This window comes from Vipera berus (genome assembly GCF_964194415.1).
Source record: "Vipera berus genome assembly, chromosome: 6".
NCBI lineage: Eukaryota > Metazoa > Chordata > Lepidosauria > Squamata > Viperidae > Vipera > Vipera berus.
In genome coordinates this window covers 5,514,815-5,575,762 of record NC_138208.1, presented here as the reverse complement: position 1 = coordinate 5,575,762, position 60,948 = coordinate 5,514,815, and the positions used below count along the sequence as shown (strand labels likewise).

At 42.6% G+C, this 60,948-nt stretch overlaps 3 protein-coding genes and 1 long non-coding RNA gene across 4 annotated transcripts in view; 1 reads left to right on the top strand and 3 right to left on the bottom strand.

The window, feature by feature from the left end:
* Nucleotides 1–793: 793 nt before the first annotated feature.
* Nucleotides 794–29,231, bottom strand: ABCD2 (ATP binding cassette subfamily D member 2; the record flags this gene model as incomplete). Its single annotated transcript, XM_081331938.1, has 10 exons — nucleotides 794–1,004; nucleotides 2,148–2,273; nucleotides 3,677–3,761; nucleotides 6,260–6,405; nucleotides 14,677–14,822; nucleotides 17,295–17,389; nucleotides 20,977–21,145; nucleotides 24,218–24,339; nucleotides 26,648–26,828; nucleotides 28,227–29,231. The coding sequence occupies 10 exons, from the start codon at nucleotides 29,229–29,231 to the stop codon at nucleotides 794–796; spliced, it is 2,286 nt and encodes a 761-aa protein (XP_081188064.1).
* An 8,081-nt stretch (nucleotides 29,232–37,312) lies between these two features.
* REDIC1 (regulator of DNA class I crossover intermediates 1) lies at nucleotides 37,313–52,482 on the top strand (the record flags this gene model as incomplete). Its single annotated transcript, XM_081331937.1, has 8 exons — nucleotides 37,313–37,335; nucleotides 38,829–38,868; nucleotides 39,327–39,462; nucleotides 40,107–40,239; nucleotides 41,423–41,489; nucleotides 42,068–42,176; nucleotides 51,374–51,456; nucleotides 51,952–52,482. 8 exons carry the CDS (start codon nucleotides 37,313–37,315, stop codon nucleotides 52,480–52,482), a joined length of 1,122 nt encoding a protein of 373 aa, XP_081188063.1.
* Nucleotides 52,483–55,049: 2,567 nt separating this feature from the next.
* LOC308670462 lies at nucleotides 55,050–57,185 on the bottom strand. Its single transcript, XR_014027012.1, has 2 exons — nucleotides 57,072–57,185; nucleotides 55,050–55,317 (listed from the first exon to the last, which is right to left on the bottom strand). It is a non-coding gene; the product is annotated as an uncharacterized lncRNA (long non-coding RNA).
* A 2,457-nt stretch (nucleotides 57,186–59,642) lies between these two features.
* The window catches only part of SLC2A13 (solute carrier family 2 member 13), an 87,179-nt gene continuing 85,873 nt past the window's right edge, over nucleotides 59,643–60,948 (bottom strand). Inside the window, exon 11 of the mRNA XM_081331171.1 lies at nucleotides 59,643–60,948. This exon is cut by the window's right edge and continues 3,650 nt beyond it. The gene's annotated coding sequence lies outside the window, so the exon portion shown is untranslated.

Sequence of the window (60,948 nt, the reverse complement as noted above, 5' to 3'; positions counted from 1 at the left end):
CACTCTTCCTTGCCACTGTTGTTAAGTGAATCACTGCATTTGTTAAGTTAGTAACAGGTTTGTTAAGTGAATCTGGCTTCCCCATTGACTGCATGTCAAAAGGTCGCAAAAGGGGATCACGTGATCCCGGGACACTGTGGCCATCATAAATATGAGTCAGTTGCCAAGGGTCTGAATTTTGATCACGTGACCACGGGGATGCTCCCAATGGTCGTTAAGTGTGAAAAACAGTCCTAAGTCGCTTTTTCCAGCAATGTGTTACCTTCGGTCACTAAACAAACGCTTGTAAGTTAAGGACATGAGATTTTTCATTGGGATTTTCATCTTATGGAAATTCTCAATCACCCAGGAGGTTGTTTTTTTTTTCTTTCTTTTCAAAAAGGCAAGTAGGCTTTCTTTGTTTTGCCTTGAAGTCTGAAAGCAACGTCTTCAAGGAAATACAAAGAAAAGTCCAGTTGCCTTTTTTGGGGGGGGGAACCCCAAAAACCACCTTTAAGAAATTGGGCTTTTCACGCTGCTTCAAGACCCCAGTTTTCACCCTCAGCAAACAAACATATGTACCTCACTAAAATTCATTACAACAGCATTTTCTTTCCCAACACAACACATTTTCTGAAAGCATCTAGTTTCTGGCCAATTCTGTTGGATTTCAACTCTCAGAATCCCCCCCAATAGCACCAGATTATGAGAGGTGAAACCCAGCACATCCAAAGCCCATTAAAACCCGGGCAATCCACCTTGTAAATGTAAATTAGTCATATATATTGTGGGCAGGGAGAGAATCCTAAAGGGTTTATTCTCCTTTATCCGCTGTTTTAAACACAGAATCTTCCCCTAGAGTTTTGCAAAGTTCATTTAGCCTTTGCTGCATTTTTGGCATCCCCGCAAGTTGCGATTCGAGTCTCTGCTTTTCCTCGCTCAGAGTTAAGCGGATAGCAGAGTCCAGCTCTTCGAAACGCCAGCCTCCTTCTCCGTCAAACTGGAGCAAGTGCGTATGGTACTTCCTGCAGAATAAAAAGAGGCAAGGGTGGGGTGGGGAAACTCACTATAAAATCGAGCAATGGGACCCCTGCGTTAATATACTGCTCAAAAAAAAATAAAGAACAGAAAATAAGACATCCTACTATTAAATACAGTAATTGTGTTAAGTGTTCCCTTTATTTTTTTGAGCAGTATATATACTCACAACTGGGTCATACAGTTCTTTATAGCCAGTTTTGTACTCTCTCCCTCCAACTTTCCCGGGGGAAGGGAGAGAGATACAGAATACAGAGTAACAGAGTTGGAAGGGACCTTTGGAGGTCTTCTAGTCCAACCCCCTGCTCACGCAGGAGACCCCAGCCTAGACCATTCCAGAGAAATGGCTGTCCAGTCTCTTCTTAAATGGAGAGAAGAAGAAGCACCCTCAACTTCTGGAGGCAAGTCGTTCCCACTGATTAAAGTGGGAGGTCTTGACAGGGAAACTGTAGTGTATGTGTTCTGTACCAGCCTGCTACCGGCCCTGCAGCAAAAGCAGGGACAACCTCTTTTTCAAGAAGGCAAGAGGCTGGAATTACGCCTGCCAAATTTATTGCTACAAAAACAAACGGAACAAGATACGAACCAAGAAACAGGAGCTTTAAGAAACAGGAACTATCCAAGCGGTTGCCTTCAGCAAACCAGCCCTCCCACACATTCCCCTTAAATACAGTTCAGGGCGTGGCCTCTCTCTGCCTCCTTCCGAGGTGCCCCATTGCCTTCCTCTGTTTACTCCTGACTGACTGCCTCCTGCGTCGGGCGTCCTTGAACAGGGCCAGCTGTGGGTCATCTTCATCCACGCTGTCAGGCTCACACAGCTGGGTCTGCATGGTGACCAGATGAGAGGGGCCTGGCTGGGGGCTCTCATCAAGCTGTCCAATCCCCTCAGCAAGCTCTTCAACACCCCCCTCCTCCTCCTCTGAGTCGTCCGACCCAACTGCCGAACCCACAGGCTGACCCTGAGTCACAACAGTATGCTCTTAAAGCATACCCTTTCCAAATTACAAGGTGTGAAGAACTCTTGTTATTTATTATTTATTTAAGCAGCAAGAGGCTTAAAGCCACATTATTTGATGCCCCACTGAACGACGGGGAAGAGGGAAGCGTGCATTCCTCTCTAGTGGACTCACCAAAGAGATAGCCTGTGAGTTATTGAAAGCAGGGATATGCCGGCACCTTTTGCAGCCTGGAATATTTTTCCTTCCACATCAATGCTGACAGCACTCGTACATTCATCTAGCAACGCGTATTTCGGCCTGGCAAAGTAGAGAAACACAATTATTCTTTTTTCTTTTTTTGCTGTTCCCCTGAATGCTGCACAGCTACTCCTCGGCTGACAGTCATTCTTTTAGCGACCGTTTGAAGCGACAGCCATTTTTCTTGCGTTTCTCCTGATGCCAGGATGGACAGTCTCTCCACTTCAAAGCAACTGGATTGCCAGAATAAGCCTCTATGGGTGTCCCTGTTTCATCTCCTCTCAAAAGAAATGCCGCTAAATTTACATTTGCCGCTTGTCGGCACCACTCCCTGATTTTCATTCACACCGTTCCCGACCCACATATTTCTCATTAAAAATGATTTTTTTTCCTTCTTGCAGATCTCCACAGGAAGATAAGGCTGAAATCTCTCTTTTCGTCTAACCTGCTTTCAGCTGACTGAGGGCTTTTCATACAGCCCAGAGGAAGCATCCTACTGTCCTTGGAAAGTTGCACGTGATCGATTGTCTAATGCCAGACACATTGGATGGAATCCATAGCTTCTAGAGGGCACAACCAGTTGCCCTCTAGTTGCATTTTTTCTCCTTTTTTTCAGAATCTTTCTGAACGAAATCCGCACCAAGTGGTGATTTAATAGGTCTAACCCTTTTTGCTTTGCTGGATCCCGTTGTTGTTAATTCTTTGCTTGCATTTATAGTGTCAGGTGCTTATAAACCAGGGTTTCCCAACCTTGGCAACTTGAAGATGGCTGGAGTTCAACTCCCAGAATCCTCCGGCCAGCATAGCTGGGAGTTGAAGTCCACCCATTTTCAAGTTGCCAAAGTTGAGAAAGACTGCTTTAGACCAGGGCTTTTCAACCAGTGGTACGGGTACCACCTGTGGTCCATGGGCACCTAGCAGGTGGTACGCGACCATCCTAGAAAAGTGGTAGCGGGGGAGGGGAATGAGCTGAACCGGTGGCAGCACCGCACAAGCCTGAGCGAGAGACGGCTGGAGCTGCAGGGCTGTCAGGGCTCAGCGGAAGCAACAGGATCAGCGCCAGGCTCCAGCTGGAGCTCAGCGCTGATCCTGGCGCTTCTGCTGAGCCCAGAAGAAGCACCGATCAGCTGGAATGTTGCAGCAGATCCAGGGTCTTGCGATTTACATTCAGATGCTTGGCAACTGATTCATTTCTTTCAGTGGCATTGTAACTTCGAACAGTCACTAAGCGAACTGTTGTAAGTCAAGGACTACCTGTAATTCATCACTTTTTTCCTGTTTTTTTTTTGGTCATCAACTTTTTGACACCTTGCTAGGCGACTGGTGGTACTTGGATGTTGCCATATCCTAAAAGCGGTACAATGGGTGAAAAGGTTGAAAAGCCCTGCTTTAGACTCTCAGTGGCGATATACTAACTCGTGACTTATTCCATCCTCGCTGAAATCAAAAATATTAAGTCTTACCTGTGATAAAACATCCGAGCCATGCCCATTCTCTGCTTCTCTCCTCCAGATAAGACGTCTTTCCATTCGACCACAGCGTTCCAACCTTCGGGAAGAGACATAAAAGTCATGAGGGGCTTCCTGTGTATTTTACAAACTCTTTGCATCCTTGGTAAGGCCACCTTAAGGGACGCGGTGGCTCAGTGGGTTAGGACGCTGAGCTTGTCGATCAGAAGGTCGGCAGTTTGGCGGGTCGAATCCCAAGTGCTGCGTAACAGAGTGAGCGCCTGTTACACGTCCCAGCTTCTGCCAACCTAGCAGTTCGAAAGCACGTAAAAATGCAAGTAGAAAAATAGGGACCACTACGGTGGGAAGGTAACGGCGTTCTCTGCGCCTTTGGCGTCTAGTCATGCCGGCCACATGACCACGGAGACGTCCTCGGACAAGCGCTGGCTCTTCGGCTTTGAAACGGAGATGAGCACCGGCCCCTAGAGTTGGAAACGACTAGCACGCATGTGCAGGGGAACCTTTGCCTTTACCTTTAAGGCCACCTTGGCCAACTCAAAAGAAGAGTTCCCCAAACGCCGTAAAAGTAGCCCAGGCTACGGAGAGGTCTTTGGTGAAAGAAGCAAAATACAGGTGTGGTCCCTGACTTAGGACCACCATTTATTGATTGATTTCTTTGTTTCAATTTAGAGCCTGCCCACCTCGCCACGAGGTAACTCTTGAGCGGCTGACGCCATTTCAGCCCAAAATTTCTGTCACTAAGTGAGACCGATGTCAAGTGAGCTTTGCCCCATTTTGTGACCTTTCTTGTCACGGTTGTTAAAGGAAGCCCTGCACATTTTACGTCAGTAACCCGGCTGTAAATCGGATCTGGCTTCTCCCATTGACTTCGCTTGTCAGGAGGTCGCAAAAGGGGATCACGTGACACACACACACACACACACGCACCCCGGGGACGCTGCAACTGTCATAAATATGAGTCAGTTGAGCAAGGAGTTGGACTAGAAGACCTCCAGGGTCCCTCCCTCCCAACCCTACTATTCTCTGTCTCACTCAGAGTAGCCTTCTGAATTTGGATCACGTAGCCAGGGGGAGGCTGCCGCAGTTGTAAGTATGAAAAGCAGTCGTAAGTCGCTTTCTTCAGCGGCATTGTAACTTTGACCGGTCACAAAACAAATCATCGTAAATCGAGGACTACTTCTATAGAGTTATTGCAGGAAAGTTAGCCTTTCCAGAAAAGATTCTAAAGGTGCATGTGAAACTACAGGAAAGACATGGACAATTCTGGTCAGGGACCTGTTTATGCCAGCAGAATCCACAGGACAAATGTCCATGGAGTTTCTCAGCCTCCAAGTATGGTTATCCCAAAGGTGCTTTTTTTCAGGAGCCAGCCGTGTGCTGCAACTGCCAAAAAAGCCAACGCAGTCCAAGGTTGCATTAACAGAGGGACAGAATCAAGATCACGTGAAGTGTTAATACCACTTTACAAGGCCTTGGTAAGGCCACACTTGGAATACGGTATCCAGTTTTGGTCGCCACAAGATAAAAAAAAGATGTTGAGACTCTAGAAAGAGTGCAGAGAACAGCAACAAAGATGATCAGGGGACTGGAGGCTAAAACATATAAAGAACAGTTGCTGGAATTGGGTATGTCTGGTTTAATGAACAGAAGGGCGAGGGGGGACATGATAGCAGTCTTCCAGTATCTCAGGGGCTGCCCCAAAGAAGAGGGAGTCAAGCTATTCTCTGAAGTACCTGAAGGCAGGACAAGAAGCAACAGATGGAAACTAATCAAGGAGAGAAGCAACCTGGAACTAAGGAGAAATTTCCTGACAGTGAGGACAATTAACCAGTGGAGCAACCTGCCTCCAGAAGCGGTGAATGCTCCAACACTGGAAGTTTTTAAGAAGAGACTGGACAGCCATTGGTCTGAAATGGTATAGGGTTTCCTGCCTGAGCAGGGGGTTGGACTAAATGACCTCCAAGATCCCTTCCAACTTTATTATTATTATTATTATTATTATTATTATTATTATTATTATTATTATTATTATTGTTGTTGTTGTTGTTGTTGTTGTTGTTGTTGTTGTTGTTGTTGTTGTTATACTTTCTTGTGTTTCTTTTGAAGACATTTCACTTCTCATCCAAGAAGCTTCTTCAGCTCTGACTGGATGTTGGGAAGTGGAAGGATTTATACCGTTTGCAGACATCTGGTCATTTGCATTCCTAGACAATCATTGAAACCAGGGTCACATGAGTAGTGCAAATGTGTGTGGAGCCTTCTTGGCTGAAGGTGACCCTGGTTTCAACAACCCTCTAAAGGAAGGCAAACGACCAGCTGTCTGCAAGGAGTATAAATCCTTCCACTCCCCAGCATCCAGTCAGAGCTGAAGAAGCTTCTTGGATGAGAAGCGAAACGCCTTCAAAAGAAACACAAAGAAAGTCCAGCTGCCTCCTGGGGGGCAAAGGAAAAAAAAAGCAGCTTTGGGACTGCAGGAGGACAATTGATCTGACGGACTTTCCTGGTTTCATTGGCCTTTGCAATCCCAACTTCCTAACGATATGCCATATTTTCCCGGGGGGGAGGGGAAATGCATACCTCCCTCTCTCTGAATAATATGATTCAGATGAACTATCTGTAGGATAAACTCTAGATCCAGGTCTTGGTATCCTTTTTCATGCATGTCATCCACTGAATCAGGATAGATGACTTGATCCCGTAGCGTTCCCAGGGACATGTAAGGCCTGGAAGAAATTTAAAAAAAAAAGATAATTGGAATTTGCCCTCTTCTTGCCTGGGATATCGCATCTCAACCCTGCTATTTCAGGCTGCTGTTCTCCCAGCAGCAAATAATGCTTTAAACGCCACGTTTCTAAATACTGTAATTATCTGGGGATGATTTGTTTCCTAAACTTGCCCGAAAAAAACAATGCACTGTTTACAGAAGAAATCATTAGAGTTTATTAGCGGGGATAATTCTGGCTTAAGAAGAATGCTTTCCATAAAGCAGAACTGATCCAATTTCTTTGAAGGAAAATTCACACCAAACAGAAAATCGGTATCAAGTCGGAACTATTCTCTAGGCAAGATGGGGCAGCAAAGAAGTCTGGACACTGAGTAAAAAATAAATACATATTTTTACTATCTTCTACACCGAGCTGATACAAATGGGAGAATTTTCGTGGACTATGTGAAAGCGGTTCTTTTTCCAAATTCATACAGCCTCTTTTTTTAAAAAATAAACATTCCTAGTTATTCCCAAGTCTGATCATCTGGATACCTTTTTGACTGGAATTACGGGCTGACTCTAGAGATGGGGATGTGTTTAAGATGTGTTTTGTTGGCTGGTTAGTTGGTTTGTTTTATTAGCAATAAGTTAAACTGGTCGATAAATCTAACTAGACAACAAGAATTCTAAAATGTTGCCTCTTGTTGGCCTAACCAACAGTAAAGTTTTACATTCCTGATTCCATTCTGACAATCGGGGTATCTGTGGGGAAGGAAAGGGTGGGCGGAATAAAAAACTTCAAGCCACAATTTAAATCTTTCTCCTTGTTTTACTGTGCACATGAAAAACGACCGGGCTTCAACTGCATCCTTGCAGTTAACACTCTTTGTTAAATTGTTGAAAACTGTCTCCTTGAAAAATGGAGAAAAATCATCCACTGGGGTAAGAGAATACAGGTAAGTCCTTAGCTTAAGACCCCAACTGAGCCCAAGATTCCTGTTGCTAAGCGAGACAGTTGCTGAGTGGAATTTTCCCCCCCCATTTTACAACCTTGTTTGCCACGATTGTTTAGTCAGTAACAGCGACTCTGACTTCCTCGTTGACTTTGCTTGTCAGAAGGTTGCAAAATGTGATCACATGACCCCGGGACGCTGCAACTGTCAAAAATACAAGTCAGTTGCCAAGCATCTGAATTTTGGTCACAAGACCACGGAGATGCTGCAACGGTCGCAGGTGTGAAAAAGGGTCCTGAGTCACTTCTGCAGTGCCGTTGTAACTTTGAAACATCGCTAAATGAACTGTTGTAAGTCGAGGTTTACACGCACCTCCTTGCCAGCAATCAATATCCAGATGAGCAGAGATTAACACTGGACCAACACTAGACCAATAAACAGTACCCCAATCAAGGAGCTGCCAATTCAAACAAGCTAGCTAACAATAAACCACAGCCTACCCCACGATAGCCTTGGGAAGGAATTGGACCTGCTTTTGAGCCAACATTGGGAAGGTGGCTCAAAGTAAAAAAAATAAGTAAAAATGCATTAGCTAAAATATTGGTACATGTTAGTGTGGACAAAAATAAAAAAGATGTTGAGACTCTAGAAAGAGTGCAGAGAAGAGCAACAAACATGATCAGGGGACTGGAGGCTAAAACAAATAAGGAATGGTTGCTGGAATTGGGTATGTCTAGTTTAATGAAGAGAAGGACGAGGGGGTGATAGCAGTGCTCCAATATCTCAGGGGCTGCCCCAAAGAAGAGGGAGTCAAGCTATTCTCCAAAGCACCCGAAGGCAGGACAAGAAGCAACGGATGGAAACTCATCAAGGAGAGAAGCAACCTAGAACTCAGGAGGAATTTCCTGAACAGTTAGAACAATTAATCAGTGGAATGACTTGCTTCCAGAAGTTGTGGGTGTTCCAACACTGGAAGTTGTTAAGAAGAGACTGGACCACTGTTTGTCTGAAATGGCCCAGGTTTCCTGCCTGAGCAGGGGGTTGGATTAGGAGACCTCCAAGGTCCCTTCCAACTGTGTTATTCTGTTATTCAAGGAAGAATTGATTAGAATCAATCAATTTTTGATTGGTTGAACCCAGAGTGTTCCCACCAATACTGACAGGGGCAAGCCACTTGTATATAAAATGAGAGTAAACCCCACAGCCTACTAGCACTGATGATGTTACCTAGTTAGGTCATGAAATGTCTGCAAGAAAACCAGCTCAAAGAACACTTAAGGACCACACAAACTCATCTACATCTACTCTGTCACCCATTTAATGAAGAATTTAAAGGTGCCATTTCTGGCCTAACTCTTCACTTGTCTGGGGCATTTTGGGGAAAAAAAACAAACCCTGGAAAACAGCGAATCTCCTAGGCAATCTAAGCACGTCACATTTATGGGCAAAAGCCGGCTGGCATAAAAACACTGGAATTCACCGTTAATGTTCTTACAAGGAGGATTAAGGCCTCAATCCTGACCTACATCCTGATAAAAGCAAATACGGGCAGCTGAAAAAAAATATGGGAATTACTAATTTATATGATTTGCAGCCGTTATTCCATACAGGTGGAACATGTCTTTGGTGTCATCTACTATCCAAGTTACATTTAAGATCCCACCACCACCACCATCATTATTATTATTATTATTATTTATGTTTATTTAGAATTTTACATGCAGCGAGAGTCAGATCGAAAGAAAAGGAGGGGAAAAAATTAAAAATAAGCAAGCAAAAAAAAAAGGAGCTGTGAAATACGTCTCCCCTTCATGGATTACTGCCTTGTCGTGGCGAAGGGGCTTGCGTAATTCAATGAAGCTATGAGCTATGCCGTGCAGGGCCACCCAAGACGGAAAGGTCATAGCAGAGAGTTCTGACAAAACGTGATCCACTGGAGAAGGAAATGGCAACCCACTCCAGTATCTTTGCCATGAAAACCCTATGGACAGTACCAAAAGGCAAAACGATATGACGCTGGAAGATGAGCCCCTCAGGTCGGAAGGCGTCCAATATGCTACTGGGGAAGAGCAGAGGGCTAGTACTAGTAGCGCCAGAAAGAATGAAGCGACTGGGCCAAAGCCGAAAGGACGCTCAGCTGTGGATATGTCTGGTGGTGAAAGGAAAGTCCGATGCTGTAAAGATTTTTTCTCCATAGGAACCTGGAATGTAAGATCCATGAATCAAGGCAAGCTGGACGTGGTCAAACAAGAGATGACAAGACTGAACATCGACATCTTAGGTATCAGCGAACTAAAATGGACAGGAATGGGTGAATTTAATTCAGGTGACCATCAGGTATACTACTGCGGGCAAGAATCCCTCAGAAGAAATGGAGTAGCCTTCATAGTCAATAAAAGAGTAGGAAAAGCAATACTGGGATACAATCCTCAAAATGACAGAATGATCTCAGTTCGAATCCAAGGCAAACCATTCAATATCACAGTAGTCCAAGTCTATGCTCCAACCACCGGTGCTGAAGAGGATGAAATTGACCGGTTCTATGAAGCCCTACAGCACCTTATAGAACTAACACCAAAAAATGATGTCCTTATCATCATGGGGGATTGGAATGCTAAAGTAGGAAGCCAAAAGATAACCGGAATAACAGGCAAGTTTGGCCTTGGAGTACAAAATGAAGCAGGGCACAGGCTGATAGAATTTTGTCAAGAGAATACGATGGTCATAGCAAACACTCTTTTCCAACAACCCAAGAGACGGCTCTACACATGGACATCACCAGACGGTCAACACAGAAATCAGATTGACTATATGCTCTGCAGCCAAAGATGGAGAAGCTCTATACAGTCAGTAAAAACAAGACCAGGAGCTGACTGTGGCTCAGACCATGAGCTTCTCGTTGCAAAGTTTAGCCTTAAACTGAAGAAAGTAGGGAAAAGCACCAGGCCAATCAGGTATGAATTAAATCATATCCCCATCGAATATACAGTAGAGGTGACAAATAGATTTAAGGAATTAGATCTGATAGACAGGATGCCTGAAGAACTATGGACAGAGGTTCGCAACATTGTACAAGAGGTAGCAACCAAAACCATCCCAAAGAAAAAGAAATGCAAGAAAGCAAAATGGCTGTCTGAGGAAGCTTTGCAAATAGCTGAGGACAGGAGGGAAGCAAAAGGCAAGAGAGAAAAAGAAAGATACGCCCAATTGAATGCAGAATTCCAGAGAATAGCTAGAAGAGATAAGAATGCCTTCTTAAATGAACAGTGCAAAGAAATAGAAGAAAACAATAGAATAGGGAGGACCAGAGATCTTTTCAAGAAAATTGGGGAGATGAAGGGAACGTTCAATGCAAAAATGGGCATGATAAAGGACCAAAATGGCAGGGACCTAACAGAGGCAGAAGAGATTAAGAAGAGATGGCAAAATTACACAGAAGAACTATACAAGAATGAGCTTAATGTCCCTGATAATCACAATGAGGTGGTCACTGACCTCGAGCCAGACATCCTAGAATGTGAAGTGAAGTGGGCCTTAGAAAAGCTGAGCAACAACAAAGCTAGTGGAGGTGACAGTATTCCAGCTGAGCTATTCAAAATCTTAAAAGACGATGCAGTAAAAGTGCTACACTCAATTTGCCAGCAAATTTGGAAAACTCAACAGTGGCCACAGGATTGGAAAAGATCAGTTTACATTCCAATTCCAAAGAAAGGCAGTGCCAAAGAATGTTCAAACTATCGCACCATTGCACTCATTTCTCATGCTAGTAAAGTTATGCTTAAAATCCTACAAGCTAGACTCCAGCAGTATGTGGATAGAGAACTACCAGAAGTACAGGCAGGATTTCGAAGAGGCAGAGGAACTAGAGATCAAATAGCCAACATACGCTGGATCATGGAGAAAGCTAGAGAGTTCCAGAAAAACATCTACTTCTGCTTCATTGACTATGCTAAAGCCTTTGATTGTGTGGATCATAACAAACTGTGGCAAGTTCTTAAAGAGATGGGAGTACCAGAACATCTTATTTGTCTCTTGAGAAACCTATATGCGGGCCAAGAAGCAACAGTGAGAACTGGACACGGAACCACTGATTGGTTCAAAATTGGGAAAGGAGTCCGGCAAGGCTGTATACTGTCGCCTTGCCTATTTAACTTATATGCAGAGCACATCATGAGAAAGGCAGGGCTAGATGAATCAAAAGTTGGAATTAAGATTGCTGGAAGAAATATCAACAACCTAAGATATGCAGATGATACCACTCTAATGGCAGAAAGTGAAGAGGAACTGAAGAGTCTCTTGTTGCGAGTGAAGAAGGAGAGTGCAAAAGTTGGGTTGAAACTAAACATTAAGAAAACCAAGATCATGGCATCCGGCCCTCTCAATTCCTGGCAAATAGATGGGGAAGAAATGGAGGTAGTGACAGATTTTATTTTCCTGGGCTCCAAGATCACTGCAGATGGGGACTGTAGTCAAGAAATTAAAAGACGCTTGCTCCTCGGGAGGAAAGCCATGGCAAATCTAGACAGCACACTAAAAAGCAGAGACATCACCCTGTCAACAAAAGTGCGTATAGTCAAGGCTATGGTCTTCCCAGTTGCAATGTATGGCAGTGAAAGTTGGACCATAAGAAAGGCTGAGCGCAAAAGAATTGAGGCCTTTGAACTCTGGTGCTGGAGAAGACTCCTGCGAGTCCCTTGGACTGCAAGGCGATCAAACCGGTCAGTCCTAGAGGAGATCAACCCTGACTGCTCTTTAGAAGGCCAGATCCTGAAGCTAAAACTCAAATACTTTGGCCACCTAATGAGGAGGAAGGACTCACTGGAGAAGAGCCTAATGCTGGGAAAGATTGAGGGCAATAGAAGAAGGGGACGACAGAGAATGAGGTGGCTGGATGGAGTCACTGAAGCAGTAGGCGTGAGCTTAAATGGACTCCAGAAGATGGTAGAGGACAGGAAAGCCTGGAGGAACATTGTCCATAGGGTCGCGATGGGTCGGACACGACTTCGCAACTAACAACAACAGATGAATCAAAAGTTGGAATTAAGATTGCCGGAAGAAATATCAACAACCTAAGATATGCAGATGATACCACTCTAATGGCAGAAAGTGAAGAGGAACTGAAGAGTCTTTTGTTGCGAGTGAAGAAGGAGAGTGCAAAAGTTGGGTTGAAACTAAACATTAAGAAAACCAAGATCATGGCATCCGGCCCTCTCAATTCCTGGCAAATAGATGGGGAAGAAATGGAGGTAGTGACAGATTTTATTTTCCTGGGCTCCAAGATCACTGCAGATGGGGACTGTAGTCAAGAAATAAAAAGACGCTTGCTCCTCGGGAGGAAAGCCATGGCAAATCTAGACAGCACACTAAAAAGCAGAGACATCACCCTGTCAACAAAAGTGCGTATAGTCAAGGCTATGGTCTTCCCAGTTGCAATGTATGGCAGTGAAAGTTGGACCATAAGAAAGGCTGAGCGCCAAAGAATTGAGGCCTTTGAACTCTGGTGCTGGAGAAGACTCCTGCGAGTCCCTTGGACTGCAAGGCGATCAAACCGGTCAGTCCTAGAGGAGATCAACCCTAACTGCTCTTTAGAAGGCCAGATCCTGAAGCTAAAACTCAAATACTTTGGCCACCTAATGAGAAGGAAGGACTCACTGGAGAAGAGCCTAATGCTGGGAAAGATTGAGGGCAAGAGAAGAAGGGGACGACAGAGAATGAGGTGGCTGGATGGAGTCATTGAAGCAGTAGGCGTGAGCTTAAATGGACTCCAGAAGATGGTAGAGGACAGGAAAGCCTGGAGGAACGTTGTCCATAGGGTCGCGATGGGTCGGACACGACTTCGCAACTAACAACAACAACAGAAATACGTCTTCCTGCATTCTCTACCGTCTTATCATCTTCTGTCTCTCTTAGATGTATATAAATCCTTTCAAACCCTAGTCCATATATTTGTAATCCTCGGATCCATAAATCATATTTACATGCCCACGAAATCTGTTCCATCGCTACTAATGGTTCTTGGATATTTTTTTAAACTAATATGCTACTTTCTCCACTGAAATTAGCTCAAGAGTAGGCCAGGACAGGTGATTATTTTTTTTTTGCACAATTCTTTAACGGATGAGTAATTGATCTGCGCCTAAATAACTGTCAGTGAGCTTTTCTGCCCCAGCATCCAGCAGGGTCTGTTAAATATTTCAAAGAGCTCAGTTACTACAACTGAGTGTAATTAGTTTATACCCGTTAGCACAACTTATCCAGCACAGAGCTTAGCGTACTTTTTTTTTCCATAGTAGGAGATTATAATTAGAAGTCATCCTGCTGACACAGGAAGGGGAAAAAAAATGACCGACTATTGTTCCATTACGGAAGTGCAAAAAGTGCAAAAGTCTTCCGTGTGGGAAGATACTGTGGCCAGTCGAAGTGGTGTTTAGGAGAGGTCTAGCTAGGCCCTATGATGTGGGGTGCCTGAGGCCTTAAGGTCTTCTCCCCTCCTCTTGAACGTTTAACATATTTCATGGGTGAGATCACCAACATTCATTCATTCATTCATTCATTCATTCATTCATTCATTCATTCATTCATTCCATTTCTGTAGCCACCCATCTCAATCAATGACTCTGCCATCCAAAAATTCAGTACGTTGAGGATACGCAGTTATTCACAAAATCATAGGAATGGACCCCAGAGGTCATCAAATCCAACCCTCCTCCCCCCCACCCCCCGCACTGCACACTGTAGGATTCCTTACACTGTGGAAAATGCAGAGACTTTTCCACCGATCTAAGAATCCAAGGTGATCTTCACAAACTTTCCGCATAGGACATGTTCTTTCCCTTTGGGATGTTATTTTGGGGGAAGGGGGCTACTTTCAGCAAGACACAGAAGATATATTAATTGGGTTGGAAGAGACCTTGCAGGTCTTCCTAGTCCAACTCAAGCAGGAGACCCGGCCTACACCATTCTGGACAAAGGCCTGTCCGGTCTCTTCTTGAAAACTCTCCAGTGATGGAGTACCTACAACTTCTGAAGCCATGCCACTGATGATTCATCATTCTCCCGATCAGGAGATTTCCCTTAATTCTAGGCTGGGTCTTTCTTGGATGATGCTCCAAGATATTACTTCTTGTCCTGTCCTCAAGTGCTTTGGAGAATAGGTCAACCCTCTTTTCTCTTCCCCTTAAGTACTGGAAGACTGCTATCCTCTTTGGCAGACTAGACATAAACCATACCCATCCCTCAACTGTTCATCCTATGGTTTAGCCCGTAGACACCACCACCACCACCGCCACTCCCGTATTATGAACCGATTTTGTAAGAAACGAAAAATTCCAAACCTTTGTGGAATGTAGAACATATGCTGGGGAGGTGGTTTGTAAAGAACCCCGTCATAGACGGGCCACAAACCACTTAGAATCCTGAAAAGCGAGCTTTTCCCACAACCATTGGGACCGGCAATTAGGAGATGCATGCCTTTCTCAACCTGCAAAGCGGAGTGAGAGACACAATCACTTTGGGAAGAGTACTTCTTTTTGCCTGGCTTTTCATCGCAATAGCACTTAGATTGATATACCGCTCTGTAGGGCTTTACAGCCCTCTTTCGGCGGTTTACCGTGTCGGCGTGTTGCCCCCCCAACAACAATATGGGTCCTCATTTTACCAATCTCGGAAGGAGGGAAGGCTAAGTCAACGTAGAGCCAGTCAGGATCGAACTCCTGGCAGTGGGCAGAGTCTGCCTGCAACGCTGCCTTCTAACCACTGCGCCACTAGGGCAGAGATAACAATAGTACTGATATACCGCTTCACAGTGCTTTACAGCCCTCTCTAAGCCGTTTACAGTCTCAGCGTGTTGCCCCCAACAATCTGGGTCCTCATTTTACTGACCTCGCAAGGCTGGAAGGCCGGGTCAACCTTGAGCCGGTCAGAATCGAACTCCTGGCTGTAGGAATGCAAAGTCAGCCTGCAATACTCCGTTCTAACCACTGTGCCACCATGGCAGAGATAGCAATAGGAACGGCACTTAGCACTTATATACCGCTTCACCGTGCTTTACAGCCCCCTCTAAGCGGTTTACAGAGTCAGCATATTTGCCCCCAACAATCTGGGTCCTCATTTTACCAACCTCGGAAGGAGGGAAGGCTGAGTCAACCTTGAGCCCCATCAGGATTAAACCCCTGGCTGTAGGAATGCAGAGTTAGCCCTCAATACTGCATCCTAACTACTGCACAACCAGGATTCTTTTTTATCAAGATGACTTGACACCATCCATACGTTCTCCCTGCACCCTCGAACATGCTGATTCAATGACTAAGATTCACCCTAAGATTTGGTGTGTTCCCACTCCCCAGTCTGGATCCTTAGTTTGCATAAGAAATTCAAGCACAACTGAAGTGTACTGAAGCAACAATTTTTCCCCCCAAAAGTATCTTTCACAACATATGTTAACAGTTAATTATCTGCATCCCTCATGGTACCCAATTCTACTTAGACTATGGATATCAACTGATATATAAATATCGACCTAAAATTGCTATTATTGCCCATTGAAACGTAAACTGAAAGGCAGTACCGTGCATTACAATTTGCATCTTATTACTGCTTCCTATTTTAGTAACAATCAAGCCCATTTATTTTTAAAAACAGGAGCATCGGTCTCTCTGTGAGAACAGGGAAAAATACATTCCAACAGGCTAAGATTGATGTCAAATCTCAATTCTGGGCACTTCTTAGATTGTAGCGGCAGTTCCTAGCTTAAATGGCACAGTTTAAAAAATGAATTCAGAATTGCCATATTCCACAATGTAGGTAGTCCTTGATTTACAACTGTAAAGGAGCACAGAATTTCCAATGTAAGCCATAGCGGTCATAAGTCGAGACATCCATCAGACGAGAGCCGATTTTACAACTAAGGAAACGGGGTTGACGTTAAGCGAATCTATGTATTGCTACGGGCATTATTTTAATATTATATATCGATCAGGACACTGAGGGAGATAAGATATGGGCCCATGTACCAGGTTGCATATGGGGATTGTGAACTCAATGACGGAGGGAGCTCAATTTATACAATAAGGCCCATATACATAAACAGGAGTTTTCATAACTACTGACTGCAAACACGTTCAGTCGCTGTAGTTACTTCTCATGTACTCGCAGAACATAGAGAGTAGGCCAGGGGTAGGCAATCTTGGCTCTTTTATGACTTCTGGACTTCAACTCCCAGAATTCCTGAGCCAGCCACGCTGAGGGAAAAGGGAGAGGTTTCCAAGCTGAGCCATGCTGGCTGAGGAATTCTGGGAGTTGACATCCATGAGTCATAAAAGAGCCAAGGTTGCCTATCCCTGGACTAGGAGATACGTAGGTACTGGAAGACCTATACAGGCAACCCTAGACTTACAACCATTTGTTTAGCGACCGTTCAAAGTTACAATGGCACCGAAAACAATGCGTCTTAGGACCAGTTTTCAGACCGTTGCAGCATCCCCAAGGCCAGGTGATCAAAATTCGGATGCTTGGCAACTGGCATGTACTTATGAGGGTTGCCGTGTCCCGGGGTCACGTGATCGTCCTTCGTAACCTTCCCGGCTGGCGTCCAACAAGCAAAGTCAACTGGGGGAAGCCAGATTTAAACAACCCCACGATTCACTTCACAACTGAAGCGATTCCATCAAAGCTCTGCCCCCCCCCAAAAAAGGTTGTCAATTGGGGCAAAGCTTGTTTAACCACCGCCTTGTTTAGCAACGGAAATGTTGGGCTCAGCTGAGGTCGAGGACTACCTATAATGGGATAAACTAAACATTTCTGCCTCTGTCGTCAAGCTGCTATGCCTACCTTGCTTGATCTCCCCATTTTCCATATGCTTGTCCAAGTATTTAACATAAGGTACATGAACTCTGTGCTCGTTTTGTGCTAATTGGGATGACAACAATCAGAAGATTCCTGCATAGCATCTTACTTTGAAGTTTAGCTTGGAAATCATCACATCTCCATTTGGGGTAATTATAGGGACATTTTCACAGATAATCCCATGATCAATATCTATTACTTTTCCTATAAGTAAAAAAAGAAAAAGACAAAAAGAACAAAGTACGTTAATAGGGCAAGCAGACACACACGGAGCGCGGAAAAGAAAGTTATTGTTTTGCAAAAGGCTGTTTTGCAGACAGACCTTCGTTACCGGGTGAGTTTCACACAAAAAAGGCCTTCCTAAATTCTAGATGGGATGAAGGAAGAGGCTGGACTTTTGAGTCTTCGGTTATGTGAAGAACCTGCACCAATACCCATCATAGAGGAAGCTTAATCCCTACAAATTTGTTATATGGTGCTAACTTTTATTTGACACTTTAGGAAATGGTTCTAGATAAGTCTACACAATACTCCCAGTTTGATTTGAAGAATTCACTTCAGGTTAGACACAAGTCCAAACATAGCCCCTTCTAACAACTTCTTCAAGCAGCCAAATCTTTTCCTAGCATCATGCTGGACTTCAAAAGTCAGTGCTATAAAGCTGGGGAAAGACGAACTTCTTTAAAACTTCGGAGACTAGGCTGTGTTCATGCTCCCATATACTGTGTGTGTGTATGTGTGTATATATGTATGTGTAGATATGTATGTAAATATATGTATAAAAAGGTAAAGGTTCCCCCGCACGTGTGTGCTAGTCGTTTCCAACTCTAGGGGCCGGTGCTCATCTCCGTTTCAAAGCTGAAGAGCCAGCGCTTGTCCGAGGATGTCTCTGTGGTCATGTGGCCGGCATGACTAGACGCCAAAGGCGCACGGAACGCTGTTCCCTTCCCACCGGAGTGGTCCCTATTTTGCTACTTGCATTTTTATGTGCTTTCGAACTGCTAGGTTGGCAGAAGCTGGGACGAGTAACAGGCGCTCACTCTGTTATGCGGCACTCGGGATTTGACCCGCCAAACTGCCGACCTTCTGATCGACAAGCTCAGCGTCCTAACCCACTGAGCCACCGCATCCCTAAATATATGTATATATACGTATATATAGAGATAGAGATACATATAGATATAGATAGATAGATAGATAGATAGATAGATAGATAGATAGATAGATGATATAGATATGTGGATAGATAGATAATTATATAGATGAGAGAGAGAGAGAGAGAGAGAGAGATGAGAGAGAGAGAGAGGATAGATAGATACAGATGAGATATATATGATATATAGATATAGATGAAATAGATGATATATATGAGATATGAGATAGATAGACAGACAGATAGATAAATAGATAGAGATGAAATAGATTATATAGATGATATATGAGATAGATAGACAGACAGATAGATAAATAGATAGAGATGAAATAGATGATATAGATGATATATAGATGATAGATATATAGATATGGATTGATTTCCAAAGCCCAACTAGCTCTACCCGTGATATCACCCTAGGCCTAGGGCAAGGTTTCCAATCTTGGCAATTTTAAGACATGTGGATTTCAACTCCCAGAATTCCCCAGCCAGCCATGCATAACTCACCACCCATGCACATGGGGCCCAACTCATGAAACAGCTGCCTCCTTGCTTAGAAACAGAAATGTTGGGTTGGGCATGTGATATAACAAGGCATGCAAAAAGGGGGTTGAATATGCATCACAAGGGCACAGTGGTTTCATTTATTATTATTTTTTGTCATTTCATTCTTCCCTCCTCCTGTCCTGAAAATACCTCTGCGCTAAGCGCATTGATGATCCTGCAAATTGCTCTTTGCCATTGTTCGATCGTTATGCTTTTAAGTGGTCATCGTGCATTAAAATGGATGGTAGCTGTACTTCAATATAGCCACTGGATAAGGGAAAGTCTGCGTGGATGTTTATTTGAATCATCCGAACAGCCCCTTCCTTTTGACTTTTCATTTAAGAGAGTTTCTTGACTTCATCTTCACACCATCAAAGGTCAAGGATTGTATTAAGAGCAAGGGGTCTTCAAACCTGGCCTGACTTGTGGACTTCAACTCCCAGAATTCCTCAGCCTGGCTAGATAGCATTCAAGCACAGAGGGGCTATTTTTAAAATGTTAATAGATGTAGCATGGGCCTTAGCTGAAGTAAAAAAGTTATACCAATAAAATAGTACGCTTTTTAAAATATTAACAATAACAGAGTTGGAAAGGGACCTTGGAGGTCTTCTAGTCCAACCCCTTGCACAAGCAGGAAACCCTATAACATTTTAGGCAAACAGTGGTCCAGTCTCTTCTTAAAAATCTCCAGTGTTGGAGCACCCACAACTTCTGCAGGCCAGTTGTTCCACTGGTTAATTATTCTCACTGCCAAGAAACTTCTCCTTAGTTCTCAGTTTCTTTTCTCCTTGATTAGCTTTCACCCATTGCTTCTTGTCCTGCCTTCAGGTGCTTTGGAGAATAGGATGTCCCCTCTTGTTTGTGGCAGCCCTTCAAATATTGGGCGATGCCATCATGTCACTCCTTGTCCTTCTTTTCATTAAACTACTAGTAAAGGTAAAGGTTCCCCCGCACATGCATGCTAGTCGTTTCCGACTCTAGGGGCCGGTGCACATCTCTGTTTCCAAGCCGAAGAGCCAGCGCTTGTCCGAGGACGTCTCCGTGGTCATGTGGCCGGCATGACTAGACGCCAAAGGCGCACGGAACGCTGTTACCTTCCCACCGTAGTGGTCCCTATTTTTCTACTTGCATTTTTACGTGCTTTCGAACTGCTAGGTTGGCAGAAGCTGGGACGAGTAACAGGCGCTCACTCTGCTACGTGGCCCTCGGGATTCGACCCGCCAAACTGCCGACCTTCTGATCGACAAGCTCAGCGTCCTAACCCACTGAGCCACCGCGTCCCTTATTAAACTACTAGACCCACCTAATTCCTGCAACCATTCTTCATATGTTTCAACCTTTCATTTATTTACGCATTCATTCATTCGTTACTTCATTCATTTATTCTAATGCTATTGTTCAACGTTGTACAAAATTGGCAGTTGCCCTCTTTCTCTCACACGCTGAAATTAGCCACAGTTATCTGTGTTCAAAGCTTTAATGCAGCATTAAAGTCCATTCAGTTGCTATTTACTCATTATGCCTCCTTATTATGCAAAAACATGCCCACTGAATATGCAATTAGGTATTAACAGGATCACGCTAAGAATATTACATTTCATGTAATGTTCATGAATTTTCACGTAATATCCATAATGTCAGCAATGGTCAAATGATGCTAAACAATGAAAGGACACATTCCAACATACAGAGTATGTTGGAATTGTAGATCATTGTATATTCTTTACCCTTTTAAGGGATCCTCACTTGTATCTAGGTGGGCCTCTCCTTGTTAATGTATAAATAAAGAAATACTAATCTACCTTTTTGGCTCAGATCCTATTTTGGGCAAAGACACACCGGGCTAAAGAACTTTGCCTGTTAATTTTGGCTAGAAGTGATTTACCCTTTTCCGTTGGATCCACTGCCAGTGACAGCGAACGTATAGATTATCTCTTAATAAATGCCTGGTTCTAAAAGCAGCACAAAGCTAGTGAGAAACACATATACTTAAGAACAGATATAAACCGTCTCACCATTTCCATGTTAAATTGTACCCAGATGTGAAATATTAAAAATAATAATAATCAAGAAACAGAAACGTATCGATTACCTTTGATTTCTAGGGGGCCATTAATGCATTGTCTGGCTTTATTCCTTTTCTTGTGGCTGCTTTCCCGTTCTGCAGTAAGGTTGGACATTTTGTAAATGCCCCTCTTTACTTCCTCAAAAACTGTAAACATATTGTAAACACGGGCAGTGTAGCCGGCTAACTCTGCAATCTGCAAAGCAACAAACAAATCGCAAGTTAAAGCCACAATGATAAGTTATATGGATCAAGTACCAAAATAAATGCTTGGCTTATTACTGCAAAGGCTTGAATTTGCATTTTGTAATCTGGCTTTTGATGAAGAACAAAATCTCTGAATTCATCATCAGATAATTTTTTCTCTTCACAACAGAGGATCCACAAAACTCAAGTTTTAAACTAAAGTAAGGTATGAAATTTCCGTTAGTTTGATGGCTGAATCAGTAAGCCTTTTTCAAATTCCGACAGGTTCTGGGGCAGGATATTAATTTGAAACTATACACACACTTTCTTCTGCTGCAGAAATGGAGCCGTTAAACTCTGACTTTACTAAGAAATGTGGAGTTTAATTGGCTATAGGGGAACGCAAGAAATGTAAAGGAAATGTAGAAGAACATTTTGGATCTAATTATATCCTAAGACGTCCCCGTCTATCAGAACTGATTGCTCGTCTCAAATGGTAACAAATTCTGCTTGCAAACAAATAATCGTCAGCACTTCAATCGTATGATTCCTTGAAATGGCAGCAACAAATGAATGCCTGAGCCAGAGGACCTGATGAAATTAATTAATTAATTAATTAATTCTACATCCTGCCTGTTGTTCAAAAGCACAAGATGGCATGCATATTGCTCCCATCTCTCACCACAGTAACCCTGTGAGGTAGGTTGAGTTGATAGACAATGATTGGCCAAAGGTGATCTAGTGAGCTTCCATAGAACAGAACAGAATAGAACAGAGAATGGAATGGAATAGAGAATAGAATGGAATGGAATGGAATTCCATGCACAGCAGAATAGAACAGAACAGAATAAAATAGAATAGGACACTAAATTATAGAATAGAATAGAATAGAATAGAATAGAATAGAATAGAATAGAATAGAATAGAATAGAATAGAATAGAATAGAATAGAATAGAATAGGAGTAAATGGAATAGAATAGAATAGAATAGAATAGAATAGAATAGAATAGAATAGAATAGAATAGAATAGAATAGAATAGAATAATTATGGAATAGAATGAAATAGAATGGCATGGCATGGCATAGAAGAATAGAATAGAATGGAATGGAATTCTATGCACAGCAGAATAGAACAGAACAGAATAAAATAGAATAGGACACTAAATTATAGAATAGAATAGAATAGAATAGAATAGAATAGAGTAGAGTAGAGTAGAGTAGAGTAGAGTAGAGTAGAGTAGAGTAGAGTAGAGTAGAATAGGAGTAAATGGAATAGAATAGAATAGAATAGAATAGAAGTAGAGTAAATAGAATAGAATAGAATAGAATAGAATAGAATAGAATAGAATAGAATAGAATAGAATAGAATAGAATAGAATAGAATAGAAGTAGAGTAAATAGAATAGAATAGGAGTAAATGGAATGGAATAGAATAGAATAGAATAGAATAGAATAGAATAGAATAGAATAGAATAGAATAGAATAGAATAGAATAGAATAGAATAGAATAGAATAATTATGGAATAGAATGAAATAGAATGGCATGGCATGGCATAGAAGAATAGAATAGAATGGAATGGAATGGAATGGAATGGAATTCTATGCACAGCAGAATAGAACAGAACAGAATAAAATAGAATAGGACACTAAATTATAGAATAGAATAGAATAGAATAGAATAGAATAGAATAGAATAGAATAGAATAGAATAGAATAGAATAGAATAGAATAGAATAGAGTAAAGTAGAGTAGAGTAGAGTAGAGTAGAGTAGAGTAGAATAGAATAGAATAGAATAGAATAGAATAGAATAGAATAGAGTAAAGTAGAGTAGAGTAGAGTAGAGTAGAGTAGAGTAGAGTAGAGTAGAATAGGAGTAAATGGAATAGAATAGAATAGAATAGAATAGAATAGAATAGAATAGAATAGAATAGAATAGAATAGAATAGAATAGAAGTAGAGTAAATAGAATAGAACAGAATAGAATAGAATAGAATAGAATAGAATAATTATGGAATAGAATGAAATAGAATGGCATGGCATGGCATAGAAGAATAAAATGGAATGGAATGGAATGGAATAGAATAGAATAGAACAGCCCTGGGTTTCTGCAGAAAACAGCACAATTTCTGAGAAAGGATAAGGTTTCAGCAGAGCATCCCAAAGGAAGAGTAAGCATTCTCATTTTGCAAACTGACCTCAGAAAGAGGATAGTTGCTCAGCTAGTGTCTGGTGACTGACTACTGAAAGATTGAGGAGCCTTTTTTTCCCATTTTTTTTTCAATTCTTCTTACAATCTACAAAATTTATTCGGAGGATCAGATCTTTTGAAATGCAGGCAGTCCTCAACTTACGACCACAACTGAGCCCCGAAGTCCTGTTGATAAGTGAAACATTGGTTAAGTGAGTTTTGCCCCATTTTACGACCTTTCTTGCCGCAGTTGGCAAGGAAGGTCATAAAATGGGGCAAAATTCACTTAACAATTGTCTCGCTTAGCAACAGACGTTGATTTTTTTTGTTAATTTCACATTATTTATCCTTGCTTTATAGGCAACCTTGGCTCTTTTATGACTCGTGGACTTCAACTCCCAGAATTCCTCAGCCAGCATGGCTCAGCATGAAAACCTCTCCCTTTCCCCTCAGGAATTCTGGGAGTTGAAGTCCACAAGTCATAAAGCGGCGTAGACCTAGGGCAGGCAACCTTGGCTCTTTTATGACTCGTGGACTTCAACTCCCAGAATTCCTCAGCCAGCATGGCTCAGCATGAAAACCTCTCCCTTTCCCCTCAGGAATTCTGGGAGTTGAAGTCCACAAGTCATAAAGCGGCCTAGGCCTAGGGCAGGAGCCAAGAGTATCCTAACTAGTCACAACAGAGGATCCTAAAAAGACATTATTTCCCCAAATTTAACTCTGGAATGCATCCAAGCATTCACAACATATTTTGAATTTTGCTGGTTTTTTTTTCATTTGCACGTAACTTAAAACAGTCGCCCAGAAGGCAAACTTTATATTTAGGAACGTCTTACGATCCTGACAACATATCACTCTTTCTGTTTACCAAGAGAGTAAGCGAATGGAATACCTCTTTGTAGGAAGATATAATCCTTTCAATGGCATCTGCTCCAGAAACTAACAAATTTCGTGAGGTAGTGAAGGTTTCCGTTCGTTCGCTCACCATGGCTTGTTTCTGGCCACTGTCCAAATCTGTCAGTGAGAAAAACAATCAATGGAAGCAATATTTTCAATATTTTATTGGAAATATTCTAATACGATAGAAGAAGGAAAAAATGGCTGGGAGTAAACTCTAGCTCTTTGGGGATTTCTTTGATAGTCACAAGACATTCCTAGTATTTTTTGAGTACACAAAATATTGTAACTTTTATAAAACTCTTTAATAAAAAAAAGGTTAGACTCCTGTGAAGCCTGGTTGAAAAATGACTATCCCGGTTAGATTCAAGGTGGCTTTTCGTGTTTAGGGGGCTTCTGACTGTTAGGTGGGGGTCTCCATTTTTTTTATTCTGGGGAAAAGTCATGGCAAAATCCTTCGTAAGAGTTTTCTGGAGTTGGATTTTGGCTTCCTTATGTTGACAGCAGAGGAATGTTTGGGTCATTTCTCCATGAGGTCCAGGTCAGGGGTAGGCAACCTTGGCTCTTTTATGACTCGTGGACTTCAACTCCCAGAAGTCCACGAGTCATAAAAGAGGCAAGGTTGCCTACCCCTGGTCTAGGTGAAAATAGAAGGTCATGAAATGCATGCTTAAGGCAACATCTGGATGTACTACCTGGTTGCATCTGGGTTTGTGGCATTCAAGGACTATCTTGATATTGGCAGTAGGGGGTAAGCTAGGCCTAGTGTAAAAGGCAGCTTATGTAGCAATAGCACTTAAGACTTATATACCACTTCACAGTGCTGTACTGAATTCTCTGACCGGTTTACAGAGTCAGCTTATTGTTCCCAACAATTTGGGTCCTCATTTTACCGACCTTGGAAGGATGGAAGTTTGAGTCAACCTTGAGTCCCATCAGGATCAAACTCCAGGCAGTGGGCAGAGTTTGCCTGCAATCCTGCATTTTAACCACTGCGCCACAGGGCTCTCTGGTTATTATCTATGTATTGAATGAAGTTTCCTGTCTCTTTTTTTCAGAATGGATTATACCATTGATCCAGCTTAGTGAAAAAGAGCTATGCGCAATCAGATGTGATTGAACAATACATAACATAACATATATAACATACATAACATAACACAACATAACATAACATTCTAATCCAAACAAAAAATAAATTTTGGGATATTTTTTTTTTAAAAAAAAACAAATATTAGGTTAAAAAATGGCATAGCACTTCTAATGTCAGTGTGATTTGCCTTCCCCCCCCCCCCGTGATTTCTTTTTTGACTTCCTGGTCTTGTTCACATACAACAATGAAGTTAGGTGAGGGACATGGATTATTCTGCCAAATTAAAATAAACAATGAAGAGCCATCACTCTTACCAATGTATCAGGTAATAATAATCACTGGTTTAAAACTCATTTACACAGGAGCAGTATTACATTTATTGGCATTGTAACTACAGGTAGTCCTTGACTTAACAACCGTTGGTTTAGTGACCATTCAAAGTTACAACAGCACTGGGAAAAAAAGCGACTTATGACCATTTTTCAGTTACGACCGTGGCAGTGTCCCCTGTGGTCATGTGATCAAAATTCAGACGCTTGGCAACTGACTGGTGTTTATGACTGTTGCGGTGTCCCGGGGTCATGTGATTCCCCTTTCGCGACCTTCTGACGGGCTGTCAATGGGGAAGCCAGATTCCAGGTTACGAACTTATCAGCTGCAGTGATTCACTTAACAACGGAGGCAAGAAAGGTCGTAAAATGGGGCAAACCTGCTTAACAAATGTCTCCCTTAGTGTTCTGTACCAGCCTGCTACCGGCCTTGCAGAAAGGCAACCCCTGTACAAACGGCAGAGGCTGGAATTCGTCTGCCAAATTTATTACACAAACAAACAACAAAACATGAAACAAGATACCGGAGCTTTGATCCTCTATCGGAGCGGTTGCTTTCAGCAAACCAGCCCTTCCCCAAACACTCCCTTTATAAGAGTTCAGGGCGTGGCCTCTCTTTGCCTCCTTCCGAGAAGTCCCACAGCCTTTCTCTGCTTGCTCCTACTTGACTGCCTCCTGCGTCGGGCGTCCTTGAACAGGGCCAGCTGTGGGTCATCTTCATCCACACTGTCGGGCTCACACAGCTGGGTCTCCACCAAGTAAGAGGGGCCTGGCTGGGGGCTCTGCGGAGCCTCCAAGCCATCATCAGCAAGTTCTTCTTCAACACCCCCCTCCTCCCCCTCGTCTGAGTCATCCGAGTCATCCGACCCAGCTGCCGAACCCACAGGCTGACCCTGAATCACAACACTTAGCAGCAGAAATTTAGGGCTCAACTGTGGTTGTAAGATATCTCCCTTCTTCCCGCGCTCCCGTTCCACCAAAATCCCGATGAAAGCAATCTTACCGCCATCAGCAAATCCTTTTGCGGTGATGATAGGGACCGCCACCATAATCAATCCACTGCTACTCCAGACGTATTTCATCAGGAACTGCTCAAGCATGATGTACCATAAGCGCTTGGACAAAATGACGTTCGTCTGCTCTTCCAGCGCTTTGTAGCTTTTCTGAAGTTGGCGCATTTCAACCTGTGAATTTTATTTTATTTTATTTTTTAAAAAAATGCAGTTGCTACAAGAATGTGATCTATAAGGATATGCCATAAAAACTGATCAGACAGGCCCCTACAGGTAGTCCTCAGCTTACAACAGTTCATTTATTGACCGTTCAAAGTTACAACGGCACTGGGGAAAAAAAGGGACTTAGGACCGTTTTTCACACTTATGACCGTTGCGGCATTCCCCCCGTGGTCACGGCATCAAAATTCAGGCGCTTGGGAACTGATTCAGATTTATGACGGCTGCATAAATCCCCTTTTCTGATCTTCTGACAAGCCAAGTCAATGGAGAAGCCAGATTCACTTAACAGCCGTGGCAAAAAGGGTCGTAAAATGCGGCAAAATTCATTTAGCAACTGTCTCACTTAGCAACAAAAAATCCGGCCTCAATTGAGGTCGTAAGTCAAGGACTAACTGATGTTATCCTGAGGCAAAAAGATACAGGATTGCAACAAGCTTGATTCAGTTGGTGGGGAGAATATTTAAAGTGTCTCTGTGTGAACTAAATGTCTACATTACAAGATTAATGTGCAAATTACAGAGAAATGTGGAGGAAGAATAATCACAGGTTCCCACAGAACTATGACAGATTACACATTCTTCAAAGTCCACAGACCTGCTTTATAGCCACCACTGCTGACAGAACAGAAATTCATCCTGTGAGTAAATTTAATTTCTGCCAAGCACAAAAAATATGGTAATACAAATTGGGGAGTTACCTAAGGAATTCTAACCTACGGCTGCCTTCTCTTACCCCCTTCCAGACAGTTCTGCTAGGAATAATAATAATAATAATAATAATAATAATAATAATAATAATAATAATAATAATAATAATAATAATAATAATAATAATAAAACAATCTTGCTAATCGAGCACAGAGAAAAGACCCAATTTGGCAACCACTAGGGCAGTGTTTCTCAAACTAACTTGGCAACTTTTCAGATGTATGGACTTCAACTCCGAGAATTCCCCAGCCAGTGAGGTGGCTGGGGAATTCTGGGAGTTGAAGTCCACACATCTTAAAAATTGCCAAGTTTGATAACATTGCTTTAGACCAGGGGTCTTCAAACTTGGCCCTTTCATGACTTGTGGACTTCAATTCCCAGAATTCCTCAGCCAGGCCTGGCTGAGGAATTCTGGGAATTGAAGTCCGCAAGTCACGAAAGGGCCAAGTTTGAAGACCCCTGCTTTAGATTTTGGCTACCCCATTCATTCAGTGGGTTGTTGTTTTTTTTTGCCCCGAGCAGATGTTCCCGGGAAAGAATTACCGAGCAGATGTTCCCGGGAAAGAATTACCAAGAATTACAGCGGCAGCAACAAAACCAGCTTAGATCCCCACTCTTTCTCTCCATCCTCTTACGGTACCTTGTGCCCTCTATAGAAGGCGATCTCTTCCCCGTTGGCAATGATCCGCGAGTGGAGATAGCGCAGGTAGCCCTTCCGTTGGGCCTCCTCCGCCACCAGCTTGCCAAATTTGGGGGAGCAGGCTCTCAGTACTTTGGCCGTGGCGTAGACCACCAGGCCGGCCAGCAGCGTGGGTCCTACGGGGCTGGCCCCTCTGGCCCGGGCCGTCTGGATGAGCGTGTAGGAGGTGAGTCCCACATCCAAGATGGGCTTGGTCAAGTTGGAGTAGAGGTGAGCCACGGACTGGGAGAACATGGTGATGTCCTCGGTGAGCGACTGGTCCGGGTTGGCCAGCCTGCCATCCATGTTGGTCACCTTGTAGTAGGTCTGGCGGTCGAAGTAGGTCAGGTAGGCGTGATCCACCAGGCGGGTGCGGCAGGCCAAGGCCAGCTTGCCCTCCAGGTAGCGGATGGCGCTGTTGACGAAGGTGGCCGGGATGGCCACCAGCAGCCACTTGAGCAACTTGCAGGCGAAGCTGCGCGGTCGCTTCTCCACGATGCTCTTGACGATCTGCCCGTCCAGGCCGGCCACGTAGATGGAGAGGAAGGTGCGGGAGACCAGCGCCGCCGAGTGCAGGCACAGCCAGCCGCTCTCGGCGCTCGCCAGCCGCGGGAAGAAGATCTTCCGCAGCGCCAGCAGCTGCCGGAGGAATGCCGCATTGGCTGCCGGCGAAGCTCGGCTTGCAGCCGGCCCGTGGCCAGGCAACGACAACGACCCCACCGCCTCCTCCTCCTCCTCCTCCTCCTCCTCCTCTTCGTCCTCCTCTTCCTCCTTCGCAGCTCCTTCCCAGGCCCGGCGAGGCTGGGCCCGCTGCGTTCCCGCTGCCCGCCGCAGCCGCTTGCAAACCAGCGGCCAGAGGATTTTCAGCCCGTACGCCGCAGCCAGCAAGGCTGCCGCCCTCTTCGCCGCGCTCGCTCGGCTCCAGCCCGGCGCTCGCTCGGCCACGCTTGGCAAGCTGGGGGTCATCGTCCCGTCCGGAGACCCGCAGGTGCGGCCGGACGGACGGGCAAGGCAGATGCCACGGCACCTCCGCCGCCCGATTCCCCGCTCGGGTGCAGAAGCCGCAAGCTCCACCTCCTCCGCCGTTCCTTGGCCGCGCCCGCACCGGCAAGGGGGCCGCTTCCCCACGAGCAGAAGCTGCGGGTCGGGCCTGGGAGAGATGCCGCGCCGGGGATGCTCCTCCGTGGGGGGGGGGAGCTGCGGGATGGCCCTTCTGCGGGGACGCCCTTTCCGGGCTGGTGGTCCTCCCCGAAGACAGCCCCACACTCGGGGGCGGGAGGGGGGGAATGAAGGGGTCCGTGCAGGGGAGGCTGGGCGTGGGAATGCAGCCCGCTGGGCTGCCTGGTTGCTTTCAAGCTGGGTTTCCCAGCCTTGGCTACCTGAAGACGGGTGGCTGGGGAATTCTGGGGGTCGAAGGCCACCAAGTGGAAGCGTGATGGCTGGGGAATTCTGGGGGTCAAAGGCCACCTAGTGGAAGCGTGATGGCTGGGGAATTCTGGGGGTCGAAGGCCACCAAGTGGAAGCCTGCTGGCTGGGGAATTCTGGGGGTTGAAGGCCACCAAGTAGAAGCGTGATGGCTGGGGAATTCTGGGGGTCGAAGGCCACCTAGTGGAAGCGTGATGGCTGGGGAATTCTGGGGGTCGAAGGCCACCAAGTGGAAGCGTGATGGCTGGGGAATTCTGGGGGTCGAAGGCCACCAAGTGGAAGCCTGCTGGCTGGGGAATTCTGGGGGTTGAAGGCCACCAAGTAGAAGCGTGATGGCTGGGGAAATCTGGGGGTTGAAGGCCACCGAGTGGAAGCGTGATGGCTGGGGAATTCTGGGGGTCGAAGGCCACCAAGTGGAAGCGTGATGGCTGGGGAATTCTGGGGGTCGAAGGCCACCGAGTGGAAGCGTGATGGCTGGGGAATTCTGGGGGTCGAAGGCCACCTAGTGGAAGCGTGATGGCTGGGGAATTCTGGGGGTCGAAGGCCACCGAGTGGAAGCTTGATGGGTGGGGAAATCTGGGAGTCGAAGGCCACCGAGTGGAAGCTTGATGGCTGGGGAATTCTGGGGGTCGAAGGCCACCTAGTGGAAGCGTGATGGCTGGGGAATTCTGGGGGTCGAAGGCCACCGAGTGGAAGCGTGATGGCTGGGGAATTCTGGGGGACGAAGGCCACCGAGTGGAAGCGTGATGGCTGGGGAATTCTGGGGGACGAAGGCCACCGAGTGGAAGCGTGATGGCTGGGGAATTCTGGGGGTCGAAGGCCACCGAGTGGAAGCGTGATGGCTGGGGAATTCTGGGGGTCGAAGGCCACCGAGTGGAAGCGTGATGGCTGGGGAATTCTGGGGGTCGAAGGCCACCGAGTGGAAGCGTGATGGCTGGGGAATTCTGGGGGTCGAAGGCCACCGAGTTGAAGCGTGCTGGCTGGGGAATTCTGGGGGTCGAAGGCCACATAGTGGAAACGTGATGGCTGGGGAAATCTGGGAGTCGAAGGCCACCGAGTGGAAGCGTGATGGCTGGGGAATTCTGGGGGACGAAGGCCACCAAGTGGAAGCGTGATGGCTGGGGAATTCTGGGGGTCGAAGGCCACCAAGTGGAAGCGTGATGGCTGGGGAATTCTGGGGGTCGAAGGCCACCGAGTGGAAGCGTGATGGCTGGGGAATTCTGGGGGTCGAAGGCCACCGAGTGGAAGCGTGATGGCTGGGGAATTCTGGGGGTCGAAGGCCACCGAGTTGAAGCGTGCTGGCTGGGGAATTCTGGGGGTCGAAGGCCACATAGTGGAAACGTGATGGCTGGGGAATTCTGGGGGTCGAAGGCCACCGAGTGGAAGCGTGATGGCTGGGGAATTCTGGGGGTCGAAGGCCACATAGTGGAAGCGTGATGGCTGGGGAATTCTGGGGGTCGAAGGCCACCGAGTGGAAGCGTGATGGCTGGGGAATTCTGGGGGTCGAAGGCCACATAGTGGAAGCGTGATGGCTGGGGAATTCTGGGGGTCGAAGGCCACCGAGTGGAAGCGTGATGGCTGGGGAATTCTGGGGGTCGAAGGCCACCGAGTGGAAGCGTGATGGCTGGGGAATTCTGGGGGTCGAAGGCCACCTAGTGGAAGCGTGATGGCTGGGGAATTCTGGGGGTCGAAGGCCACCAAGTGGAAGCGTGATGGCTGGGGAATTCTGGGGGTTGAAGGCCACCAAGTGGAAGCATGATGGGTGGAGAAATCTGGGGGTCGAAGGCCACCAAGTGGAAGCATGATGGCTGGGGAATTCTGGGGGTTGAAGGCCACCAAGTGGAAGCATGATGGCTGGGGAATTCTGGAGGTCGAAGGCCACCAAGTGGAAGCGTGATGGCTGGGGAATTCTGGGGGTTGAAGGCCACCTAGTGGAAGCGTGATGGCTGGGGAATTCTGGGGGTCGAAGGCCACCAAGTGGAAGCGTGATGGCTGGGGAAATCTGGGGGTTGAAGGCCATCAAGTGGAAGCATGATGGCTGGGGAATTCTGGAGGTCGAAGGCCACCTAGTGGAAGCATGATGGCTGGGGAATTCTGGGGGTTGAAGGCCACCAAGTGGAAGCATGATGGCTGGGGAATTCTGGGGGTTGAAGGCCACCAAGTGGAAGCGTGATGGCTGGGGAATTCTGGGGGTTGAAGGCCACCTAGTGGAAGCGTGATGGCTGGGGAATTCTGGGGGTCGAAGGCCACCAAGTGGAAGCGTGATGGCTGGGGAAATCTGGGGGTTGAAGGCCACCAAGTGGAAGCATGCTGTCTGGGGGTCGAAGGCCACCAAGTGGAAGCATGATGGCTGGGGAATTCTGGGGGTTGAAGGCCACCAAGTGGAAGCGTGATGGATGGGGAATTCTGGGAGTTGAAAGCCACCATCTGAAAGCATGCTGGCTGGGGAATTCTGGGAGTCGACATCCACCCACTTTCATTTGTCTATGGAGATTCTCAGTCGTCCAGGTCATAGTTGTCCCCAAGGTGCTTTTTCAAGAGGCAACTGGACTTCCTTTGTTTTTCCTTGGAAGATGTTTCGCTCTTCATCCAAGGAGCTTCTTCAGTTCTGACTGAATGGTGGAGAATGGGAGGATTTATATTCCTTGCAGTCATCTGGTCATTGGTACTCTCTCTGAGAGTCATTGAGCCCACTTGGGAAGTTATCTCTGCCCTCAAGGTCAGCTGAAGAGTGCAAATGGGTGTGCAACCTTCTTGGAACGGCTGAAAGGACTGTGTTGTAAACAGGAGGTGGGTGATGTTGCATCCCTCCCCCTCTGTTGAGAGAGGCCTGTTCAGTTGACCCGTCTTTCAAACCACTCTCCACCATTCAGTCACAACTGAAGAAGCTTCTTGGATGAGAAGCGACACCCATCTTCAAGCTGTTAAGGGTGAGAAACATTGCCTTAGAGCCCTATTTCCCAACTTGGGACATTTCCAGATGGGTGGGCTTCCAATCACAAAATTCCCCAACCAGCGTGGTCACTGATGGGAATTCTGGGAGTTGAAGCCCACCCACCTTCAAGGCTGAGAAAGACTAGATGACAGCAAAGTAACTCCGTGACAACAGCAGCAGCAACGATGAGAAGGTGGGGGCTGCAGAGAACGTTGGCAGAGGAAGCGCTGATGATGTTACCTAGTTGGGTAATGAAACGTCTGCAAAAAAAAAAACACCCAGCAACGAAGCTCAGAGAGTACCCTCAAGGAAAGACCTCTGTGATCCACTGCAGGAGTCATATAGCCTACACCTAGGCAGTGTAGGCAACTGACTGAAGATTAAGAAGATTTGAGGGGTGAGTATAAGACCATCTTAGTGCAAAGTTCCTCTTCTTTTGATATTTTTTCTTCTCACCGTAAGCCTTTGTTCTGCTTGGCACTTCCTTCTCTCCTCTCGGGTCAGAAATGCAGGAACCCAAGAAAGGGGAAATTATTAATTTAATATTTTAAAAAAGTAAAGGTTTTACAAAATGTAGATGTATATAACGGTAGCGCGATACCAGGCCACTTTAAATGTGCCCGGCAGAGAGAATTCCCAACCGGCAAGTCATTCTGTGTGCAACTCAGTCCAGAGAGGATTGTAAGAGATGGATCCGTTGTCTGAATAGCGCCACATTGGCAGTGAATATCCTCAAGAAAGGAGCCCCCGTTTTCCCGTATAACCTTCAGTTCTTTAAGTCATAAGTTGAGGACTGTCTGTACAGCTACTCCCAACAGCGTAGTCCCATGTTGTAAAAAGATAGCACTAAAGAATTTGGTTCGGCTGCAATCAACAAAGTTGGGGCTGGAAAAAAACAATCTGGAAATCAAGATTTCGGGAGAAAACCAATATTTGTGCCATTAATACAGCATGGCATTTACTTATCTAGAACTTCTGACTTGCTTCAATGAAGGCTCAGGTGTTAACAATGCCCCAGAGTGGTAATTATCATCAGGAAAAAAAAATGATGTTCAGGAGATATCTTTTCATTAACAATGCAGGCGTATAAACATCTATTCTTGTTTATGGGCTAAATAAGAACCCACGTCAAAACTTAACGCCGTCTCCTTTCGTAAACGTATCATTTGACGACCAAGCAAGAAACGCAAAACCCACCATACTTTACAGGTAGTCCTTGACTTCACATAGTGTCCTTTTGGAGTTACAATAGCGCTGGAAAAAAAAGTCACTTGCGACGGTTTTTCACCCTAAATACCTTTGCAGCATCCCCGTGGTCACGTGATCAAAATTTGGACACTTGGTAACTGGCTCGTATTTATGACAGTCGCAGTGTCCCGTGGGGTCTTGGGATCCCCTTTTGCAGCCTTCTGATCAGCCAAATCAACGGGGAAGCCAGATTAATATCCCAACCATGTTGCTAGCTTAACAACCGCAGTTATTCATTTAGCAACTGTTGCAGGAAAGATTATTAAATGGGGGCAAAATTCACTAAACTACTGTCTTCGCTTAGCAACAGAAATTAATACCTGTACAATCTCAGAAGTTACCTCTCTAGATTTTTTCCATCTGGTTATTCTTAATAAAAAATATAGCCCTGTTATTTTTATTCCGGCTTATGTTATAGGCAATTGTATTTAGCTAGGTACATTACTTGTTCATTATTACTTATTTTTAATCAGATTTTTTTTAAAAAAAATCTCCTCAAATCAATAAGATTTCTGGTGGCTCGGTGTCTTATAAATGCAATGAAACGAAAATACAGACATACAGAAAGACTAAAAATGATAAACTGTGGATTACTAAACAGAAAGGGGTCATCACCCACTTTTTTTGATCCTGAGACACTGCCGTGAGTGCCGTTCTCTTTCTTTTTTTTACTTTCATAAGAATTTCCATCTTGCTGATCGTAAAATGGATTCCTGATCCCCCAAGCTGCTTATTTCCAGCCAGAGATTAGGAATCTTGTATTCAGAAGCTACAAGGGATTATCCTGCTCAAGATTCAGAAACAGAGAAGCATGCTTTTTATTTTATTACCAACAGTAAAATGAGAGAGTTTTTCATTTTAATCTGGTTGAATATGGATCGTTTGGTGCTTTTATTTGTGACTGAGGTTTTTTTTTCCCTTTAAGCAATTATGGAATGAAAGATCTATGTTCTAAATATGGATTGGCTTTAGGCTGGTAACAATAGAAAGCAATTGTCTGTTCTGTTTGTTTATTTATAGTTATAAATTTGTTCTTCTATAACGAGATTCTGAAATCTCAAACTAGATCAGTATCAAGTCGGATCAGATAGCATCTTTGACACAGCAGAATGACCGGTTGGATATATTACCTTGCGTTATTCTATTGCACATATTAAGCTATTTTATTTCTGTATGAAAAATATGCTGCAGTACAGATACAAGGCGAGTCAGTTTTGTGTAGTGGTCAAAAGCAACATATTAGAAATCTGGGGACTGTGTTTTAATCTTGCCTTAGGCATGAAGCCAATTGGGTTACTTTGGGCCAGTCACTCACTCTGAGCCCTAGGAAGAAAGCAATGGCAAATCACTTCTAAAAAGGTTGCCAAGAAAACTCCAAACCATCACCAAGATTCAAGACTGACTCAAAGCTGCACATATGTACACACAAACCACACGCATATACAAACACATAAAAATAAAATATACAAGCTCAACAGCTTGGATAACCACTACCGTATTGGTTGAAGAATAAAATACTGGTCCTTTTCAGAATAATGACCTGGTCTCCCACGTAGGCTGTGTCCTTAAAGTTTAGAAATGTTTCTCTTTTCTTAATTTAGGGCATTCAGTTTTTGAATACTTCTGAATGAGGATTTTATATATAAAATATATACAGGTAGTATTCGCCTTACAAAATTGAGCCCAAAATTTATGTTGCTAAGTAAGTCATTTGTTAAATGAATTTTGCCCCATTTTACTTTTCTTGTCACGGTTGTTAAGTGAACCTGGCTTTCCCAGTGACTTTGCTTATCAAAAGGTTGCAAAAGGTGTTCACATGATCCAGGAATTTATGCAACCTTAGTAAAAATGAGCCAAGTGTCTGAATTTTGGTCACATGACCATGGAGATGTTCCAATGGTCGTAAGTGTGAAACACGGTTATGTCACTTTTTCAGTGATGTTGTAACTTTGAATGGTCATTAAATGAATTGTCGTAAATCAAGGACTACCTGTATAGTGTGTGTGTGTGTGTGTGTGTGTGTGCGTGTGTGTGTGCGTGCACACACACACACACACACACACACACAAAGCCATTCAGGGAGGAACAATATATTAATTTACAAAATAAGTGCATAAAAATACACGCTGGTCCTATTTACTGTATGATCTTGAGTCATATTTTTGTGCATTTCCATGTCTTTTCGATTTAAACGATACAAAAGATAAAACCCTCCTTATTCCATCTGTTTATGAAATTAGTCATGTAAGCGTATCCCCTTGGTTGTCTCTCCTGTTTTACTGAATAATCAATACCTCCTCCTGTATTCGGAATAGAATTACGACTAATGGGCATTGAAAATAAAAAAGATAGATGTGAACTAATTGTGACCTTTAGCTTCCTCCTGTTTAAAAACTTAACTCTGGAAAAAAGCAGCCTTTAAAGAAAAAAATTAAAAAACTGGTAAGGGTAATTGGTTTGGCAAAGTCAAGAAGAGGAACAAGAAGAACATAATATAGCATAATATAGCATAGCATAGCATAATATATAATACAGTACAATACAATACAATACAATACAATATATAGCATAGCATAGCAACGTAACATAACATAATATAATATATAATACCATGATATAATAATAAATAATGCAATTATATAATAATATATAATATAATATATAATACAATAATATAACATATCTGTAAGGAGGGAGGTGTGTTGATATGTTTGATGGCTTGAGTTATTTGTAAAAATAGTAAAGGGATACAAAAAAATAAATAAATGAAATAAAATATCATTTCCTGGTGAAATTAGCCCCAGCCCTATTGGCATTTAGGAAATCTGCCTGATCAATCAATCAATCACACCCTCTTGCAACCCCCAGGGGGGAATCCACCCAGATTTTACATAAAAAGGGCTTTAAGGGACCCTGGACTTTCTCGGGGGGGGGGGGGCTCGGCCTTTCCATAGGACCCCAAAGGGGAGGAAGTGTATTAACGGGGATTTGAATTAAGCTCTTCCCTTGCAAGGTTGCATTTTATGCATATATGCATGGAAGGACTTTGTTTGCGGTGACTTTGCTTGCAAGTGCCAAATAGGGAATCTGGAAGATTTGGGGCATCCATCTCGTTTTTTTGCAAGCCCTTCCCCAAAACCTCATTTCCCCTCTTCCCTCCCACCGCCCATTTTGCTCTTTATTTCATTGCCTCTTATTTTTTTATTTTTTTATTTTTCATTCCCGAGATGCCCACTGAAACCTTGGGTTCAGGAAGAGGCTGACACACCCAGGAGAGCCTTTCCCTCAGCCATCTTGTGATTCCCCACTGGACATTTCCCCTCAGGGCCCTCCGGAGTTGCCTCTTTTTTTTCTTCCCTTTTTCCTTTCCTTCTTTTCCAGCTGGTGGCCATCTGGGTGGCCTGCCTGTCAGGGTTGGTGTTGGCAGGACAGAGGAAAAATGAACTGGGTTGGGGGGTCCCGGTGAGTGAAGCCAAAAAAAGCCCCACAATTACACAACTGTCCCCTGAGGAAAGATTTTGTTGTGAGGGGACAAACCTACCTGCTTTAACGTTGACACTCTCCTTCCAGGCTGGGTTATTTTATATTTTATTTTTTTTATTTTATTTTGTATCCCGCCTTTATTGATTTTACAAACAGTCTAAGGCCATGAACGTATCCAACATGATCCTTCCTCCTTCAATTTCCCCCTACAGCAACATCAATGCAAAATAAAAAAAAAGTGATTTTTTAAAAATTCCAATTGTTACATGCAAGGCCCGCAAAGTACTGTGACAGGTGGAGGGGAAAAAAATGAATAATTTCCTTTGGATTTTCAAAGCCGTGGCAGTGCCTTCCCTTCTGAACTTCTGCCTGCTCTCCAGAATTTATTTGTTGTTTAAATGTTTTATTGACCCCCCCCCCATTCATAGTATTCTTTTTGCGGGGGCAGATTAGGTTCACCAGAGAAATGCAGTCCAGAAATATTTTAAAATATTGGCACCTACAGAGGGGAAAACCCCTCAGATTTCTCCATTTTGAAGTCAGTTATTTGAAAGCTGGGTGGATCAAACTGAGTTTACTAATTAATCTAGCGGATATTTTTAACCCCAGCTGGGGGAAAAAAATCCTTTCCAAATTTTGGGAAAATATAAACTGGACCAATAATTAAATTGTAGCTGTCAATCTGAGACAATTGTAATGGTTTGTTTATATTAGTCATGGAAGGAAATTTAACAAAATTTCCACTGACAGGTTATGACCCAGTCAGATTAACACCTCATGGCCTAGTTTAGGATCTATTTCGTGGGAATATTCAAATTCTGAATATCTCTGGGTTTTTTCATTCATGTTTATAAATTGCTGATTTTTTCAAAAACAGCCAAGCATTTCTTGGTATCATAACAAGGAAATTAGACATGAAAAACCTTTAGTAGTTCTTATTTGTTTTTTTTTAAATGTTACCTTTCCACTCCCTCCCCCCAAAATTGGAAACTTTGCCTCAGAAATTTAAAATGTAAAATAACAATGACCATGAGGCCTGTTTTTGATGCTTAATCGTGCCAATCAATAACCATAAATTGGGATACATAGGCTGGTTTATTTTAAACAAATATTTTTATTTAATATTTGTTATTTGGTCTTTCCTTGTTTTTAAAGTGTTTTTCTTGTTTTAATTATTGTATGTATTTTTTGAATCGTAAGCTGCCCAGAGAAATTGATTGAGATTGGCGGCTATATAAATTAAATAAATAAGTAAGTAAGTAAGTAAGTAAATAGATAAATTAATAAATAAATAAATTTTAAGTCTTCAGAATTTTGAATTAAGTGGGCAAGAAATTTAATCAAGGAAAAAGCACATTAGTAATCCCTTCTGATTTAATAGCTGAATAAATCTGGCTTCAATATTACACATGCTCATTAATTTTAGAAACTGTTCTAAAAATGCTTCTTCTTTTCTCTCTTCCAACTTCTAGTCGAAGAATCCTGCTTACCAAAGAGAGAAGAAAACAGAAAGTAAGCAATGATTACTCTCTAAAAATACGCTTGAGCTAGCCAGAAATCTTCATCATCTTCGTTGACATAATAATTTTATAATTAGAATGTTAATGAACCTAGTGCAGAAGTTTGCATATTCTATAACAGTGGAGTTATAGGGGAAGCTATTTTCAGATATATTGAATGCTGTTTTAAAATCATTAATTGTTCACTATCATTGTTGTGCAGACTTTTAACTAGATCTGGGAAGACCCAGGGATCCACTTTTAAGATTCTGAGGGATTTCAGGCCCTCAGAATCATCACATTTCTCTGTGCAGCCACAACAAAAGTTGCTGTTGTAACCTTCATGTACATGTTAATTTCCAGGAGGAAAAGTAAAAAAATCAATCATATCAACATGTTTGCTAGAGAAGTGGTTAAAATACCGCTACACAAAATGTCTATAAAATGATAACTGCTATCTCTTCTCAACAGGATTTTTTTGAGAAGGAAAAACTTAAGTCCAAGATGAAGCTACTGGGAGTATCTCCTTTGAAAAGTTCAGCTGTCAGTTTGGACCTTCTCAATCTCTATGTTGTTCATCAGATCTCTACAAAGAAAGAAAATGCTGGTAAGATTAAGAGCGCATTTCACGGACACTGTTTAACGTTCAAAAACAAGACACATCGCCAGGTGGTAGTCTCAATAGTCATTTCATCAAATTTCAATTGTATTTTCCATCCGAACTGCAAGTTTGCTAATTGGAATTAGAAGTAGGAATTTGCACAAAAAGCTGTAGCCCATAATATCGTGCTTGCCAATTGCTAGTGGGAATTAGAGCTAGTGGGAATTAGAATTCAGTTCTAATAAGGCGCTTTGGAACACAAGATCATAAACAAAACACCTCTACCATGCATAAAGTAGCTGCCTTTTTTTCCCTAAGACCTAATGGCAATTATCACCAGGCAGGAAAAGACACAGTTGCTTTTAAAGGTTGAGGCCAGGTGCTGTGTTTGCATTTCTAGGCAGCCTTTAATACCTATTTGGATTTGGATTTGAAAAACTGGCCCCTTATAGGTTTATAGATATAGACATAGATATATAGATTTACTGTAGAGATATAGAGATTATAGATATAGAGATACAGAGGTATAGAGATACAGAGACATAAATATAGAGAAAGAGATATAGAGATAAAGATAGAGATAGGTATATATTGTGTTCCTGTTTAACTCACTGTAATCTTTATTTTAATAATCTTTATTTTAATTACAGAGAATATTCGAAAGCCAATTCATGTAGACATTAACAGAGAAACTAAAATTCCTTTGAGAAAGCAAAATGTAGAATTTCCCAAGTCACCAGAATGCAGACCAACTAAGCTGTCCCTTGATGACATCCAGCAAAGGTATATAAAATGTCAATTATCTTTTCAGTTTTCAGTAAAATGCTTTTGTTTCTTTCAGGCGCCGCATTTTCAAGTGCACTCAGATTTCCGGATCGTTTTCTTTTTTGCAAGCATTGCCTTGCATTAAAATTGATGTGAACGTAATAAAAAAGCGATAAAATATAATGAAATCTTAGGGCTGTTAATATATTCCTAAAATGTACTCTTCATTAAAATCTCAGATATTTCCATGTTCCTAAACTCATGAGAATACAGATTACAGGGCATCAAATTGCTGACAACTGTTAAATGAAAACTTGCTACTGCATTTCAGAACTTTGAACCTCATTTCTCCTCATGGGAAATTATAAACATTGTTAACTAAATACTTGCATATAATTTGCTGATGTCTTCCTCAACCGTCCCAGATTTAGTTTACAGATAATCCTGTAGCAATAGTTACTAAGTGAGTTTTGCCCCATTCTCAACCTTTCTTGCCACCATTATTAAATGAATCACTGCAGTTAACACACGGTTGTAGAGTGAATTTGGCTTCCCCTGTTGACTTGGCTTGTCAGAAGGCTGCAAAGGGGGATCACATGACCCTGGGACCTTGTGACTGTCATAAGTATGAGCCAGTTGCCAAGTGTCCAAATTTTGCTCATGTGACCCATGGGGAGACTGCCACAGTCATAAGTCTGAAGGACGCTCATAAGTTAGTTTTTTTCGGTGCCATTGTAACTTTGAACGGTCACTGAATGAAAGGTTGTAAGTCAAGGATGACCTGTATTTACATAATATAATAAAAGGATAACTTGCTCACTTTATACCAATAAGATTTTTGTTTCACTCATTAAATGTTGTTTCCTTTCTATATTCAAGCAATGTATGCAGTACCTTATTTAGGTGGCCCTCTCAACACAACCTTTGGTTTTGAAGTTACCCCAAGACTTCCCATTGTTGTATGAGATTTAATGCGTAATTAGATTTGTTAACGATTAGCAGAAATTTATGCACATTTATTTAAAATTGGAGGCAGCAGGACCTAAATCCAGGTAGGTCTGCATAGGATTATCCTATAGCAGTAAATTTCTTTAACTTTGTTTCAAATCCAGTTTGCTTCTACCTGAAAATGCACGAATGATATGTTGTTTTTTAAATATACCAGTGAATTGCTTTGCTTTTTGAATTGTTTTCTTCATAGGATACAAGAAGAAATCTTAGACAGTAGAAGAAAATACCTCTATGAAAAAGCCAGTGTTCTTTCTGAAGTAAGGTCTTTTCAGTAAAGTAGATTTATCACTTGCATCCAGTGCTTTTTTTGTAAAAGAAAAAGGTGCTGGAACTCACACATGTCATACAACCCACCTTGCCTACCCTACAAGGTTCCATCCAAAAAAGGTGCCGGAACTCCGTTCTGAGCGTTCTATGAGGAAAAAAAGCCCTGCTTGCATCTCTCTGTCAGACATAACGCTATGGGTTGTATTTATGGAATGAATTTTAGAACAATCCTAATGTCGGCTTGTAGAGTAGAAGACTAACGATAAGCCTCGACTTCATTGTATAGCTCTACTCAATCACCCTGCCCAAAACAATATTAAAATGATATATAGATCCGTCAGCATAATAAAAGGAAAAAACCCCCAATAAAATACAGGCATCGTGAAGCAAATAAATGCACATTACTAGACAATTCCATGAAGTAAAAGAATAAACGGTTTCAGCTTGCCAGTTCTTCTCTAAAACAAAAATGTATTCCTGTCATTGAAGTTAATTAAGTGTATAAAATGAACAAATTTCTTAGAAGACGCCTAATCTGTCATGAAGGCTTCTTTTAATCTGTTGACAGGATGTGGGATCTACTCAAACAATAAATAACAAAGAGGAAGATTTCTGGCTTTCTACCACAGCCTACAGGCCAGAAGAATTCAATGTCCCAGATCCAGATGCACCAGCTGGTCTGTATTTCCAGCAGTTGAATAGGTAGAGATAGATTATTTGTTGATTGTATTACAGTGCTTTTAAATGTGTCATTATCTTTGTGTGTGTGTGTGGGGGGGGTAATTCTTTGCAATAGTGATTTTTCCATTTGAATTTTTAATAAACTCGTAATTTCTTATGAAAAGTGGAGGTTAATCATTTATTATTTCATTTATTATATCATCATCATCATCTTAGCTATTGTCTATCCACTGAAGGATAAAGGCATCTTTGGGCCCACAATATTTGCTGATATTGTCGATCCATCTTGTTTTAGGTGTCTTTTGCGGACGATAGATAGAGAGATAGAGATAGAGATATGTAATTATATTGTTGAAATCTTGTGCTATTGTTTGAGATTATGTGAAGGAAACAGATCAATACCTATACAGTATACCAATCTCACTGTAGTTCTCCTCAGCTCCTTTAGTTCTCCTTAGACCCCCAAAATGACTTGTTTTGTTGAAAATAAAACTGAAGCAGATGCTTGCAGCCATGCATAATGTAGTAATCAAAATTGTGCTTATCTTATGCTTTTTGCTCATTTCACTGTTTACAAATTGGTTTTTTTTAAATTACATTTATATCCCGCCCTTCTCCGAAGACTCAGGGCGGCTTACAAGCTTAGCAGTAGCCTTCATTCTATGTATATGCCTGCTTGTTAGGGCTTTCACACACACCCCAAGCGGCATTATTACAAAGTCAGCTTAATTGCCCCCAACAATCTGGGTCCTCATTTTACCTACCTCGGAAGGATGGAAGGCTGAGTCAACCTTGAGCCTGGTGGGATGCGAACCTGCACTAATTGCAGGCAGCTGGTGTTACTTAAGGAGGCATTAGCCCACTGCTCCACCAAGGCTTAAATACATGAAGCTAAATATATTTAAGCACTACCTAAGTAATAGCCAAATTAAAGAGAATATTATCAAATGTGACGGAGAGTACAGCAGTTCTTTTTTTCTGAATGTACACATTCAGAAAAATGAATGACTGATTAAATACAGTATCGTTGGTTCTGTTTGATTTGTTTAAAATATTAGGTATAGCGTGAGTGATGGTCCAAATCAGAACATTTCAAAATTCTTAGATGATTCCTTAGGTATTTTATGCTCTGCTGTCATTTCCTCTGGCATTTCTTAACCCTCTTTTCCTGACAATAATGGAGCCACAGTGACATACAGTGGTTAGACTGGTTAGTCACAGTTATTGAACAATACATTTAAAATGAAAGATAGAAGACTCACATTTCCAGGTTTTCTTTAAGAATAAAAATCGATATTATAATTATTGCAGTATTCTAAACCTCGGAACAATGTCATGTGAGCAAGAAGTCCATCTTTCATATTAAGTAAAAATAAATTTTAAAACCTTGCACATTGATACTGTCTGTACCATACCAGCAATTCACATTTTACCTTCCCCCCCCCCCCCCCGCCTCGCTCCTCTCCAAGTCCAGGATACGGTTACTCCATTGATAAGGATTTTGGAAACAGTCAAGCTAACGGAGAAGAATCACTGTTTGCTACTGTAAATGATCTGATAACGACTAGCCAAGATACCAGCTTTCAGCCAATTGCAAGTTTGTTTGAAGAGGACAATCAGTTTCTGGCATTTCCTCCTTCTCAATCTTACTGTTCTTTTGCTAACAAAAGCCATATCGACCAGCTATTCACAGATGCTGGCGATGTAAAAGAAATATTCAGTAAACCCAGCCTGTATGACGGTGAAGAAATGCATCAGATGACGGATCCCCACTGTGCAGCTGAGAGGGACCTCACCAGCATCCTCACAGCTCCCGAGATGGTTTGCTGCCTTAACAACCAAAGCTTAAACGCGACAAACCAGAATCCAGTTTGGAATCAGTCCAAACACTGCAGTATCCAGAAAAGAAAACCTGTAGAGTTTTCTGATCAACAAAAACTTACTACATTCTTTGATAATATAGGTAAATGTTCGCAATGCAAGTAGCAAATGTAATGAGGAGGATGATTAACATTTTTTAAAATTTTATTAAGGCAGGCATTGGATGTGGGTGGGAAAAGAGTTACGCATTGCAGGAATGTCTTGCCGGGCTATCTGGAGCATCGCTGCACTCATGTACAATTACTGCATTCAAATAATACCACTAACCGAAGGGACAATATTGTCTCTTGCAGATGATTTCCGAAATGTGTAAATGACAACCATGATTAACCAGGGAAAAGAGGGAATGCAATTGTGGTTGGACCCGAAGATTTGGCCTGGAGAAATGAATCTCTTTCTGTAGCCTAAATAACAGCCTGTTTGTTCCATGAAACCTTTACAGAATGAGAACCAAGCCATCCCTTTTATGACTTGGTTCTCATTGTTCTCCACGTGATGTTGGAGGAACTGATCTTTAAAATGTTTTGACTATTATCTTGTCAGGCACAAACCACCAGACCCACAAGTATAGAGTTCAAAGTAGCTACTTTATTGTTCTCTGCCTCTAATACAGGAATCTTCCCAGATTGGCAGATTCACCTGAGAGAGACCAGATAAAGCTCAAAGGCATTTAAAGGGGACCTTGGCCTCTTGTGTTTACATAATGAGTCCATGTTAATTGATTCCTCCTCCTGACTGGGACGGTTGCTCCCCAATAATATTGGTGTACATGGAGTGTTTGGCAGATTTGAAAGCAGAATTAAGCATAATAAAGCCTTATTATGGAGTGACCCAACTGATTCATTAATTGCATATTCAATTCAACGACTAAGATATGTTTTGATCTACAACAGATCATAAAAATGCACAGTTCTGTTATTTTAGTAGTAGGGTACTGAACCTATGAGTAAGTGAAATTAATGAAGACATTGCTGAAGGAGGAAAAACACACCACTGATTTATGACCCATCCTCTTTCTTTTTTTTAATTTCATGTGAACTTAAAAATTTTAAGACTTTTTTTTGTTTTGTTTTGCAGGAGGTTTTAAAAATGAAAAGGAATATACAAAGGCACCAAAAACTATACAGAATTACATAAAGAATAGGTGAGCTCTTTTTTTAAAAAAAAGAGTTTCATTCACATATAGAATGGTACTATAGTATGAGGATTCTTCACATAGTTTGTGAGAAAGTATTCTTATAAGATGGATGTACGAGAAGCATTTTCAGTCACAGATTACCAGAAAGCAGCTCTAATATGCCCGCGCACAGAGGCTTTCTGCCTTCCAATGTTATTGTTCCTTTTTTCCCCAGCCGAGCATAAACTTCAAACTAGTGCTGAACTACTACAGCGTCGTCTTTATTTTCATAGACTAAGCGACTCGCTTTGAGTAGCTACAGTCAAAGTGACCAGCAAGCATTTCACAATCAATACTTGTTGTTAGCTGCGAAGTCGTGTCCGACCCATCGCGACCCCATGGACAATGTTCCTCCAAGTCTTTCTGTCCTCTACCATCTTCTGGAGTCCCTTTAGGCTCACGCCTACTGCTTTGGCGACTCCATCCAGCCACCTCATTCTCTGTCGTCCCTTTCTTCTCTTGCCCTCAACCTTTCCCAGCATTAGGCTCTTCTCCAGTGAGTCCTTCCTTCTCATTAGGTGGCCAAAGGATTTGAGTTTCCACTTCAGGATCTGGCCTTCTAAAGAGCAGTCAGGGTTGATCTCCTCTAGGACTGACCGGTTTGATCACCTTTCAGTCCAAGGGACTCGCAGGAGTCTTCTCCAGCACCATAGTTCAAAGGCCTTAATTCTTTGGCACTCAGCCTTTTTTATGGTCCAGCTTTCACTGCCATACATTGCAAATGGGAAGACCATAGCCTTGACTATACACACTTTTGTTGGCAGGGTGATGTCTCTGCTTTTTAGTGTGCTGTCTAGATTTGCCATGGCTTTCCTCCCAAGGAGCAAGTGTCTTTTAATTTCTTAGCTACAGTCCCCCGTCTGCAGTGATCTTGGAGCCCAGGAAAATAAAATCTGTCACTAAATCACTAAATCAATACTTAAGGTAAAGGTAAAGGTTCCCCCGCACATGCATGCTAGTCATTTCCAACTCTAGGGGCCGGTGCTCTTCTCCATTTCAAAGCCAAAGAGCCAGCACTTGTCTGAGGACGTCTCTGCGGTCATGTGGCCGGCATGACTAGACACCAAAGGCACACAGAGCGCTGTTACCTTCCCACCATAGTGGTCCCTATTTTTCTACTTGCATTTTTATGTGCTTTCGAACTGCTAGGTTAGCAGAAGCTGGGACGAGTAACAGGCGCTCACTCTGCTACGCGGCACTCGGGATTCGACCCGCCAAACTGCCGACCTTCTGATTGACAAGCTCAGCGTCCTAACCCACTGAGCCACCGCGTCCCTTACCAACTTGCTTATTATACAGAGAGCCAGCTTGGCTGAGTGGTTAAGGTGCTGGCCTAGAGATCAGGAGATTCTGAGTTCTAGTCCTGCCTTAGGCAAGAAAGCCAGCCTAAGGGTGACTTTAAGCCAATCACCAGGGGACGGTGAGACTTTGAGCCAGTCACTGTCTCTCAACCCAACCCAGCTCACCGGGTTGCTGTGAGGAAAATAGAGGGAAGAGTATTGGGTATGTTTGCCACTTCGAATTATTTGTAAAAACAAGAAAGGTGGAATACAAACAAATAACAAACGAACGAACAATGACACAAACTGTTTGTGGTAGCACTTGCTGGCACCTGTTCTGCAAGAAAACTGCACACACCAGTGCCCAGTGATTTAGCTTTCTAAGGCAACTTTACAGTCATTGTGCAGTTAGCCTGGAAGATGTGCCCTAACAGGTTAGAGCCCACGGAGGGGACTTGGATGATATTCATTCATATATTATAATAAGGACAACACTGGGTCTTCCGGTGTAGCAATTCTCCACCTTTCTTTCATCCAGGATGAAAATTGACAGCAGTGCTTTGAGTGTAAGAAATGAGAAGGGATTTGACTACTGCAAGCAAATACTTTTCTGTGTATTCGATCAGGGCCTAGATGTTTATCTCAAAGTTACTGTTATGTTTGTTGAATTATATTTTATATTGCAGAGTATTCTGCCTACATATTAGAATAGGCTCCTAGCGTTAGATTTTTCTTAGTTCTAAAAGAGGTCAGCTATTTAGTGGGTGCTTATGAGATGAACTTGCTAAGAACAATTATTGAATTAGCCTTACATAATTTACTTACGTTTCCTAAACTCGAGTGTACCACAATATTGGTAATTTTAACTTGGGGAATTAACTCTGCTTTATTCTTTCTCACCGTATTTTCCAGCAGGAAGAAAGGCCACCCCAATCCCAATATGGATTATTCGAAGATTTTCGAGCATGAAACGGTATTTTTTTTTACATAAGCTGTTCAAACAAAGTTTATTTATTTATTTATTTATTATTGGGACTTATATGCCGCCCTATCTCCCGAAGGACTGAGGGCAGCTAACAACAAAACACACTAATACAAATGTTAAAAAAAAATTAAACTAACAAGCCCCAGTGATAAAATATTAAAAACATTAAAAAAAAAGTTGCCTGGCGGATTATATTATTATATTATATTATATTATATTATATTATATTATATTATATTATATTATATTATATTATATTATATTATATTATATTATATTATATTATATTATATTATTATATTATATTATATTATATTATATTATATTATATTATATTATATTATATTATATTATATTATATTATATTATATTATATTATATATATAAAACACCCTTATTATTTTTGTGGCTCTTCTCTGTACTCTATCAACTTCTTTTTTTTTTTACATTTTGTTCTCATTTTACATTTTGTTAGCTTGCTAGAGGAACAAGGCTGAGTGGTACAAAACCAATAACCTCTCAAGTTGATTTGCGTACAGAGTATATGAGCAGTCAGCAGCTACATAGCAGATGCCAAACAATCTGCCCTTTGCATGCTGAAAGATCATTTGCACAATAAGCACAAAAGACACATTTGCTGTTTCTCTGGGGCTATATCGCAAGTACCCATTTTCTTCGGTAAGGCTTTAGTGGGAAAGAAACTTGAGTTCCTTAATGGGATGATTGTGTAATTACATTAGTGAAGACATCAAGAAATGTATTCTTGCAAGAGCTATACAGGTAGTCCTTGACTTACAACCATTCGTTTAATGACTATTCAATGTTAACAGCGGCACTGGAAAAAGTGGCTTAGGACCGTTTTTCATACTTTACAACCATTGCAGCATCCCCGTGATTATGTGATCAAAATTCAGACCCTCGGCCACTGGTACGTTTTTATGACCTTTTGCGATCTTCGGACAAGCAAACTCAATGGCGGAAGCCAGATTCACTTAACAAATGCAGTTTAACCACTGCAGTGACCCACTTAACAAATGTGGCAAGGAAAGTCATAAAATGGGGCAAAATTCCCTTTAACAACTGTCTCCCTTAGCCAGAGAAACTTTGGGCTGAACTGTGGTAGCAAGTTGAGGGTTACTTGGCACTGGAACCAACTCACTGAGAAACGGAGCATTCTTTCCTTGGCGTAAGAAAAGAATTTTCCCCACGTTATGTTGTCAACAACAGAATGTTCCTGAGCAAATTCCTGATGCCAGGACCTGAAAGAGAAGCTAAAGAAAAATAGTTGTGGCAAAAAAAAGATACTAATATCATTTTTTTAATTTTTTGTAAAGCTGGATAAGGAAGTTTACAGTGACTTTGACCAGCATTGGAAGCAAAGCAGGCAAAATGGTGAGTTTTCATTTGAAATTCATTAATAGCCACCTTCTCATTCTAGGCCTCTTCGTTGTCTTTCACATTTAACAATGGAGAAAAAAAGACACCCTCTGCCCTTTGGCCCTAATGGCCTTGTCGAGAATGGAAAAAGTCTAACGTGAATTGTAAAGTATTTCTTAGTCCTCTTAAAGAATGCCTCCCAAACTGAGTAAATTATCCAAAATTGAGAAAAAATGATTTTTCTTGGGGTGACAACATCTGAACCCATTACCCAATCACAACAGGGATGGTTGGTTTTATCTATATCAGGGGTCTTCAAACTTGGCCCTTTTGTGACTTGTGGACTTCAACTCCCAGAATTCCTCAGCCAGCGTGCCTGGCTGAGAAATTCTGAGAGTTGAAGTCCACAAGTCATCCAAGGGCCGAGTTTGCAGACCCCTCCCAGAATTCCTCAGCCAGGCACGCTAGCTGAGGAATTCTGGGAGTTGAAGTCCACAAGTCATCCAAGGGCCGAGTTTGCAGACCCCTCCCAGAATTCCTCAGCCAGGCACACTGGCTGAGGAATTCTGGCAGTTGAAGTCCACAAGTCATCCAAGGGCCGAGTTTGAAGACCCCTCCCAGAATTCCTCAGCCAGGCACGCTAGCTGAGGAATTCTGGGAGTTGAAGTCCACAAGTCATCCAAGGGCCGAGTTTGAAGACCCCTCCCAGAATTCCTCAGCCAGGCACGCTAGCTGAGGAATTCTGGGAGTTGAAGTCCACAAGTCATCCAAGGGCTGAGTTTGAAGACCCCTGATCTATATTGGGCAAAAATAACCTTCTGATCAGCAGTTTTGGGTAACGAAGGAAAAAATTTGGGAAGCACTGTCTTAAGGAATCGTACAGTGATAAACTATTTCATGTCTTCATTAACATTTTATGACTTCATAATATTCATACGTGGCTTATAGAAGGAGGGAGAGGTTTCCAGCCTTCCTTTGCCTCATCACCATTTTTAATAGAGGTAGCCCTCAACTTACAACCTTCCATTTAGCGACCATTCAAAGTTAAAAGGCATTGGGGGGGAAAAGTGACTTAGGACCATTTTTCACACTTAGGGCCGTTGCAGCAACCCCATATGTTCCTTGCGATCAAAATTCGGACGCTTCTCCACTGTCTTGGATTTCCGATGGTTGCAGAATCCCGGGGTCATGTAATCACCTTTTGAAACCTTCTGACAAGCCAAGTCAATGGGTGAAGCCAGATTAACAATCATGTTAGTAACTTAACAACTGCAACTTGGCAAGAAAAGTCATAAAAGGAGGCAAAACTCACTTAACAATTCAATAAATCAAGGATTACCATAGAATCAGAAGTGTGCTTTTTTTTTTTTTGCACACCTGGGACCTGGGATGACTACCTTTAGAAGTGAGCCAAGAATTCCTATAGGTAAAGGTAAAGGTTCCCCCGCACATGCGTGCTAGTCGTTTCCGACTCTAGGGGCCGGTGCTCATCTCCGTTTCAAAGCCGAAGAGCCAGCACTTGTCCGAGGACCTCTCCGTGGTCATGTGGCCGGCATGACTAGACGCCAAAGGCGCACGGAACGCTGTTACCTTCCCACCGTAGTGGTCCCTATTTTTCTACTTGCATTTTTACGTGCTTTCGAACTGCTAGGTTGGCAGAAGCTGGGACGAGTAACAGGCGCTCACTCTGCTACACGGCACTCGGGATTCGACCCGCCAAACTGCCGACCTTCTGATCAACAAGCTCAGCGTCCTAACCCACTGAGCCACTGCGTCCCTTCAGAACTCCTATAAATACATACTAGTAACACCTTGTAATCCCTACAGTGGATTCCCTGTTAGAACCACAGCAAAATGTTGAGCAATCTTTCCCACAATATGATTACAATTATACTAAAGATCGGTACTGCACAAAAATGCTGGGGTGCCTTTAATTTCCTACGCAACATTTGGCCGGGCAGGGTCTGCAAGGCTGTGATGCAGGAATCTCCCCAAAATAGGTGGGAGATTGAAATATCAGAAATATCAATATGCTACTGGAGAAAATTTAAAAAAACAATCTAGCTAACAGCTTGCTGGGCTGCATTTTGCATTTATTAAAAGAGTTACAGGTCGTCTTCATGTTACACCGGTTTCATACTTATGACTGTTGCAGCGTTCCCACAGTCATGTCATTAAAACCAACCAGCATATATCTACAATGGCGGCAGAATCCTGGGGTCCTGGGATAACCCTTTGCAATCTTCTGACAAGCAGAGTTAATGGGTGGGTGGGGGGGGGAAGCCGGATTCATTTAACAGTTCCCTGATTCACTTAGCACAGCAGCGATTCGCTTAACAACCATGGTGAAAAGGTTGCAAAATGGGGGCATGCCTCACGTCACAACTGCCTTGCTTAGCCAGTGGCGATTTTGCGCTCGGTGGTGGTTGTAAGCCTAGTGAACTGTTTTAGAGTTTCTCCACACAAACTCGAAAGAGTTTTGTTGTTCTTCAGAGGACGATTCCCAGTGGAACAGCCAGTCACCCACTTATTCTCCAAAGCAAGCAGATGGACAGACCAGTTCTTCATCTGATGAGGTAAGGAAAAAGGCACTCTTAAAAGTTACACAAGTTTGTGGTTCAAGTGCTTGCGCACTGCGGGTTCCGAATCCCTCCGCACATTCTTTGAACGCACAGAAGCCCCCTCACGGATCCATCATGCCCATGAAAGTAGAACAGCTGATAGCATCGTGGACATTAATTCTAGCTAATTTAATGGATTGATGGAAAGCAAAACTATTGGCAGTGCTTTGAAGCTGGAGTGTTTCTCTTCCATTATATTATCATTTCTCTTCCGTTATGCGGTTCCCTTCCATTTACATTAGCATTTCTATACCGCCCTGAGTCCTTCGGGAATAGGGCGGTATAGAAATCTAAATAATAATAATAATAATAATAATAATAATAATAATAATAATAATAATAATAATAATAATAATAATAATAATAATAATAATAATAATTTGCAAGGGTCACATGGACACTAAAAAGGACTCATTAACAATCATGGTGATTTATTGGCCACTGTCAAAGGATTACACTGACTCAGATTTATTTCAACAGTCCAAAGCAGAGGAGTGGAATGAAGAAGCCTCATCTGAAGGCTCTTTTTCAAGGACTTCCAGCGATCCCTACTGGGGATCAGGACGTCAGAGTTCAGAGTATGTTTGCCTCTTTGACGGCAGGCCCCGGTGTACAGCTACTATTCAACCCCAGGCAAAATCTGCCATAACTCCAAAAAAGAACAGAGCTAAATTGCAGTTATTAGACCTGAATGATAAGGGGAAGCACGATGCTTCGTCTCAGACAGAGGCATTTGCTGAGCCTGGAGAAAAATGCAACGCGGCTGTGCAGTGTGTCATCATCCGGGGCTGCAAGTGTACGAAGGAGCTGTCCTACACCCACAGTGCTGAAATTGTGACTTCGACTAGCAAGGTAGAGACCGCTGGAGGGCAGAACGCTCCAGCAGAAAGTGCAGTCCTCCAGCCTGCAAATAGAAATGCTTTCTTGATTAAGAATTTGTCTCCTGAAGCAGCTTGTTTCACAGTGGCAAGGTCAGCCTAGCTCAGTCTAACAAACAAAAGTGGGGAGGCGGGGGAAATGCGCCCGAACATACATATTCATTGGCAGTGCAGTCCAGAACAGAGCTTAAATTAATGTGTTCCTTCCAGCATACACGTTTTCCAGCTCTTGTTTCATTACACAGATCGAGGGATACTTAAATGCGTGTGTCACAAAACTGCGGGGAGTTAAGCAATTATAATAACATTGATGAAAACAACATATATAATATATTGCTCGTGTGGGTTAGCAGCTTTTATCTTCTGGCTAACTGTTTTCTCCATCCCGTGACTAAATAAATCTTCCTGTACCTTTCAGTTCTGTTAACGTAGTTTAATGTAAATGTCTCTTGTAAAAACAATACTTAATTTGTTTGTATTTTGTCCTTTCCTACCCAAAGCCAATAATGCACAGTGGCCCAGTTCTGCCATAATGAGTCCTGCAGGCCAGAATTGGTTGGCAAGCTGAAGCATTTGTCCTCTTCAGCTGAGCTGGGAACAGGAGGAAAGGAACGGGTGAATCCTCATTTTTAAATGATGTCTGCACCGTAAAATTATGGCTGAAGAGCCTCACCCAGAGTTCATTTGCTATTTTGTTTTTAAGCAATCTTTAAACATAAGTTTCCTGGTTAAACTATAACTAAGCATGCAAAAATAAAGAGAAGAGGGCACACTTCATCCTGTTATTCATTCATAGGTCAAGGAGCAGTTTTCCCACAGTAAATAAATTGGATGAAAGATTGAGGGATTGGACCAATAGATTTCCATTGTATTGTAAACTCTTAATACTATCAGAAGCTATATTAGAAATGAAGAATTTCTGCATCGGAAATTGGGAGTTTTTAAGAATGCTCCTGAATAGTTATATTTCAGCCCTCCTTTAAACAGGGACTTAATTCACCAATTCTTGCTTTTATATTGAACATCTTCTGGTTTAAGAGATTTGAAATTTGCTGTTGTCGTAGCTACCGTATGTTGCCTGTAATTCAGGAATGACAGCTTGTTTTAGTTTTACTGTTTGAACAACTGCTGTGCTAAGGAAGGCACTTTCCTATCCATTCCTGCCTTCAGTTTCGCCATATCCATGTGGGTCGGTCTGTGGTTGAAAAAAAGCTAATTTAAAGGACAAGTATTGTTAGTATCATCTCATCGGTTAAGCAAAGAGAGAGATACTAAGTCTTACTGAAGAAAAAAGAGGGCTGAGCAAGTTGCTGTGTAATGCCTTTGTCCTCTTTGAAGCACGTGACTGGATATCTTAGCAGACTCCATGGCTGTTCTCAGCCTGGAAGACCTTGAGCCTTGAAAAAAATGAAATTGTGTTCTAAAGTTACCCGCATCTCATTAAAATAAACATCGGTTTTAAATAAATTGCTTCTTACTGGAAAGGTTTAGCTGTGCTAGTCTGCCAGAGGAAGAGTTCAATCCACACAGAGAGAACATACCTTGGCTGCACCGTGTGGCTCTTTTAAGAGTTTCTCTTAACATTAAACCAACATACTGCAATCCCCACTTGTAGAATTCACAAGTCTGTGCAAAATTTAGAAGAAACAAATAACCAAGAACTGCTTTTTCTGGAGAGAGGGAGATTCAGAGATGGATGGGAAAGAAAGCAACACACACACACACACACACACACACACACACACGTAGTCCTTGACTTACAACCGTTCACTTAGTGACTGTTCGAAGTTACGACGGCACTGAAAAAAGTGACATCATCATTTTTCACACTTACGATCATTGCAACAGCCCTAAAGTCACATGATCAGAATTCAGCCGCTTGGCAACTGGCGTTGGAGTGTCCCAGGGTCACGTGATCACATTTCACGATCTTCTGACAAGCCAAATCAATGGGGAAGGCACTAACTTAACAACCACAGCGATTCACCTAACAACTGTGGCTAAGAAGGTGGTAAAAATGGGGCAAAACTCACCTAACAATGGTCTCAACTTAGCAACAGAAATTTTGGGTTCGATTGTGTATCTCAGAGGTCCCCAACCTTTCGGGCACTGGGGATCCGTTCCGTGGAGAGAGGTTTTTCCGCGGACCGGAGGAAGGGCGTGGTTTTGTGTGCTGCCTGCATCCCGCAGACGGGGCTTTGCTTGTTTGTGCAGACCGGTTGCTAGCATGCCGCGGCCCTGTACTGGTCCACGGACCGGGGGTTGGGACTCCAGTCCGCAGACAGGGACACGGCTACTACCGCCACACACCAAATTGCAGGCGGCAGTGTGCCTTCTCCACCAATGCAAGCCTCAATGCATTGTTGCACTTCAAATGCAGCACGCAACTAGCTCAGATGTTCAAATAATGGATCTGGGCCAAGCGATATATTACGAAGAGGCGCTGTCGTCATATTGTTCCACCCTTTGATGGATACCCCAGAAACACTTGACTAGAAGGATTCACACGGCTAAGCATTGGTGCTCTCTGAACTTGGTTTTCCTGCAGACGTTTCATTGCTAGCTGTGATGATGTTACCTAGTTTGGTGATGAAACATTTGCGGGAAAACCGCCAAGCTCAGAGAGAACCGAGGACTCCACAGTTCAACCCTGAGCTACAAATTTACTCATTTATTTATTATTAAATTTATTGACCATCCATCTTACCACTCTGGGTGGCTAATTTTCTGTTCTATCGGGTTAACCCTTGTCGATCAAATGATTTTGGTAGAATTTTCAGCAGTGAGTAAATCGCAGCTTTGAACTGCATCTATTGTCAGCCTGGGCAGTTGTGTCCTTTGCTGACCTGTTCCCCTTTTTCTTCTTTCTTTTGCTGTTTTACTTTCTGTTGGCACGTTCACATATAGACTTCTCACTCTCCAGGGATTTGAGGTAGTCCTAAAGATTTTGATGGAAAAATTGCTATTAAGATACTAACAGTTGACAAATTGGTTCTTTTCCCCCCCCTCCATTGAGGACACCTTCAAAGCCCTTGTGGTGGCGTTTGGTAGGTGGTTAGGAAAGGCACACAACTGCCTCCGCTTTTAGAAGATATTAACGTATTTGAGAAAGTACTAACGTTCTTTTTGAGATCACCAGCACAGCTGGCAAGAGCATGTGTGAATGTGCCCTGCCAATCTAATTATCTTGCAAGCAAACTGAATTTCAGAAAAGGATTATTTAGTTAGGTGGCTTCCTGCTGGAGGAGGATTCTCTACATGGGACTGGCCCGTGCAAACCCGTTTCCTAAATATTTTACAATATTGGCAAACGTGGCTATCGAGGGCTTTCTATCTCCAATGGAGATATTTATTTATTTATTTATTATTTATTATTGGGACTTATATGGCGCCCTATCTCCCGAAGGACTCAGGGCAGCTAACAACAACATATAATAAATACAGAAGTTAAGATAAAATTAAAATTAAAGGCCTCTGTACAATAAATTAAAATTAAAATTAAAATAAATTAAAAATTAAGAGTTAAAAAATTAAAAACATAATTAAAATCCCTGTCAGTCCAGGTCAGCCAGGTGGAAAAGGAGTGTTTTGAGGCCGCGGCGAAAGGACTGGAGATCTCGGGTCATCCGAAGCTCATGGGGGAGCTGGTTCCACAGGGCTGGCGCTCCCACAGAGAAGGCCCTCCCCCTGGGGGTCGCCAGCCGACATTGTCTAGCCGACGGCACCCTGAGGAGGCCTTCTCTGTGTGAGCGCACTGGGCGATGGGAATTCGTTCCTGGCAGCAGATGGTCCTGCAAGTTAGCTGCCCTAAGCCATGTAGGGTTTTAAAGGTAAGTACCAACACCTTAAATCTCACCCGGAGGGCAACCGGTAACCAATGCACCTCACGCAGGAGGGGTGTAATATGGGAGTATTGGGGTGCTCCCATCACTACCCGTGCAGCCGCATTCTGCACCAGCTGAAGCCTCCGGGTGGTCTTTAAGGGCAGCCCCATATAGAGAGCATTGCAGTAATCTATACGGGAGGTAACGAGTGCGTGAGTGATATACATGTTTCTAGCACGTATGCAGTATCATTCAGTAATCGGGGAAAGAAAATAAAGGGAAGAAACTAATTTTGTTCCTAAGCTTTCAGACTGAAGATTTATCTTCATTGTTTGATAATCCAACATTTGCAGCCACAGGCTTCTATCTCCCATCAACTTCTCTCTCTCTCTCTCTCTTTTATGCACCACCAGGAGACTCCAATTTTATAAGCCTATTTGGAAGATAACAGCAAATCCAGTGGTCGTTTCCTAGGAGACTTGGGCCTACTAGCTCTGCTTTCTTCATCCCGCTAGTTACTAAATCAATTTTTTTTTGCAAGAAGCATCTTTCCTCTTAAGATACAGGGACCTGTCTGCTTTCATTAAAGATACGAAAACGGTAGAATGGGGGGGGGGAGAAAAACAAACACCTTTGCTGCTTTTATAGATGGATTCAGTCAAAAGGGGTTGGAAGAATAATGGGATGCCTTGTGTGTTACCGCTTTTCTCTTTTTTCTGCAAGGACCTTAGCAGAGAGTAACACATTTTCACACAGAGACGCCGACACAGAGAGAGGGTTGGAAAACTAGCAGTCTGCAGCACGTGAGATTTCTGTGTCTTACCTCCTAAATAAATTGCTTCTGCTGCTGTGGTTATGTTTACGTTACCTTTAATTATAAAATCTTTTCCGTTTGCACACAAACCAGCAGGTCACTTGGCTTTTAGCTTATTCTTGCAGTTCTCTTCTCTGGAAACTCATTAAGCGATAATGGCACAGACCTGCCGAGAGGGACAACAGGACAGTAATCTGCATTGTCTTCCAGGCGTAAGAATTTAGCCATTTATTTGCACTCGGTAACATTCAGGAAATAATGGAAATATCAAATCTGTGGTGATCAGATGAGGGAGGGGTACCCAAGATAAATCCTTTTTTAAAAGAAAAAGAAAAAGGAATTAGTTCAGGATTGGATCACTTCTTTGTGATTTACAGGTAGTCCCCGACTTAGGATCACTTAACGGCTGTTCAAAGTTACAACAACACTGGAAAAGGGGACTTATGACCGTTTTTCACACTTGCGACCGTTGCAACATCCTCAATGGTCAGATGATCAAAATTCAGGGGACATTAGATGAGATGTTTTAACAGCTGTTGCAACATGTGGCCGTAATGGGGTGGGCTCCATTATGGTCCCAATCCTGAGACTAGCTGAAAGTTATAATAGCTTAAAGAGGGGGAAAAATGCAGGCTCTAAATAATTCCTGTATTATTTCTTTTCATAAACCAAAAATTACTCAATGTTAAAATTTAAACCCTCGTCTCCACCTCAAGGAAATTGGCTAACAACTTCCAATTAAAACGTCCTAGCTGGCAAGCAGCTCGGTAAAGGTAAATAATATTATTATTTTTTTTAAAAAAGAAACCTTTCTTTTCTGAGTTCATTCTTAACAAACAGACAAGTAGCATAAGTATTATGAAATTTCTGAGAGACCTATTAGGTTTGCGGAGTTTTGTATGAGAATATAAAAGATAAAAAAGTAACCAATGGTTGAAAACGACTTAATTATTTTTAAAATATGGATTTAACAAGTTTAGCCTCCTGGACATCTTTCAATACTGCACGTGTTTAAAGCACCAAATTATCTGACACGTTTAAGGTAGTAGTTTTAAAATAAATTGAATCGAACCTCTTTCCGCCGTGATCTGAAAACCTATTTATTTGAACAGGCCGGCCTGGTTTAAGGGTTTGGGATATTTTTAATTATTTATTGTTAGGGCTTAATTAATTTAATCTTACTTTTAACTTTTGTAAACTTTTGTAGTGCTTTTATTGCCCTGTACACCGTCTTGAGTCCTTCGGGAGAAGGGCGGTATAGAAATTCAATTTTTTAAAAAAAATACTCATTTGTAGTTTTTTTTCCTTTTGCTGTGGATTCAACAGCTGAACGTTGAATATTGACTGTACATTAGTCTTATCTCATTTTAAACATGGATGCATTTACATCAATAAAATTGGATAAGTGTAAGCTGTTTATACGGATTTGTTTCAGAGCGCCGCTAAAAAAGGGATTTTCCAGAAAAGGCTGGTCTTTTATACAATAGAATGTTTCCTATTGGTGCTTGAGATTACCTATTTTGAGGGGTCCCCGGTGCTCTCTGAGCTTGGTTGTTTTCTTGCAGAAGTTTCATTACCCAAACTAGGTAACATCATCAACACAAGCACTAATGATATTTACCTAGGTGGGTAATGAGACGTCTGCAATGAAGAAGTTACACTCAAGAGTACCAAGGACCCCTTATTTCAACTCTGAGCTACAACTATTCTCTTTTTATTATTACCTGTTTTAATTTAAATCTCTTTTAGGCAAATCGGATATTCCTGCCACGTCAGACCCTTAACTCGGTTGTTTTTACATGTTAAGTTTTTAAGTAGTTGAGAAGTAGAATCCGCCACTGTGTAATGAATGCTTATCTTTTTTAATTTTCTTTCCAAACCAACATGCCGTAATTTGTGTCATTAATTTTATACATTTCCCCCCCGCCCTGGCCGCTATGGATCAGATTGCTGGTTTCCTACCGCTGGCAGCTGCGGGAATCTAATGAGTTTACGAGTCTAATCAGCATTATTCTAGAACTAGAACGTTTATTGTGCAGTAATACTACTTAGAGCTTCTCCTTTCTGCATTGTATTAATATTACAGTACAGGTAGTCCTCAACTTACAACTATTCGTTTAGTGGCCAAAGTTACCAAGGCACTGAAAAAAGTGACTGATGACCATTTTTCACACTTAGGACTGTTGCAGCATCCCCTGTGGTCACGTGATCAAAATCCAGACCCTTGGCAACTGACTCATACTTATGACCGTTGCAGTGTCCCAAGGTCCCATGATCCCCTTTTAGTCCTTCTGACAAGCAAGTCAATGGGAAAGATCCACTTAACAACCAAGTTACTAACTTAACAAGTGATTCACTTAACAACTATGGCACGAAAGGTCATAAAAGGGGGGCTAACGTCACTTAACAAATGTTTTACTTAGCAACAGAAATTTTGGGCACAACTGTGATCACGAGTCAAGGGTTACTTGTGTTAATATTTATGAGCGGTAGGTACCTTTTGCGGTTCAGAGACTACGCTTTGAACTAGGAGTTCACCAATTAAACTTGCCCCTCACACACACACACACACACACACACACACACACACACACACACACACAAAACGCCACACAAGATTCTGTAATCAATTTATCTTTTATTTTGTTCATTTACTGTTGTCAGACTGTTTTTTTTAAAGATATTTATCTTTACATACATACAGAGAGAAAGAGGGGGGGGGGGAACCCATTGGTCCGAAAAGCAGTTTGAACATAAAAACAGTCAACTTCAGATCACTACATTTTCCAAAAAAATACATAAAAAAACACACCACTTTTTATACATTATAGGCTTGGCTGCTGGAAAAATAAAAAAAAATGGCACGTGTTAAATGTTGAAAAGGAACGCCATGGCAACGCCTGAATCTCAGGTCTTTCTGAAATGGCAAGAAACAAATTGCTTGTCCTTTTACCATCTCCGTCGCATCTCTCGAGGTCTGTGCCTAAAATGACACCTGTGTGAAAACAGGATTTCGTGATGTGACAAAATGGCTCCTAATTTCAGAGTAAGGGTTAGGGAAAAGTACTTTGAAGTCGGTTGTTCTCAACCTGTGGTCCGCGGACCCCAGATTTGGGGGCGGGGGACACTTTGTCACGGGGTGTGTGTGTGTGGGGGGGGTCCGTGAAAACTTGAAGAAATGTTACGATTTAAATCTTGAGCTGAGACTTTTTTGGGCCACAAACGTTACTTAAAGGGGGAGCCGTTTTGATGATCAAAACACAAGTGAGAAAAAGAAATCTCTAGTGTCCTGGTATCTATTCTTCTACATAAAATGAACTTTTTTTTATTTTCTTTCAATCTTGAACAGCTATGTGCAGCCTTCCAAATTTCCCCCAATACCTTACATGAAAATTAAACCCCCAGAATGTCTATATACTCATGTATTAGGAGGGAAGGAATCAAAAAGAAGTATGCTCAGTACACATGCCCAGTTCTCGATAATTAAGATATTTAGCACATACAAAAAAGGTTGATATAAAGTAGTTTCTTACACTGATTTTTTTACCACCTTGAAAGAAGTTAAAATTAGGAAATATATACTAACAAATCTGGTGGCTAAAATAGTTTCATATACAGTACTTTTGAACAATAGCACTTGGTTACAAAAACACCACAGTGAGGATTATTGGCACACTGAAAAAGAAAAATAAACCCTTTGTTGGTGTGAAAATAACCAAAACAAGTAACTGCCCCATAGATTCCTACGTTAAATCTACACCATTTTACAGTTGCCCCAAACATACAGATTTCCCCCATTTTCGACACCTGTTGTGATTCCAGCCATCCGGTAGACCAGGCCACACGAAAACTGTACACAAGGCGGTTGAGTAGTGTTAGGAAATCACATTTTTGAACGGTAAAATGTGACTTATTTAAATCTGAAGACCTT